This window comes from Lampetra planeri, chromosome 34, assembly GCF_965212315.1.
Source record: "Lampetra planeri chromosome 34, kcLamPlan1.2.h2, whole genome shotgun sequence".
Taxonomy (NCBI): Eukaryota; Metazoa; Chordata; class Hyperoartia; order Petromyzontiformes; family Petromyzontidae; genus Lampetra; species Lampetra planeri.
This window is the reverse complement of record NC_136140.1, coordinates 9,467,289-9,539,377: the sequence shown is the minus strand read 5'-3', so window position 1 is coordinate 9,539,377 and position 72,089 is coordinate 9,467,289. Positions and strand designations below refer to the sequence as shown.

The 72,089-nt window shown below is 49.5% G+C and overlaps 1 protein-coding gene across 1 annotated transcript; it reads left to right on the top strand.

Annotated features, from left to right (window-relative positions):
* The first annotated feature begins 21,205 nt into the window (after positions 1–21,205).
* LOC144730119 (lysosomal alpha-glucosidase-like) lies at positions 21,206–71,740 on the top strand. The gene is made up of 25 exons (XM_078610689.1): positions 21,206–21,510; positions 24,062–24,289; positions 24,823–24,930; positions 26,432–26,545; positions 29,514–29,641; positions 30,397–30,499; positions 31,144–31,292; positions 31,766–31,934; positions 34,361–34,457; positions 35,518–35,630; positions 38,987–39,112; positions 39,607–39,738; positions 40,738–40,851; positions 42,029–42,145; positions 46,720–46,804; positions 47,557–47,677; positions 48,414–48,582; positions 52,507–52,623; positions 53,841–54,074; positions 55,843–55,899; positions 56,981–57,111; positions 58,506–58,594; positions 66,524–66,573; positions 68,356–68,508; positions 70,542–71,740. Exons 1-25 carry the CDS (start codon positions 21,316–21,318, stop codon positions 70,602–70,604), a joined length of 3,162 nt encoding a protein of 1,053 aa, XP_078466815.1. The 5' UTR covers positions 21,206–21,315; the 3' UTR covers positions 70,605–71,740.
* The last annotated feature ends 349 nt before the right edge of the window (positions 71,741–72,089 follow it).

Below are 72,089 nucleotides of genomic sequence, written 5' to 3'. Positions count from 1 at the left end.
TTTTCCATCCTTTTGCTCCTATTTACCATTATTTTTCTTCCCTTTCCCGTCCCGTGTTTCTTTATCATATTTCACACCGTGGAATCTACACGCCTTACCGTGGTGTACCACGGGTTTAAAAAATGAGTTAGAAGGTACATACAGCGCACACATTATCGCCATCTTAATTTTAATCAGCCACTCCCTACACCACCTAAGACGTGTTTAGCTATCATCGGGCGCGTGAGGCGTGTACCCAATGCATCTGCACGTATTTGAACGGAGGATTGGCACAGACTGGAAGGGCATGCCGCTGTGGGCCTCGACGACTGGAGTGTGTGAAGGTCACGCATCCAATTGATCTGCTGGACGGGTCTAATGCAACGCTTCCTGTTTTCATACGTACGGTCAGACCCGTCGGTGTGCTGCTTGCACGCAATGCTTGCACATGACGCCGTGGACACGCACGCGTCGATGGTCAAATCACCAGGAATGTGACCCATCTCGTCAGATCTCGCAAGCGAAGCGGCGTTTTGCCTGGTTCGCGTTTTGGATGGCGGCACCCACCATACATAACGGGGGTTGTAGGCTTCAAGCTGACGTGGTGGGCAGCAAGGAGCACAGGACTGCATTGCAAAGTAATGAGAATACAATTCAATGTTGTGCTATACGTACATATTCCCACGTGTATGCTTCCCACCTTCATCAACCCGCACTGACCAGCGTGGTGAAGTACGGACATATATCATTTCCCTCCCCCGCCCCTCCCCAGGGCATTGGCGTGAGGGGCTCTCAATGTAAGCGTGTGCACGCGTAACAACACCACGTCTGTCGTCAATGATCTGTGGTGTCTGCAGAGATTATAAATGTGCACGCCGTGGGTCTCTCGCGGACGGGAAGGTCGCTAAACGCCGCGGTCTCAAGCCAAATGTCATTTCTGAGAATATCCCAATGAATTAGCAGCAGGATGACATTGGAACCCGCCACCTGCAACACGCGACAAACCATTTGTCATTTGCCCCCCGCCAACTCCCTGTCGCTCTCTTCACTTGCCTCCTCAACGCATTATTTGAAAACGATTAAAACGGGGACGAGTTCAGAGGTTGCGTGTGGTGGCGGGGAGTGGGGGGAGAGTGTTGTTGGGTTGGTCGTTTTCACGGTCGCGAAAGTTTGGTTGGCATCCCGCCCCCTGCTGAGTGAAAACCATTCATAATCAGAATATTAATGTATTTACTGGAGGAATCTGATGAGCTATAAAGCTCTGATTTATTATTTTATTTCTTTTTTTTACTTATTATTATTTTTCTTTTTACCTACGTGACAATACCGAAAAAACCTAAGAGTACTATAAAGCTCTTTTTTTTTATTACAGATGTTCATTAGGGGCGGGTAATTGAACTTCACAAAAAAACAAATAATATAAGAACATGAAAGCCCGGATGCCGTCAAGGCTTGTTAACCGAATGTCGCCCGGACTGCAACCACAATATACAGACCGTGTGTGGGTAGGCAGCAAGCCACGTGCTCATGGTAATGATGATGTGATGATGTTTACAGTTGACTATAACAATCATCATTATATGATGACATGATGATCATTTGAAATAGTTTATGACATTGATGATATGATGATGGGGATTATGATGTGGCATAGGTGATTATAACAATAATCATAATTAATGACGTGTTGACGGTGGTGATGATGACGAAGTGAAATAGTTGATTAAATTTGTTGATATGGCAGTAAAGATTATGCTATGACATAGTTGATTAAGACAATGCTTATGAAAATGATATGTTGATAACGATGATATGATGGTGGTGGTGATAATGACGATGTGAAATAGTTGATAACATTGATGATGACAATAATGATGATTACAATAATGGGGATTATGGTGTGACGTAGTTGATGGTGGCGATGATGATGTTGACAATTGTGACGATGCTAATATTATTGACGATGATGGTTACGACCAAGATGCGACCGTGGTGGTGGTGGTGTTCCTTGTAAGACACACACACACGAATACGCGAATACGCATTGTGAATTCTGCTCCAAAATTATACATTTCCATCTCCAATTTGGGCTCAATTTCATAATCCTAAGTAGCCCTAGCCCAGGTATGATTTGGCAGCCGAATCTAAAATAATGCCACTTTCTCTTGTCCAATGTTCATAGGATCATAGGAACTGCATGGCTATAGGCTCGGTGTGTAAAGTGTCCGATTGGCCAGTACCAACTACATCATTGCGATCATTAATCATAATACAGTAATGATCGTTATTTTAATTTTCAAATAATAATAATTCGTAATAATAATCATCAGCATCAATATAGTCATATCATCATTGTAACACATTCATCATGATCGTCATCATTACATCTATCGAATTATATTATCATTGTCAAATCATCGTCAACACTCTCACACCATCCGCATCATCGCTGCGAACCCGGCCACCCGAGTTCGATTTCCCTGCTTTGGTTGACTCGGCACTGATTGGCGGAAGGGCCTCCACACGAAGGGAGCTCGAGAGGTCGCCACTCAGGGGGTATTTGGTCTACTCTTCCACGCCGACCAGGACGTCTTCAAAAAAAAGATTGGAGTACGTCCACTTTACCCCTGCTGGTCGACTAACACGTGGCGTTCAAAGACTGCTGGGTTTTGGACAGAGGCGGGCGGTGGTGATTTAAGCAACTCGCCACATTGTTACAGCTGCCACGTCGGGAGATGAAATCGAACCAGCGACCTCTGGACTGCAATTGCAGTGTGCTAACCATTACACCACACGGCATCGCCTCTTAATTATCATGGTTAATCCACTGCTGGATGAAGACATCTCCAATCCACCACCACCTCTCACGATCCTGTGATGTAATAATACTCCAGCCCACGGCGAGCACACAAACTGATCCCATCGCTCCATCTCCCCGGTGCGACGTCCACTCTCGAACGCGTTCCCTTCATTTATCTGTCCCATCGTTATCTATAAAACAAGCAACAACAACAAAAACACAACACGAGTTATTTTTTGGGGGGAAGGAGGGGGTTGCGTGTGCGGTGGGGGAGGGGGGCAGTGAATTGGGGGGGGGTGCTGAGATGATGAGTAGGTGAGATGAGAGAGCCGTGGAAAATCATTTTGTAAGCGACGGTCTCGATCAAGCGGCGGGGTTAAACGGGAGGCCGCTCCGTGCCGCTCGCGCGAGCCTCGTCTCCTTCTCCCCACATGGTCTCCCTCCTCCTCGCTCCGCGATCTATCGCTTTTGGGACTCGCTCACTCAGTTAATGAGTGCGCTCACATTCCCTTCACGGACGGAGCGGCGGGAGGCGCTTGGGGATGGAAGGCTTCAGGGTGCGGGTGGGTGAGTGGGTGGGTGGGATACGACAGCGAGGGATCAGGGTGTGGGTGGGAGACAGGGGTGGAGAGCTCAGGGTTGTGGGCGGGTGAAGTGCCTGCAAACAGCACTTGCCCCAACAGTCTGTTTAAGGCTATAACGGCGGATTTTTGGGCGCATGGGAAACGGGCGTGGAGGTTGTCAATGTGTGGTGGGGTGAGTGGGTGGGAGACTGAGTGAGAGACGGGCATAGATAGATCAGGATTCGCGGGTAGGTGGGAGACGAATGGATACCAGGATGAGAGATGGGGAGGGAGACAAGGGGAGTGGAATACCGGAGTGGGATATAAGTAAATCGTTCCCACGCATCTGCCTCTTCTCTCCAAGATGTGACCATTCGGACCGCGTTCGTGAACGCAAGGCAGATCTGAAACACGGTAGGACCAATACCTCTGCCGTTGCCGATCATTGTTTTAACGCTGTGGGCTCACACCGAATTGATTTTTCCAAGACGGAGGTACTCTGCAAGCCTACCGGCTACCTTCAGAGATTTGTTCATGAAGCCATCCAGATATATAAATACAGACACACACAACTTCAACCGAGAGGATGGGTACAAAATGAGCAATCATTGGAAGAACGCTATTAACCAGGTAAAGTCTTAACTGACTGTGATGTTTCCCTCCTACCTGCCTATGTCAGCTGTTATTTCCGACTCTCTGTGTTTCTCTCTCTATGCCTCTCTCTTAGATCTCTCATGCTCACATGTCCTTTGCATTGCACTCTCATGCCTTTGGATTGCACCGCTCTCCGATCTTACATTTACATGCTAATTTCTCACGTTAACATCACTAGCCCCGCCCACTTATTTATGTCCCTTGGGCTACACCCATTTCAAACATTTTAAAACAGTCTGCCTCAGCAGCAGGCCATGCTTTCCCACCTGATGACGGACGCTTGTGTTGCGCCCAATTCCTGCAGTCACGAAAGCTTCCAATCAAGACATTCATTGGCAGTCATTCATCCTACTTACTGCACTGCCGTGCTGCCAGCTTGTTGCCCTGCAGGGTGGCTCTAATCCCTGCCTGATCCACCAACCGTCACATCAAAATTCTTTGGACCGTTCGGTAAAGTCACGTAGATGAAAAATAATGATAACAAATAAAGTGAATAACACATCCAAGTTGCTGGATTTCACGTGCAACACATATAAATGGAATCATGTGCGCAGACATCACCAGCTCCCTCCACTGTATCCTAACCCGAACCCTGATCGACTACGAGATGGCGCTAACCGGCTTCCACATCCTCCATGGACTCACACCCTGCCTACGTCTGGCATCTCCATGTCTCTCTCTCGCTGTTTTGTTCCTTCGTCCGTGTGTGCGTTTCTTCGTATTGGTGGCGTAGAGGTTAGCCACGTTGCACTACGACCCCGGCAATCCAAGTTCGATTCCCGCTCAATGCCACCAACATCGATGACGATTATCTGAACCGGTCCTGGGCATCCCCAGGCACGCCTAGAGGCATGCCCGAGCATCACTGGATGTACCATAGAGGACCCACCATTGTGACCTCTACTTAAAATCCAATCTCACATCACTGGATGTACCATACAGGACCCACCATTGTGACCTCTACTTAAAATCCAATCTCACATCACTGGATGTACCATACAGGACCCACCATTGTGACCTCTACTTAAAATCCAATCTCACATCACTGGATGTACCATACAGGACCCACCATTGTGACCTCTACTTAAAATCCAATCTCACATCACTGTATGTACCATACAGGACCCAACATTGTGACCTCTACTTAAAATCCAATCTCACATCACTGGATGTGTTAAAACCGACAACAGACCACTTACCTGACATGGTGCGTGTGCAAACGGACAGTCAGGAAGTGTGTCCAATCTTAAAAATGAGTACCTGGTTCCGTGTGTGGAAACACCAGCACTGGAGAGACAAAGGCGGCCGGGCGTAGTGATGTCCACCCACCCCTTATGTGCCGTGTCGGTCTTCATAAGTGCTCGCTAACAGCCCTTGCCCCAACAGTCTGGTACGGCTATACGGGTGGATCTTTGTCTTTCTCGGTCTCGGTGGTGTAGCGGTTAGCGTGCTGAGCTACGACCCCGATGACCCAAGTTCGATTCCCCTGGTGCCCTGCGTGTCAACATCAGCACTGGGGAAACAATGGCGACAGGACGTGGGGTGCTGACCACACCACCCCCTCCTGTGTCGTGCACTTGCCCCAACAGTATATTAGCGGCTATACGGGGAACTTGTATTTGTGTATGTCAATACGAGATTACTTAAAGCAGTGGGGAGGGGGAAGCGGTGCCTGCAAAGTCTCTATTCGATTTACCATTCCATTGTGTCAATAACGCGTTGCTTGAAAGGACTTCCGCCGTGGACACAGAGCGGTTGAACATATTGCATGTATGTACCATGTTGAATTTCTTTCGTGCCGTACGTAGCCAACCGTGCTAATCGAAGGTGCAGGGAAGGACAGCTTTCTAAACGCCATATTCTCGCGTGCATGGTGGCGAGCTAAATGAATTCTTACATCACAGGACCGTGAGAGATGGCAATTGCTTGGGGGTGGGGGGAGGCTTCATCCAGCAGTGGATAAGATCAATGATCACGAACAACACATCCAAAAACATCAGCGTACAGCCGTCATAGTAAAATGTCATTGCACCGCAGTTACGTCACTCAAGCGCTCTGGTCATGCGCCTGGACGTCACTGGGTGGTTCGGGTGATGATGGTTGTGTGCACATCACACTCTGGCGCATTTCTCTCGATTCCAAATCAACCACGCACGGCAGATGTTTTCACCGGAAAAGACTCCATAAAAGTAGACGATGGCAAAGATCCCCCCATGCAGCCTTTTAACAGACTGTTGGGGCCAGAATGCAGTTCGCGAACATCTATGAAGGCACGCGCGTCACGTGATGTGGTGGTAGGTGGCCAGCGCAATGCACGGCCGCCTTTGTCTCTCCAATGACGATGTTTACGCACACGCTACTAAAGTATGGTACTCAATTAAGTCTTCAGGACAGGTCACCGATGTTGGCTGCGAGCGGGCATTGAAATAAGCACACACGCACGCGCAACACAATCTATTTAAAGAGGGCCTGGACACGACGCAAACATGTCTGAACATAAAAAGATGAATCTTTAGGGGTGCTTTTACAAAGAGGATAAAGGGAGGCAGGCTGCGGGGGAGGCGAGGCTATGGAAAGAGGGACGAGGGGAGGGAGGAGGATGAGGAGGGGATTTTGGTGGGGAGGGAACAAGCGTGGGGGGCAATAGGGCAGTTGTCCTAAATGTAAGTGGTTCGATGTGAATGGGCCGTCAATTGGGGAGTGAATGTGCGGGGAGCACCCGACGGATTAGGGATAGACCCCACCGTCACCCTACCCCCCCTCCCCTGCACACCACCATCCACCACATCCACCGCACCCCCACCCACCCAATCCACACGAGCGCGCGCGCGCGAACACACAGAGAGAGAGAGATTGAGGCATGTGCGCGCGCTTACAAAGATAGAGACAAAGATCCCCCATGTCGAGCCTTTAGCAGGCTTCTGGGGCCGAGTGGTGTTTAGCGAGCATCCTTGCAGCGAATAGGAATCGGTGCAAAAAATCAGCAGCGGTGTTGTCGCTGTGAGTAATCGAAATTATTGCTACAAACATAAATCAGTGTTAAATAGTGCATTCCCCGTAGCGGACGTTGGCCCGGGCAGATTGTTTTTTAGACTGATTACACATATAACGATATGCACACGATCAGGTTTTACGTAGATTAAAAAGACAGACGCGCAAACACATGCATAAACCGTCTACACGCGTACGCACACACTTGCAAATACAAAGATCGCCCGTATAGCCTTAACAGACTGTTGGGGCAAGTGCTGTTAGCAAGCACCTACAAAGGCCGGTACGGCACACGAGGGTGTGGGTGGCCAGCACCACGCCCGGTCGCCTTTTGTCCCCATAGTCGACCTAAGGAAGTCCCAGGACCGGTTCAGGTGATACTCGTCACCGGTGTTGGTGGCCGTGAGCGGGAATCCAACTCGGATCGCCGGGGTCGTAGCGCAAAGTGGTTAACCTCTACGCCACCAAAACGAGAAAGAAACGCACACACAGACGAAGGGACAGAAGGACAGCGAGAGAGACGTGGAGGTGACAGACGTAGGCAGGGGTTGAGTCCATGGTGGATGTGGAAGCCGGTGAGTGCCATCTCGTAGTCGATCCGGGTTCGGGTTAGGAGCCAGTGGAGGGAGTGGGTGCCCCAGTTCGTAGCGCATCGCGCTACTACTACGCCACCGCTGCCCACGCACACACACAACACACAACACACTGCCTCATCTTGATTCCTCGGTCGCGTGGGGGTTGTTTAACAAGCATCGGGCGCGTGCAGCGCGTGACGAATTAATCTGGTAAATGCGGAATAGCGTTGCTTCGAGTCGAAGAGACGGGGGTGACTATGGGATGAGGAATGAACGAGTGACTTTAATAGGAACTTTAAACCATTGTCGTAGAAATTGATGAACGATAAGAAGGCGGAATGGTTGACTCCAAGCTGAATAGATGCACAATTGAGGCAAATGCGCTGACATGCAATTCTGGCGCTGGTGAATATTCCTTCGCATCGAATTGTTTGGGGGAAATGTTGCTGATGTCTCCATCACCAAGAATGGGGGGGGGGGGGGGTGCCAAGCTGATGTATTACGGCTGCTCCTGCAAGATAATCATCATCGGCCGTGATCTATCCACTTCTGGACGAAGGCCTATCCAGGCCCGTTGCCCTCTCTCTCGATCTCTGACACACACAGTCTAAAGGAGCTCGTTAGTGAGTTTATCTGCTTGGGTTGCTGCTGCTGCTGCTGCTGCACCACGATCGATCCGCTGAGTGGACGAGCGAGCAACGGCGGGCCCAGCTGGGGACGTGGGTTTAATTAGTATTGGTCCCATTGAGGCTTCTCCCAAAACTGCAGTGCTCGCGGCCGCTGCTGAGAAACTCTGCTAAATCTTCCACTCGCAGTTTTCAGTGCTCCCCTTGATTCCATATAACGGACACAGCGATGTATATTTAAACGTTTATGTAATATAACGCACGAGCAATATTCTCTCACTCGTGGAGAGAGAGAGAGAGCGGGAAAGCAGCAGCAGCAGCAACAGCCACGCGATGATCCGGCGGCAACAATTGTCCAAGCTCTGCGCTCCTCTAGACGTGAATGTGTTCTCGGCCAATGGATGAGCGTAAACGTGTCAGAGGAAATGTCGAGTGGAGCGCAGCGTGCCGCCACCACGGTAACGTCCCAAACAAGAGCCGCATCACCACCCTGGGGTGGACCTCACAATCAGAATCTGTATTTAGATTGGAGGAATCCGATGAGCTATGAAGCTCTTTTTTTCACAGGCGTCCAAGTAGGGACGGGTCAAGGGTGACGCGCGCTGCTGCTGGGAATCCGCGTCCGAGCATCGCACGGAAGGTGACGCTGTGGCAGCCACCTGGGCGTGACCCCCACCTCCAACCCCCTCCACCACCCCCCTCCACCCCCCACCTCTCCCGCCTTCCTGCACCACGTCCCACCTCCCCCGCCCCCCTCCACCCCCCGCCCCCCTCCACCCCCTCGACCCCCAACCCCCGTCCCCCTCCACCCCTTCGCCCCCCCCTGCCCCACCTCGCATTGCAATCGCGGCTATCACAGCCATCCGTGGAACAACAACAACAAACAACAACAACAACAAACAACATCGCCCAGCAACGGCCCAACGCTGCTTCGCTCATTCGCCGGCAAACATCGTCCGAGGCGTTCTCAACGCGCCCCTCCCGTAGCTGCTCTTCTCGACTGACGGAGCAAACCTCGACGACGTCGAAACAAAGAAGCGAGAGAGCGGAAACAGCAGCCGTCGCCACCAGCGAGCCAGGCCCGAATGTCCCACAAAGCGCAGCCGTTATCCACCACCTTCACGCCCTCCAACCACCACGGCCACCAACCCCCAACCACTTCTCCATCTCGCCGGCTCCCCCGACCCACCCCGCCTCTGAGCCCTTGTCCCGCGAGCAGTTGGTTCTCTTAATTGGGCTCTCGGTTAAAAAAAGCCCAACTTTTTTTTCCCTCGCTCTCCCTCCCCCCTCCTCCCTCCTCCTCCCTCCTCCAACGAATCGATATTGTTTGACAAACAAAATAGGAGGTTCCGAAAAAAAAAGCATTGCGTTTGTGTGTGTGTGTGGCGGGAGAGAGGGGGAGGGAGGAGAGGGAGGGATGAGAGGGGAGAAGCAGGGGGGGAGGAGGAGAAGGGAATAGAGGGGAGGGGAGGGGACAGGGTGGTGGAGGAGAGTGGAGAGGAAAGGAGAAGCGGACAGGGGGAGTGGAGGGGAAGAGGGGGGAAGTGAAGTCACAGGGCTCAAGGAGAGTGGAGATGAGCAGCGAAGAGAGGGGGGCATGAAGGGAGAGGCTGGAGGTGGTGGGAGACGCGTGTGCGGCCGTGAAGCGGCGTCGCAACTCAGGACGCCATCACACCGAGGCGACTCGGGACGAGAGCGACAACGCGGAGCTGAGCTTGCTTCGCATTTCAATATGACCGCGATCTGTGCGCGCGTGTGCGCGGCGGTAATGTAGCGGTTAGCGCGCTGCGCTACGAACCCGGAGACCAGAGTTCAATTCCAGCTCAACACCAGTGACGATTATCTGAACCGGTCCTGGGCCTCCCCTAGGTCGACTCAGCCCCAAATGAGTACCTGGTGCGGTGTGTAAACATCGCCACTGGGGGGACAAAGGCAGCCGGGCGTGGTGCTGGCCACATGCAGGACTCACCAATGTGACGTCTACTTAAAATCCAATCCCACATCACTGGATGTACCGTACAGGGCCCACCAATGTGACCTCTACTTGAAATCCAATCCCACATCACTGGATGTTCCGTACATAACCCACCAATGTGACCTCTACTTTAAATCCCATCCCACATCACTGGATGTACCGTTAGGACCCACCAATTTGACCTCTACTTAAAATCCAATCTCACATCACTGGATGTACCGTACAGGGCCCACCAATGTGACCTCTACTTAAAATCCAATCTCACATCAGCACTGGGGAGACAAAGGCTGCCGGGCGTAGTGCTGTCCACCTACCCCCTCGTGTGCCGTGTCGGCCTTCATAGGTGCTCACTAACAGCACTTGCCGCAACAGTCTGTTCAGGCTACACGGGGGATCTTTGTCTTTGTGTGTGCGGCGAGACACGGGTTGTCACGTGCGAGTACGCGTACTCTGCAACGATCATCGTCGCCTTCAACCGTGATCTATCCACTGCTGGACGAAGGCCTCCCCACAATTCGCCATCACCCCGTCACGGTCCTGATTATCATCAATCAGGCCAGCCAGCACCTGCAAGTAAGCTGACGTCCTCTCTTTGGCTGCCACTCGGTTGTTAGTCTCGACCATCGGACAACGTCCCGAAAACGTAGTGACGTGACCCACACACAACCCGTCAACCAAGCCAACCCGCACCAGAACCAAGACTTCACACAAACCTCCCCCTAACTCACACCCCCAACTCACACCTCAACTCACATATCAGCTTACGCCTCAACCCATACCCTAACTCACACCTGAACCTTCACCCTAACTCACACCTCCACCCACCCCCTAACTCACCCCTCAACCAGACCCTATCACATACCTCGACCCACATCTTAACTCGTACATCAACCCACACCCTCACATCTCAACCCACAGCCTAATCCACCCCTCAACCAACACCCTAACTCGCACATCGCAGGGCAAAAACCAATCCCACGTCTCATACACTGCGCATCCAACACTTCCACACAACGCCCGCCCCATCAACCCAACCGATTCGCATGGTTGGGTACCTACGGTGCGAAAGAAGTTCAACGCTCATACAGACAACCAATAGCCCCAGCCCATACGACGCACAACCACACCACGGGGCCTCCTTCTCCTCCACTCTCCGCCTCTCTCTCCCATCCGCGGCCCCCATCCCCGTGTCCCCTTCACGGCCGCACCCAACGCCGTCACCTCTCGACACCTCGACCCCCCCACCCCTGTTCCCCACCACCCCTCCCCCACCACCACCCGGGCAATCAGGCTTCGTGTCCTAACGAGAGAGTGGCGCAATTAGCGCGTGCCTGTCCGCGCGCGCGGGTTGCTTGGAGGTGCGCGCGCGCGCGCGTGCGTGGTGGGAGTGTGCGCGCGAGCCCGAGCACTTGTGTGCGTGCGTGAGTGTGCGTTGTGTGAGCGCGTGTGTGTGTGCATGTTAGTGTGCGCGTGTGCGTGCGTGAGCGCGCGTGTATGTGCACGTTAGTGTGCGTGTGTGTGTGCGTGAGTGTGCGCGCGTGCGTGCGTGAATGAGTGTGCGTTGTGTGCACGCGTGTGTGTGTGCGCCGGCCTTCATAGGTGCTCGCGAACAGCACTTGCCACAACAGTCGGTTAAGGCTACACGGGGGATGTTGTCTTTCTGTGAGTGTGCGCGTGTGTGTGTGTACGTGTGTCTTTGTGTGTGTATGCGTGTAATGTAGCGATTAGCGCGCTGTGCTACGAACCCTGCGACCTGAGTTCGATTCCCGCTCACGGTCAACAACAGTGACAGTTATCTGAACTGGTTCTGGGCCTCCCTTAGGTCGACTCAACCTAAAATGAGTACCTGGTGCGATGTATAAACATCGCGTGTACCGTTTCGGCCTTCACAGGTGCTCGCTAACTGCGCTTGCCCCAATAGTCCGTTAAGGCTATACTGGGGATCTTTGTCTTTTGTTGTATGTGTGTACGTGTGTGAGTGGCTATGGCAGCGGTTGTCACCTAGGTGAGACGCGCACGCACGCACAGACATATACGTATTTGCAATATAGACGCATACATACACAGAATCTATATACGCATGTTAATAAAGACAAAGGCTCACCGTATAAACTAAACAGACTGTAGGGGCAGGTGATGTTAGCGAGCACCTATGAAGGCTGGCACGGGGCATGAACGGGGTGCGTGGCCCGCTCCACGTCTTCTTGTCAATACTGTACTGTTTTTTTAACCGCATGTTAAAAAACAATTACCGGGTAGCCGCAGATATATTCATTGGCCTTGCGAAACACATTGACTTTTTTTCACCATTTTCCACCGAGAAACAAATGGTGACCGTGACAGCGGTGTCATGGTTCGCGCACTGTACTTGCAAATCCAGACGTTTTCGGTTCGATTCCATCTCCTGGCGGGCCCATTGCACCCAGCAGTCGAATCAGGGCCCGGAAACTTGCGGCTCCGGAGCCGCGTGCGGTGGCTCTTTAAGGGCTGCAGTGCGGCTCTTGAAATTGGAAAAAAAATGGCTCTTCTTGTTATTTTGGTTGCCGGCCCCTGACCATGAAAGTCCAGTTCACCATGAAAGTCCAGTTTACCATGGAAGTCCAGTTCACCATGGAAGTCCAGTTCACTTTGGAAGACCAGTTCGCCATGGAAGTCCAGTTCACCGTGGAAGTCCAGTTCATCGTGGAAGTTCAGTTCACCATGGAAGTCCAAGTTACCATGGAAGTCCAGTTCACCATGGAAGTCCAGGTCACCATGGAAGTCCAGTTCACCATGGAAGTCCAGTTCACCGTGGAAGTCCAGTTCATCGTGGAAGTCCAGTTCACCATGGAAGTCCAGGTCACCATGGAAGTCCAAGTTACCATGGAATTCCAGTTCACTATGGAAGTCCAGGTCACCATGGAAGTCCAGTTCACCATGGAAGTCCAGGTCACCATGGAAGTCCAGTTCACCATGGAAGTCCAGTTCACCATGGAAGTGCAGTTCACCGTGGAAGTCCAGTTCATTGTGGAAGTCCAGTTCACCGTGGAAGTCCAGGTCACGATGGAAGTCCAGTTCACCATGGAAGTCCAGTTCACCATGGAAGTCTAGGTTACCATGGAAGTCCAGTTCACCACGGAAGTCCAGTTCACCATGAAGGTTCAGTTCACCATGGAAGTCCAGTTTACCATGAACGTTCAGTTCGCCATGGAAGTTCAGTTCACCATGGGTAGAGGTCGGCAATCTGTGGCTCATTAAGGACTGTTTCGTGACGTTCTTTATCAAAGACCCATTGTCTCGTATTCACCACAGTGCATTGGCGGCTCTTGAAATATCGAGTTCTCTACCGAATACTAAAAAAATGCCTCTTCGTGTTTTGGTTTCCGACCCGTGGTCTGGATGGATACAGCGCTGTTAGTTGATTGGCAGATCGCGTGTGGTGGGGTAAACTGTGGGTAATCCCACCTATTCCAAGACGTTTGGCCAGGGTGGAAGAGTAGACCAAAATACCCTCGAGAAACACCCTCTAGTGGTGGCCCTTCCGCCAGCAGCGGCATGAGCGAGCACTCTCAGTGCTGCGCCTTTACCTTGTAACTGAGACACGAGGGCAAATGTACCACGCGGTGACGTCGGCCGAGGTGCTGTTGTCCGTAGGCGTGTGCCAGTCGTTACACGCATGACTAATATTCTACTGGAAACAGTTACCGATTTATCGGTTGTCGTTTTCCATTTAGCGAACACCTATTAAGGTGAGGTGTGGCCCAAACAAAGACCAAGATCCCCCCGTATAGCCTCAATAGACTGTTGAAGCACAGTGTTAGCGAGCACTTATGAAGGCCTGACACGGTACACGAGGGGGTGGGTGGCAAACAGCACGTCCGACCGCCTTTGTCTCCCCAGTGGCGATGTTTTTACACACCACACCAGGTACTCATTTGAGGTTGAGTCGACTTTGGGGAGGCCCAGGACTGGTTCAGATAATCGTCATTCGTGTTGGCCGAGAACGGGAATCGATCTCAGGTCGCTGGGTTCGTAGCACAGCGCGCTAACTGCTATAATATCGCCCACACACATACACACACCTGGCCATCTGTGTTTTCTTATTGTCATATATAGTACACGGATATATGTTAGAGCTTCACGTTAAGCTCTATAACGAAAATATCCTTAAGTCTCAAGCCTTGTTTTCAGGAGGGTGCTGCTATATTCGAATGTTTGAGCAGGAATGCCATGAAACTTGACCAGTGTTCTTTCATTGCAAGGCCCGTGTGCCACTGGCAGCCCCTGGTGGCCTTTAGTGCGGCCCCTGACTTGCGGACCTCGACGACACACAAGATGTGAAAACACCCCCCCCATCATCATCATCGCGCTGCTGTCACAACCCCCCCCCCCCCCCCCCCATGGTTTTAAATGTGTGGCGGCCCTCACACTGATGATGTCTCATCGGCGAAGGTGCCCCCCCCCACCGCTCTGAAAATTAGTGAAGAACACTGGACGAGAGCGTGGCTTCGTGTGGGAGGAATTCCAGAGAAGCTCAGAGGACACCCAGCGCTGTGGTGACTGCTGCCGATGCTGCAGCTGCTGCTGCTGCTTAACTTGTCTGTGCACGAGCGCCCTCTTATGCATGCGTTGCGCAGACACGTGCGCTTAAGTCTCTCAGATCGGCATCACTGACACCCATCACTGACACTCACCACTGACACTCACCCTCGTCTCTGACACTCACCACTGATACTCACCACTGACACTCACCCCTCGTCTCTGACACCCATCACTGACAGTCACCACTGACACTCACCCCTCGTCTCTGACACCAATTGCTGACACCACTGTGAGACACTCATCACTAAATGCGGTGGCGACGATGGCGAGATGTTAACAACCTCGCTTGGTGTGCAGAAGTCCGTGGGTTCGATCCGGACCCGGGCGCCTGCTGTATATTTGGAGTTTGCTTGTTCTCCCCGTGGATGTTTCTCCTGGCCCTCCTGGTTTTGCCTCCACATTTATCAACACGCGTTTTGAGTATTTGGCTGCTATACATTTCCATGTGATAAGCCACTTCGGTGAGCTATCATCTGTGGCCGCGTCGCTTTGAAAAAGGGCTACATAGCTCTGTGGGGCTTACCTAGTAAAATTAAATAAAGTTGTAATAGTTTAAATAGACACATCATTGACACGTCATCACTAACACATCATCACTGACACGTATGACTGACATATATCACTGACACCCATCAGTGATGCTAATAACTGGCACCCATCACTGACACTTATTACTAACACCCATCACTGACACACTTCTGACACGTCTTCATTGACACGTATAACTGACCCTAATCACTGAATCCCATCGCTGACACCCATCACTGACACCCATCACTAACATTGATCACTGACTCCATCACTCACGCTCCGGGGTGGGGGTGAAGGGACTTTACCTGGCCACAGGTGTGCAGCTCCAGGCCTTTCCCGTGACCTTGTCGCCGGTCACGGCCACGCGACCACCGACACGTTAAATAACAACGCGTCACTGGCTGGCCGTGAGAGACAGGACCAGCGGGCCGGCCTGACCTGGTAAAATAATGATTTATGTATTTGCCCGGAGTTGGTGGATCACGCAGAGGTTTGACACTATACTTTTTTTTTACCAGGTAAAGGCCACTTTAGCTATTAGCTATATTTTCAGAAACGACCTGGCCACAAATTCTAGTTACACGGAGTGGCTTTTAACGTGGACATTTATAGTAGCCAATTACTCTAAACGCGTGTTTATAAATGTGGAGGGGAAAATCAAAGGACCCGGAGAAAAATCGGAGGACCCGGAGAAAAATCCACGCGACCACGGGGAGAACATGCAAACTCCAAACATCCAGGTGTCAGGGTCGGGATCAAACGCACGACCTCCTGCAAACTAGGCGATGGAGATAACATCTGACCACCGTGGCGCCCCACAAACTCTCCGGGCTGCGAGGCGGCCAGAATTATGGCAGTGCAGCAAGTGGGTTCATGAACCGGTTTGTGCGGATCTCTGAGTGTTACCCCCTCGTATACTTGGTGGGTTTTCTCCAGGCACTTCAATGTCCTCTTTCACGAAACCAAACTCTCGTAAATGGAATTGGCCAAGCATCCAAGTTTAGTAGGTTCCTCCTAAAAATGAGTCTCGAGACGCAGTGAGGCTTTCCTGGATACACGATTGTCCCATGTATTTATTTATATAATCAGTGACCTGTATAAATGGGTCAAGTGTAAATATAAACCGCAATGTGACCCATGTGCATTGCTACAATAACCTTAATTGATTTGGAGCACCTTCCCACGTCCTTCATTAAGAGTGTGCAACACACGCGTGTAGAGTATGTGACTGCTATAAATGTTCAAGTGACAAGCCACTTCGTTGAGCTATCATTTGTGGCCAGGTCGCTTCTGAAAAAGAGCTACACAGCTCAGTGGGCCTTACCTGGTCAAATAAAAATAAATAGTTGAAAGAGTTTCAAGACTCATTTTCAAGAGGGTCCTGTTGATGTTTGGCTATGCGTGGGGAGAAACCAGAGAACCCGGAGAAAACCCACAACGCATTACACGAGGGGGTGACTCAAAATATCTGCACAGATGGGTTCACGAACCCACGTTGCTGTGCTGTGTGCTATTTCCTGGCCACCACCGCCACACGCAGCGAGTTTGGGGAGTTTAAACAAATCTCTATGAACCTGCCACCATTCATCTATGTGTGATCCATCAACACATCTCCGTGTAATCCACTCACCATTCATCTCTGCGATCCACCACCAAATCTCCGTGCGATCCACTCACCATTCATCTCTGTGTATTCCACCAACAAATCTCCGTGTGATCCACTCACCATTCATCTCTGTGCGATCCACTGACCATTCATCTCTGTGCGATCCACTCACCATTCATCTCTGTGATCCACTCACCATTCATCTCTGCGTGATCCACCACCAAATCTCCGTGTGATCCACCACCAAATCTCCGTGTGATCCACTCACCATTCATCTCTGTGTGATCCACCACCATTCATCTCTGTGCGATCCACTCACCATTCATCTCTGTGTGATCCACCACCAAATCTCTGTGCGATCCACTCACCATTCATCTCTGTGTGATCCACTCTCCATTCATCTCTGTGTGTTCCACTAACAAATCTCCGTGTGATCCACTCACCATTCATCTCCGTGCGATCCACTCACCATTCATCTCTGTGTGATCCACTCACCATTCATCTCTGTGTGATCCACCACCAAATCTCCGTGCGATCCACTCACCATTCATCTTTGTGTGATCCACCACCAAATCTCCGTGTGATCCACTCACCATTCATCTCTGTCCGATCCACCACCAAATCTCCGTGTGATCCACTCAACATTCATCTCTGTGTGATCCACCACCAAATCTCCGTGTGATCCACTTACCATTCATCTCTGTGTGATCCACCACCAAATCTCCGTGTGATCCACTCACCAAATCTCCGTGTGATCCACTCAACATTCATCTCTGTGTGATCCACCACCAAATCTCCATGTGATCCACTCAACATTCATCTCTGTGTGATCCACCACCAAATCTCCATGTGATCCACTCAACATTCATCTCTGTGTGATCCACCACCAAATCTCCGTGCGATCCACTCACCATTCATCTCTGTGTGATCCACCACCAAATCTCCATGTGATCCACTCAACATTCATCTCTGTGTGATCCACCACCAAATCTCCGTGTGATCCACTCAACATTCATCTCTGTGTGATCCACCACCAAATCTCCGTGTGATCCACTCACCAAATCTCCGTGTGATCCACTCAACATTCATCTCTGTGTGATCCACTCACCATTCATCTCTGTGTGATCCACCACCAAATCTCAGTGTGATCCACTCACCAAATCTCCGTGTGATCCACTCAACATTCATCTCTGTGTGATCCACCACCAAATCTCCGTGTGATCCACTCACCATTCATCTCTGTGTGATCCACCACCAAATCTCCGTGTGATCCACTCACCAAATCTCCGTGTGATCCACTCAACATTCATCTCTGTGTGATCCACCACCAAATCTCCGTGTGATCCACTCACCATTCATCTCTGCGTGATCCACCACCAAATCTCCGTGTGATCCACCACCAAATCTCCGTGTGATCCACTCACCATTCATCTCTGTGTGATCCACCACCATTCATCTCTGTGCGATCCACTCACCATTCATCTCTGTGTGATCCACCACCAAATCTCTGTGCGATCCACTCACCATTCATCTCTGTGTGATCCACTCTCCATTCATCTCTGTGTGTTCCACTAACAAATCTCCGTGTGATCCACTCACCATTCATCTCCGTGCGATCCACTCACCATTCATCTCTGTGTGATCCACTCACCATTCATCTCTGTGTGATCCACCACCAAATCTCCGTGCGATCCACTCACCATTCATCTTTGTGTGATCCACCACCAAATCTCCGTGTGATCCACTCACCATTCATCTCTGTCCGATCCACCACCAAATCTCCGTGTGATCCACTCAACATTCATCTCTGTGTGATCCACCACCAAATCTCCGTGTGATCCACTTACCATTCATCTCTGTGTGATCCACCACCAAATCTCCGTGTGATCCACTCACCAAATCTCCGTGTGATCCACTCAACATTCATCTCTGTGTGATCCACCACCAAATCTCCATGTGATCCACTCAACATTCATCTCTGTGTGATCCACCACCAAATCTCCATGTGATCCACTCAACATTCATCTCTGTGTGATCCACCACCAAATCTCCGTGCGATCCACTCACCATTCATCTCTGTGTGATCCACCACCAAATCTCCATGTGATCCACTCAACATTCATCTCTGTGTGATCCACCACCAAATCTCCGTGTGATCCACTCAACATTCATCTCTGTGTGATCCACCACCAAATCTCCGTGTGATCCACTCACCAAATCTCCGTGTGATCCACTCAACATTCATCTCTGAGTGATCCACTCACCATTCATCTCTGTGTGATCCACCACCAAATCTCAGTGTGATCCACTCACCAAATCTCCGTGTGATCCACTCAACATTCATCTCTGTGTGATCCACCACCAAATCTCCGTGTGATCCACTCACCATTCATCTCTGTGTGATCCACCACCAAATCTCCGTGTGATCCACTCACCAAATCTCCGTGTGATCCACTCAACATTCATCTCTGTGTGATCCACCACCAAATCTCCGTGTGATCCACTCACCATTCATCTCTGTGTGATCCACCACCAAATCTCCGTGTGATCCACTCACCATTCATCTCTGTGTGATCCACCACCAAATCTCCGTGTGATCCATTCACCATTCATCTCTGTGTGATCCACCACCAAATCTCCGTGTGATCCACTCACCATTCATCTCTGTATGATCCACCACCAAATCTCCGTGTGATCCACTCACCATTCATCTCTGTGTGATCCACCAACAAATCTCCGTGTGATCCACTCACCATTCATCTCTGTGTGATCCACTCACCATTCATCTCTGTGATCCACTCACCATTCATCTCTGTGATCCACTCACCATCCATCTCTGTGTGACCACCCAACACATCTCAGTGTTATTCACTCACCATTCATCTCTGTGTGATCCATCAACAAATAATCCACCAACCATTGCCTCGAAAGTGCTGGCTGAAAGGCACGCTCCACTCAGCCGTAGGACATTAGCATGTGGCACGTGGACTTACCACAGAGTGGGGCCCACTGCACCGTGACCGGGAATTGACCTCTCAATTACACACACACACACAAATATTACACCCCCCCCCGACCCGTCCTTACAGCCATAAAGACTGTTGGGGCAAGTGTTGTTCGTGAGCGTATCTTAAGGGCCTCCACCTCGGCCAGGAATTGCACTCACAACCTTACGTGACCCGGAATTGAACTCAAGGTCTCTTTCACGTATTTAAATAAGTAAATGCCCTCCCATATTCGGGGGAAATGCTATTAGCAGGCACCTACCTGATAAGGCATGCAAGGCGCGCCATGGGCCGTCGTGTAATCAGCACCACGCCCGACCACCTTTGTCTCCCCAGTGCTGATGTTTACACACCGCAACAGGTGCTCATTTGAGGATGATTCGACTTAGGGGGAGGCCCAATACGGGTGCAGATATCACTCACCACTGATGTTGGACGTGGCCTGGGAATTGAACTCGGGTAGCCTGGTTCATAGCGTAGTGCGATAACCATTACCCTACCGCTCCCCCATACGCTCACACACATACGAACGTGAATGTTATTCATGTGCTGCACACACACGGTGTTTGGATGCTGGAATGAATAGATGCATTAGCATCCCGCTTCGATTAGCATGGTTGGCTACGTACGGTGAGAAAGAGGTTCAACATACATGCATGATGGTTACATGGGTGGAGGTATGAATGCATTGATAAATGTTAAGTCAACGAATTGATGCATGAATGAAAAAAATTAGTGGGTGGGTCAATGAATGGGTAAATGCACGAATTAAGGAATGATGGATGGATGAATTGATGGTTGGAAAAATGCTTGAATGAATTGCTGCCGAAATTAAGGGATCATGGATGGATAGAAAGATACATTAATAATGAAGTGGATGTATAAGCGAAATAACAAATCGTTAGATGCTTGGTTGGATTGACGAATGCATTCATGTACGAATGCCTGAGTCACTGAATTATTTGTTTGGATGCTTGCATTATTAAATAAATATACGCTTATAATAATAATTGGTGGATTGATTTATTGATGATTGAACTGATGGGTGGAAATATGGGAGAAACTGATGGATGCTGGAATGAACGTATGGGATCAATGGTCACACGAGGCAGGACATTGCCAGGTCACGGACACACGTGGCGGCCTTCCCATGCGCAAACAGAGGCTCGCAAACACAGCTTCCTCCCCCCGTATCTCTCGACGTGACTGACAGCCGCATCGGCCTCAAATATTTGCGTAGAGCGACTCGCAGGTGCGCGCGCGCGCGTGCGTGCGTGCGTGCAACTACACAACGGCGCGACTATATAACGGCTAGAGTCGGGCACATCTCTCTCACACACTGCACCGTGGGTGGGTACACACACACACAGCTAGGGTGCAAAAAGTACCCAACAAGCTTGGGTTATTGTGTCTCGTAAGTGACTGCGTCATGCAACCTCCAACCATGCAGCACACACGCGCGCTGCTACTGCTCGTGCTGCTGCCCCTGCTGTTGTCGTATGTTGACGCCTGCGCTGTCGATGCTCCCCCGGAGAGCGAGAGACGGGACTGTTACCCGGAGTCCGGGGCCAGCCAAGGCGGGTGTGAGGCGAAGGGATGCATCTGGTGCGAGGCTCAGATCCAGGTGAGAGGAGTTGATGGAGTGGGGTGGGGGTGCGTGAGTGGGATGGGTGGGGTGGGAGGGTGTCGGTGGAGAGCGGTGGTGCAGGGGTTAGCGCGCTGAGCTACGAACCCGCCAACGAGGTCGATTCCCGCTCGCGGCCACCAACACCGGTGACAATCGTCTGAACCGGTCCTGGGCCTCCCCAATGTCGACTCAGCCTCAAATTAGTCCCCGGTGGTGCGCCCCTTTCAGGGGTCGGTGGGTTGGGTAAAGATTTGTGAAACGACGTCTGGACTGCGAGGTAGCCAGTATTTGGAGTACAGCAAGTGTGTTCGTGAATCCATCTCGGCAAAGTATTAAGTATTGCCCCGTGTCATCCGTGGTGGGTTCTCTCCGGGTTCTCCGGTTACCCGTGTGAAACCAAACTCTTGTCAATGATAATGGCCAAAAATTCCAATGCAGCAGCACCCTCCTGAAACCGAGGCTTTTCTAAGTTGAATATTTTATACAATTGGTATTCTCATTAGTCAATGGGATATGAATCCATAGGGCATGTGGACAGATAAGCTGCCGGGCCCATGTGTATTTTACCCCTGCTATTTTATGAGCATTTCTCAGTTATCGAAAAGAACTGACTCATTATTTGCTATTGTACGAGTTGGGCAAATTATTTCCCAGAAATATTTCTGAGTGAGATTTTCTGGAAAAAAATACTTCTGAGTCAAAGGTCAGCAGCACGGCTTTACTAACCAACCAAATGAATTAATAATTTGGAAACATATCAAATGTAAAATTCCAAACACCTATTGTAATTTTAAAGTATTTTTTTTATTAACAAAAATTTAGCTATTCAATATCCACTCAGCCCAGACTCTGACGTCGGAGATTTCAGGCCAGCCTGTGAAAGCAAAAATTGGCCCAGAGAATTCCAGTCATCAGCACAAAAATGACTGCAAAAAGTGGCCCCCAAAACAGGCAGTGGGGATTGACTAAAAACATGGAAACGTGGTGCCGGAATGGGTAAGGGTGGTGGGGCAACATGAGTTTGTACTCGAGCCCTGTGGCTCTTGGAAACGAAGTAACACAGAGCCAGGCAAAGCTGCATCCCGCCCTGAGCAGATCCTTTTTTTGTGGGCCGAGAAGATCGCTTTTCCAAGGGCGCTACCCACTTTAACCGGGCTAACCCCCAGCAATGGATGTTAGCAGTGAAACACTTCTCACTGAATATTTTAAACGTTTGCTGTTCGACTGGAGTAGGTGGCACGTAAATAGTATCCAGAGCCAGTGAGGTCACCATTACCCAGACACAGCCACAAAAAGTATGCCCTGGTAATCGTACGCCACTCGATTAAGCCTGATCCAAAGCGATCTGGCGCGATGGGGCCGCGATGTTAACTACCTCGGCCGATATGTAGGAGGTCGTGGGTTCAGTCTCGACCATTACCCCTGTATATTTGAAGTTTGTGTCTCTCTCCCCGTGGTCACGTGGATTTTTCTCCGGGTGTTTCCCTCCACATTTATGAACATGCGTTTTAGAGTATTTTGGCTGCTATACATTTCCACATGATAAGCCATTTCGTTGAGCTATCATTTGTGTCCAGGTTGCTTTTAAAAATAGTTATATGGTGGCCTTTACCTGGTAAAAAAAAAAAGTTATTTTAGTGTTGCACACTCGAAATGAAGGACGTGGGCAGGTGCTCCAAATCGAGGGCAAACACATTTATTGTGATAATCTGTAAAATGCACCAGCATGTGCATCACACACATCAATTCTCAACCGAGTCGCCATTAACCACGTGACTGGTGTACAGGTCAGGCTACTCAATAACCCTGCCAGCCGCCTGCAGGCCCGACTCAGTATCGCATGCTGGTGTACACACGTGCATTGATATACTGCACAGCACATAAGGACCTTCACAAAACCACACTTTACTCCATTGCTGCACGAGGAAATCATTAAAAGAGTGGTCGATTCCTAATGTGCAAGATTAGTTTAACTGTTCAACTGTAACAGATTCGTGGTGGAAGTGTGTAAGTATAATTTTGAGCACTGCTATTGTCCTGGGTTCGAGTCTCGACAGCTGCCTGTGATTAAACCGCGTCCTCAAGTGCGGTGAGATGAATTGTCTCAGCCTGCTCACCAAATAACTGCACGAAATACATCCATCGCATTAAATGTGGTTGTTCGCTCTAATTTTTAGACTAAATTCCAGGCCTGGGAATTTAAACATCCGGTTTGACCATCGTCAACGTTACCTCACTCTCAGATGCAGAATTGAGCCACAGGTGCTGCCCTCGACTCGCCCAGAGGTCACTTGAAGGTAATCTCAGAAGTAGCTCTGTGATATCCGCTTCTGTGGACCGTTCTCCAACACAAAGCTTTGCAGCGCTTCTTTGACAGATTCCAGACACTTCGCCTCGCGACGATGCGAAGCCGATAGCACCACGGGGGGGGGGGGGGGGGTGATGACACTTGCGTACACATTTTTTAGAACAAAAGAATTGAGCAAAGATTTTCAGACTCCTGGTCGGGGACTTCTTATCTCCCTCTCTCTCTCTCTGCGATCGCAAGGGCACACCTTGGTGCTTCTTCCCCGACGGAAAGGAGGAGGTGACCAAGCCGTGTGCGCAGTACGCGGACTGGGAGCGTCGCGACTGCCACCCGGAGCCCGGCTCCAGCGAGGAGAAGTGCCTCTCCAAGGGCTGCTGCTGGTCTCCGGCATCAACGCAGGGCGCCCCGTGGTGCTTCTACGGAGACGCGGGAGCAGCGCCACCTCCCTCGGGAGGAGGGGATGACAACGTGAGGGGGGACAAGGAATATGCATGATGATGGTAGCCATACAACTGTCATTCGGTGATCTTCATTGCTAGGTCCGTTGGGCCACCGGCGGCCCTCTGGTGGCCCTTAGTACGGCCCCCGACAAATACACAAGACGTCGCACATTTTAAAGGGCACCCCCTGCCCCCTCCTCCCCCCGTGGCAGCTGTCCTTGTGCGTCACAAAGGTGACGCAGCACCTGGCCTGCAATGGGACATTCGTCTGCCGTTCTGGGACACTGTCTAATGTTTTCAAATAAACATGGAAACATCGTCACATTTGACCGTGACGCCGGCACACAATAACTTACTCGTTCCGACGGAGGCCTCTTGTCGTAGCAAGCAGACCTCGACATTGGCATTCAGCTCTTTTCCAACCCTTGGGTGGCAAGCTTGAAAAAGATGCTTGCCCGGCACCGTGACCACTCACTCCGCTCCTACTAACCACCCCTCCGCCCGCGGCACTCTCTCCACAACCCCAACCCTGTGTCGCCCCCCTCCCCCCATCCCTCCCAGATGTGTCAGACGGTCATCCCAGAACTGGACCGCATCGACTGCTCCCCCAACACGCCCGTGACCCAGGGCTCGTGCGAGGCTTCGGGCTGCGTGTGGTGCCCCGCGCAGGTGCGGACAGGAGGTGGATGGGGGAGGAGGATGGGGGGAGGGCAGTGAGCATAGAGAGAGCGAGTATTTGTACATTATTGTTGTTTATTTAAACTAAAACTCTAAACTATATTTTATTTTACCGGGTAAGACCCACTGAGCTATAGGGCTCTTTTTCAGAAGCGACCTTGCCACAAATGATATACGGAGTGGCTTATCGTGTGGACATTAATAGCAGCAGCCAAACACTCCAAAACGCATGTTTCGAAATGTTGCTGAGCACAGGCCCCCAAAGGCCCAACACGCCAAGCGACCAGCAACAGGCAGCACGACCAAAGTTGTAAGAGCCCTAGGAGTGCAGCACGCGTTTTTAATTGAGCGAGGGGTTTTTTTGTACACCAGCTTGTAGGGGAAAACGACGACGATGATGATGATGGGAGTAGGGGATTTCCAAAGTGGAGCAGTGCGAGGGAAGAAGCAGAAGGAGAAGCGCGGTGACCTGTGGTGTGGGTGAGAGTGTGAGAGTATGTGTGGTTGTGAGTTGCAGTGATGGCAAATGAGTGGGTGAGAGTGTGAGAGTAGGTGTGGTTGTGAGCTGCAGTGATGGCAAATGAGTGGGTGAGAGTGTGAGAGTAGGTGTGGTTGTGAGCTGCAGTGATGGCAAATGAGTGGGTGAGAGTGTGAGAGTAGGTGTGGTTGTGAGCTGCAGTGATGGCAAAGGAGTGGGTGACTGTGACAGTGGGTCTTGCTGTGATCTGCAGTGATGGCAAACGAGTGGGTGAGTGTGAGAGTGGGTCTTGTTGTGAGCTGCAGTGATAGCAAACGAGTGGGTGAGTGTGACAGTGTGTCTTGTTGTGATCTGCAGTGATGGCAAACGAGTGGGTGAGTGTGAAACTGTGTCTTGTTGTGATCTGCAGTGATGGCAAACGAGTGGGTGAGTGTGACAGTGTGTCTTGCTGTGAGCTGCAGTGGGTTGGTTGAATTCAGTTGGGGATGAGATGAAACGGTCCGGGGTGAACCACGACCACAGCATGGGTGGAGGAATCAATGAGTGAATTACTAGGAACCATGGTAGTAGTAGTAGCGATAGAATAGTAATAAGGAGACGACTGATCACCTGTGAGTGAGTGGCTGGAGTGAATCACTGAGCACTGAATCATTGGGCACATCTCACTGCTTTAGGTATGAAGCCAGGATTAATATTTCTAGATATTTTCCGGGACGCTGCTCGGCTGGATTGGAGTAGGGATTATGTATCCATGTTCAACTTCTTTCGAACGTTACATCGGCGGAAGGCACTACCACTAGAGAATCAGGTCCCCACATTCTACGCAATATTAATATAATGTTCTGAACAGGTTTTTAAAGGAATTATTCGGGCAAAGCAAGGCAGGCCCGACCCTAAGAGACAAATACGGCTTGGGCGTGGTGCTGGCCACCCACCCCCTCGGTAACAGCACTTGTCCCAACTGTGTGTGAAGGCTATGCGGGCCATCTTTTGTCCTTGTGTCCCGTGGTACAGATGTCTGGCTACGACATTCCCTGGTGCTTCTTCAACCAGACGGAATTCCCAGGGGCAGAAGAGGCGGCGGCGCGTGTGGACTGCATGCCCGAGGGGGGCAGCGACCCCGCCAAGGTGCCGCGAACACGCAGCGTACAGGCGGTGCAACTGCGCCGGGGGGGGGGGGTGGGGTGAAGAGTGGGGGGTAGAAAGAGGACAGCTTTTGCATATCCGTGGGGAGCGGTGGCGCAGTGGTTAGAGCACTGCGCTACCAAACCGTGTTCGATTCCTGCTCACGAGCAAGAACAGTGGCAGATATTTCAACCGGTCCTGGGCATCCACTAGGTCGACTCAGCCTTAAAATGATTGCGTGGTGCGGAGAAGAGATAGAAACGGGACAACTTTTGAGTTGATATTGTACATATGCGGGGAGCGGTGGCGTAGTGGTTAGACCACTGCGCTACAGCACCAAGCCGTGTCCATTCCCGCTCACGGCCAACAACAATGAGTACCTAGTGCGGTGGGTAAACCTCAGCACTGGGGAGACAAAGGCGGCCGGGCGTTGTTCTCGCCACCTTCCCACTCGCGTGACATGCGCCGGGCCTTTCCATAGGTGCTCGCTCCCAGCCCCGACAGTCTGCTATGGATATACGGGGGATCTTTGTCTTTGGGTGTTTACGTGTGCAGTTAATTGTGACCGTTCTGTAATCAGTCTCAAAATAATCTGCCGGAGCCAACGCGCGCGACAGGGAATGTAATTATTTAACATCGATTCATGTTATTATTGCTCCAATTTCTATTCGCTTCATTGCTTGTACTGTACTTTGTTTTGTATATATGCGTTGTTGGTGGTAGTGTACATTCGTGCACACGTGCACAAGGTCAGATAAGGTCGTGCACACGTACGCACACGTGTGCTGATATGTGCATGCGTGCACGCGAGATTATACATGTTACACGTGTTTATTCGTGTGTACACGCGTGTTGATGTGGGCATGCGTGCACGCGAGATGATATACAGGGTGTCCGAAAATGAATATACGCCAACAAGAAAATGTAATCGTTACATTGTTATTCGAGATACTGACATACATTTCATATGAATATATGCGTTAGACGTATTAACTTTTAGTTTGCTGTGGATATTGAAGTGTGGTTCTTTCCGTCTCAGGAGGAACTCCACTTTCTCATATAAGGAGCCGTCCATAAATGACGTCACGCACCTAGGGGGGGGAAGGTCAGACATTTGTGACGATGTGTGACGAGGGGGGGGGGTTGAGAAATGTGACGTCACATCAAAATGCGCAACTTTAAATAAATATAGACAACACGTTCTACTTAGTTTTCTCCTACAACATCAGAGTGCAGCGCCACATTAAATACGCACTAGAATGACAATAGTTTAAAGCGATTTGAAGCATGTTTTATTTGGGGGGGGAGCAGAGCTTTGTGACGTCATATTTGCGGGGTGGTCTGACTTTTTGCGACGTCGTGTGACGAAGGGGGGGGGGGGTCAAAAATCGTCCAAAATCGCGTGACGTCATTTATGGACGGCCCCTAATGTCAGGTCCGCCCCTTCACCCGACTTAACCACGTAAAAAAAAATATCTCCACGTTTTTTTCCTTCTCAAGTAAAGTCTTCCACTAGCAAACCAAGGGGTACCTTGAAGAACTTAAACATCGTATTGTTGTTGGCGCGGCTGCTGAAGGAACGTCCTTCCCTTCAGCTGTGTTGGGAAAAAAATTCCCAAGCCTAGAACGCCGAATTAGATCGACCGTGGTGAATGATTGACGACACGTAGACGTTTATTAGTAACTCGCATTTTGCCCGTCCAAGGACGGCTGTTTTTGCAGTAAATCTGAAACTTGCAAGCGAAAAGCAGCCCGCGACGTGATATATTCATTGCATCAATTCGTGTGCAATTTGTAAGGGCGTGGTGACACAGACTTATTTCATGTTAAGGTTATAATCCCTTGTTCATCATGACGTCCTCTTTACTTTCATGTCTCAACAGCGTTACGGAGATCACGTGACGTGAGGGTTCTGCCTTTGTAGTGAGGGTTGTAAGTTGACGCCGAGGAGGGGAGGGGGGAGGCGCCTCGCCCCCCCCCCCCATGTGGAGTGACGTCACCCGCTAATTATTATTAATGAGGAGTGGGGGGGTGTCCATTTGGAGGACGTTCATGAATATTAATGAGGGGGATTTGGAGAACGTCACCTGCTCATGAATATTAACGAGGGGGGCTGGTCGACGTGGAGTGACGTCACGAGCTTTAAGGACATTCCCGGGTGATTATCGTAGGTATTCGAGAATATCTAATCAGTACCATTAAAAAAATGTTCAATAAACTTAAACGTGTAATCTTCTTGGTTCTTTCGGTAAAGTCACGTAGAAGGGAAATAATAAAATAATAAAAATAAAACATAATAAAATATTTTATTTTCCCTTCTACGTGACTTTACCGAAAGAACCAAGAAGATGAATCCCTGCAGTCACGACAGCTTTAAATCGAAATTTAAACGTATAAGTCTACTACATGTATACTCTTAGCTTTTTCGGTAAAGTCACGTAGGTAAAAAATTATAAATAATATAATTGAAAAAATAATAGAAATAAAATAATAAATCACGACGTTTCGGAGGCAACACAAGTCTTTGTCATCAGGTGGGACCGTCACAGCTAAATTTACTGTCTCACTTGAGACTGTCTCACTTGAGACAGTAAATCTAGCTATGACGGTCCCACCTGATGACGGATATTTGTGTTGCCTCCGAAACGTCGTGATTTATTATTTTATTTCTATTATTTTTTCAAGGGTATTATTTATTTATTATTTATTTATTTCCTGCGTGACTTTACCGAAAAACCTAAGAGTATGAATCCTTGCAGTCACGAAAGCTTCAAATATAAAACTACTACATGTATTCATGTAACATTTATGTCAGTATCTCGAATAACATATGCATATCGCCACACGTTAATGCACGTGTGGCGATATGCACATGCGTGCACATCATATGATACATGTTACACGTGCGGTGTGCACGTGTGTGACGCTATGCACGTGACACGATACATGTTACACGTGCGCGTGTGTGCAGTGCCAGCAGCGTGGCTGTATTTACGCCCCAGCCAATGTGCCCGGCGCTCCATTCTGCCATCTTCCGTCCGACAGCTCCTACGGTTACAGCCTGGTTGGGCAGCCCGCCAACACGGCCCGCGGCCTCAAGTGAGTCCGCGTGCTCACACCTGTGCACCGATACACCTGCATGTACATCTGTTGTACACCTACATGTACACCTGTGCACCGATACACCTGCATGTGCATCTGTATACCTACATGCGTCCCTATATACCTGAACGCACACCTGTACACCTACACGTACACCTGTACACCTACACGTACACCTGTACACTTGTATACATGCATGTGCACCTACATACCTGCAATTACACTTGCGCCCCTATATACCAGCACGCACACGTGTACACCTGCACGGACACGTGTACACCAATATGCCTGCATGCACACGTGTACACCTATATATCCTGCAAGCACACGTGTACACATGTACACATATATACCTGCATGCACACCTGTACACATATATACGAGCATACACCCCTGTACACGTGTACACCTATATCAAGCAAATTATTCAATTGGAACAGATACGATACAAATTTGGCAGAACCCTCCTGGAAACAGTCACGCGACTGAGGATGTGCCTGTGTGAACAGGGGTAATCATAAAATATCAACGATACCAATCAAGCGAGTCAACACGAAACGTCGAGCCAACGTTGCCTCGACGTTCAGCGTTTACTGGGAATTTTTACTTCACCAGCAGTAGGAAACAGCTGTTGTTGTTATTAACTCCATTTTCGTTATCGTTATTAACTCCTGCCGCTTCTGTCGTTGCGTAAAGTCGGCAGAAACGTTCATCACCAAACCCTCCTCCTGACCCTGCCACTGTCGATCCAGGTTCGAGCTGCAGCGCATCCACACAACGACAATGTTCGGCGGAGACCTGGAGCGGGTGACGCTCGACGTGGAGTTCCACACGCAGGACCGACTCCGATTCAAGGTCGCCCAGGAGAGAGGGGAGAGGCTTAGAGGCCGGGATAACGGTTAGGGTTAGGATGAGAGAAGGGGGGATGAGCGTCAGAGTCGAAGTGGGTTCAACGTTAGGACTGGTTCATTTTGTTTAGGCAGTGGCACGTGGGGCCTCGAGGTAACCAGGATGAGTCGCGTTGGCAGGAGCGACCTTTGGCATTCGTCTGCCAGCAGGGGGCGACGATTGCTGCTCTGTGTTTCATCCTGATTGAGTAACTCGCGGTGCAATTTTCGAATTCGGGAAATGTGGATCCTTGACACTGGCACACGATGGGCCGATCTCGGGAACGACCTACGGGGATCTTTAACGTCCACTGCGAAGCAAATGAGGGTTTGGGGCAGGTTTAGAGTTCGGGTCAGGGTTGTGATTAGAAAACTGAATTTAGAGCTAGAGCTATGATTATTGTGAACGTCGGGGCTAGGATTATAACCGGGGTTAGAGTCCGGGTTAGAATTAGGCGTTAGGGTTTAAAGTGAAGGGTTTGAGTCGGTGTTACAAGATTTGATCTTGCAGCCAGGGACAGGGGGGGCGGGTACAATAGTTACGTTTTTGACCGCTGCCAACTTCCAAAGTGCGGCTGCCCCCCCACCCCCGCATGGCTTCCTCTCCCTCAGTTCTACGACCCCAACTCAAACCGCTTCGAGGTGCCACTGGAGATCCCCCGGCCCGACTCGGCACCCGCGGTCAAGGCGTACGACTTCCAGTGGAGCAACGACAACGGCTTCAGCATCAAGGTCGTGCGCAAGGACACGGGTGCCGTGCTGTGAGTAGTCCGAGGCACCCTGGCCCAGCAACGATGACATCCAGCGTCGGCGCGCCCCACGCGGCAGCAGCATCGTCGCTGCGAAATTCGTGTCGGTGTGAATCGCAGCAGTGTGGCGACGTCGTAATCGTCGTCGTCACGAGATGGTCATGGCAACGTCACAATGCCTGGATTGTCACCACTACGTCATTGTAATTGAGCGGGAATAATAATAATAATCGTCGTCGTAGCAGCATCAGCATCACCATGTATGTCATGGTCGTCATCGTCATATATTAATTCTATTGTCATCGTCAGAACCATAATCACCTTTTTTGCTGTCGCTACCACAGCTCACTGATGTAATTAACATCGACACCCCCAGGATGGACTTGTCCCTAACCGGACTCTAACCCTAACTTCTGCCTCTCATTGCTCCCAGGTTAGACACGTCCCTAACCGGACCCTAACCCTAACCCCCTCGCCGCTCCCAGGTTTGACACGTCCCTGGCGGGACTCACGTTCGCCGACCAGTTCCTGCAGATCGCCACGCGCCTCCCATCCTCGCGCATCTACGGCTTAGGGGAGCACGAGCGCTCGCGCTACCGCCAGTCGCTCAACTTCAAGACGTACGGAATGTACTCCCGCGACCAACCACCCACGGTGATCCACCGCACCCTGCCCTCACCGCACCACGATCATGAGAATTGTTTATAAATGCGTGTATATAAAGCGCCCACCTACACGCCGGGACATCTCGAGAGCGCTTGACATTGTCGCGTCTCGGCTCCAACACATTTTAAAGGGCACCCCCAGTGGCAGCTGTCCCCGTGCGTCACGAAGTGACTCGGCACATGGCCTGCAAGCGGGCATTAAGTCCGCCAGGAAGAGAGCGACGTTGGCTGCTGCGTGCATAATCCCAGTCGGTACATCGACTCCACACGCACGCGCGCACCTTAAATACAGCAACAACCGCCGTTCGCCACCGAGTGGTGGTGACGCCACCGCGGCTCTTGTGCCAGGCTAGGTGCACTTCAGGGCCACGTGAAGTGTCAAACGCTAGCAGGCGCGAGGTCACGGGACAGACGCAGGTGCCGTGGGTTGACCGACTGAGATGACTGGGCGATGCACCGCCTTGAACATAAACCCGACACACCCACACTCGTCACACCGGCGCACCAGCTCTCGCCCCACCAAGATAGCCAAGCCACAACAATACGACCGATAAACAGGATCCACCAACCACCACCCTACTACCACGCCGGTGCTTGCCCGACCACATGAAAACTTCCTCCTATCGCAATAAAGCAGCCGCATCAACGCGCATTCTACATCAACACCAGAGTAGTCGCATACCTGTCAACCCCTTATCAGTGCCCTACCTTATTACAGACCAATGCAGACATTATTGGTCACCCCGTGCCCCTAATAAATCTCAACGTTCATCCTACACAGTCCCACAAGGGAAAAACGCAAATGGAAACAAACAAGTGTTGTTGCCCGTATTGAAACGGCTGTACGCCGTATGGACCTGAAAACGCAATGTCCCTGTACAGGAATATGGGTAAACCCTCGTATCACCAACTACCCTAAACCAACTATACCCTTAACACTCACCCCACCACAATGATATCACCACAATGTCACAATGAACTCGCCACGCTGGGGCCTATGATCAAGTGTCTACGTACAAGCTATGTATTGTTATAACTCGCCTTTTGCCCGTCCAAGGACGGGTGTATTGCAGTAAATCTGAAACTTGCAAGCGAAAATCAGACCGCGACGTGATATTCATTGCATCAATTCGTGTGCAATTTGTTAGGGCGCGGTGACACAGACCTATTTCATTTTAAGGTTATAATCCCTTGTTCATCGTGACGTCCTTTTTACTTCGATGTCTCAACAGCGTTACAGAGATCGTGTGACGTGAGGGTTCTGCCTTTGTAGTGAGGGTTGTAAGTTGACGCGGAGGAGCCTCGCCCCCCCATGTGGAGTGACGTCACCTGCTAATTATTATTAATGGCAGGGGGGGTGTCCATTTGGAGGACGTCACCTGTTCATGATTATTAATAAGGGGGGTGCTTCATGTGGAGTGACGTCACCCGCTCATCATTATTAATGAGGGGGGCTGTTCGATGTGAAGTGACGACACTTGCTCATGATTATTAGTGAGGGGGGGTGGTCGATGTGGAGTGACGTCACGAGCGTTAAGGACATTCCTGGGTGATTATCGTAGGTATTTTACCTCTCTGGCCTGTCCATGTGCTTTTGAAGGGCCATTGCCCGAAATGTCGCCTGCTATATATATCTTTGTTTTTTTAAGGTCCGCACGCAGTGTTATTGACAAATGTGTTGAGTTATTTCCTTATGAATGGTTGCAGTAGTGGGGCAAGGGGGGGGGGGGTGGTGGCGTGGGGGGCTATGATTGCTATATTTATGGTATACAGTGATCCCTCGTTTATCGCGGTTAATGGGGTCCGGAACCCCTCGCGATAGGTGAAAATCCGCGAAGTAGGATTGGCCCTCTAGGAATTTCCGTATATGTGTGTGTGGGTACCAGAATGTTTAAAATATGTATATTTATACTTTATATATATATATATTTTACTTAAATCTATTTAATTATAAAACCTTAATATTATACATTCACTCTCTCTCTCTCTCATACGATACGTATTATGGTGTTCTACACTCACCAATGACAGTAGTATCTTGAGACTTGACTCCAGTAATGACGACGACGACGATGACAATGACGATGACAATGACGACGATGACAGACCTGTGCAGTTCGATGAATGTGATGATGAATGATGATGATGATGGTGTTACTGCACAGGTATAATGAGGCCTTTAAATCAGTTCGAAAAATCCGCGATTCACTGAGGCCGCGAAACTTGAACCGCGAAGTGGCGAGGGATTACTGTAATCCCAGTTGTGCAATTTGCAGGCACATTTTTGTTTTTTTTATTGTCAAAATAACGTTTGAGTGGCGGTGAAACGGGCCGCAATCGCGAGCAAAAAGGGGCTCCGGTTACTGCCGCGTGCCCCCCCCCCCAACGCTCGCTCACTCCGCCTGTGGCGCGCAGGCCAACGGGAACCTTTACGGCGTCCACAACTTCTACATGTGCCTGGAGGACGACGCCAAGGCGCACGGCGTGCTGCTGCTCAACGCGAACGCGCAGGGTGCGCACCGCAGATTCAGCACCACCCAGACACCCACACTCACACACACTCACACACCCAGACACCCACACAATACACCTGCACACCTAACCACCTACACACTCGCACACACCTGCACACTCACACACACCTGTACACTCAGCCACACACACTCACACACACCTGCACACCCAGCCACACACACACTCGCACACACCTGCACACTCACACACACTCACACACAGCCACCCACACTCGCACACACCTGCACACTCACACACACCTGCACACTCAGTCACACACAATCACACTCACCTGCACTCAGCCACACACACTCACACACACCTGCAAACACAGCCACTCACACTCACCTGCACACCAACCACTCACACACACCTGCACACCCAGGCACACACACTCACACCCACCTGCACACCACCCAGCCACCCACACTCAGCCACCCACACTCACACACACCTGCACACTCAGCCACTCACACTCACCTGCACACCCAGCCACACACACTCACACACACCTGCACACCCAGCCACACATACACACACTCACCTGCACACCCAGCCACACACACACACACTCACCTGCACACCCAGCCACACACACACACTCACCTGCACACACAGCCACTCATACTCACACACACCTGCACACCCAGCCACACACACCCACACACTCACACACACCTGCACACCCAGCCACACACACCCACACACATTCACACACACCTGCTCACCCAGCCACCCACACACACTCACACACCCCTGCACATCCAGCCACACACACTCACACACACCTGCACACCCAACCACCCACACAATACACCTACACACCTAACCACCTACACACTCGCACATATCCAACCACACACTCACACACACCTGCACACCCAACTACCCACACACTCGCATGCCCGCACACCCCACCACCCACACACCCTCACCACCCACACACCCCCACACACCCCACACATCCGCACCAACCAACACACCACCCACACACCCGTCACACACCCGCACCGACTGCCCCACCGACACTCCTGCTTCGCGCCCTCTGTATGTGACAGAGGTTGCACTGTCGCCGCTGCCCGGCATCACGTACCGCACCATCGGGGGCGTGCTCGACTTCTACGTCTTCCTGGGACCTACGCCCGAGGGGGTGGTGCAGCAGTACACAGAGGTACACACTCAACGAGTTTTAATTTGTCTGTACGTTTAATTCAACTAAAACACATTCCTGCGGAGGGAGCTGGTAGGAACGTTGGGTTGCTCGGTCAATGGCCAGGGTCAACGGCAGCGTGGTGTATTCCGCAAATATGCCCGACTGTGAGGGCGGGCACAAGCCGGCGTGAGTAGGTTAAACGTTGAGTTTTATAAGGGCACCACGGGGTGACCAGCCCCTCCCCACCCAGCCCCACCCCTCCCACCCCCCCACCCAGCCCCACCCTTCCTACCCAGCCCCTCCCCACCCTCTCCACCCGGCCCCTCCCCACCCAGCCCCTCCACACCCTCCCCTCCCCACCCAGTCCCTCCCCACCCTCCCCACCCAGCCCCTCCCTGCACGACGGACAGACGGACACAATAGTCCCTTGTGGGCTGGTGTAACCAGGAGGTTCCTACCAGTACTATTCCTACTGTCGTTTCAAAGGACAATTGCGTATGTTTCGATTTAAAGCTTTCGTGACTGCAGGGATTCATCTTCTTGGTTCTTTCGGTAAAGTCACGTAGAAGGGAAGTAATAAAATAATAAAAATAAAACACAATAAAACAATTCTCACGACGTTTCGGCCACAACGCAAGCAGCCGTCCTCAGGCGAAGAATGAGAACATTATCAAGCTAGGAGCTTATATAGGTGTAGCGAGGAGGAGCGCCTTAACAAAAGAATGTGCATATGAAGAGGAATTTAGCATACCAATGGGCAATGAGTAGGAGGTGGGCGGAGGGGTTTCAAAGTCCCATTATGCCCATGCATTATGCAGGATCAACAGCACCACGGGGGGGGGGGCGCAAGGAACAGCGTTAATAAAGGAAAGGAATGTTAATGATATGTAGCTGCATTTACCAAACAACCACGTAGAGAAGAAGTTACAGCAGCAGATGTTAGTGTAAATGCGTTTGGTATTACCTTAGAGTCGCGGCATCTCTTCAGAAAGGTGAGAGACTCGATTAGCTGAGCCTTCTTATCCCGGAGCTTGTTGAAGGATCTCAAAGTTATGTGGAAACCCTCCCCGTAGAGGCGGTTAAATTTCGATTTAAAGCTTTCGTGACTGCAGGGATTCATCTTCTTGGTTCTTTCGGTAAAGTCACGTAGAAGGGAAGTAATAAAATAATAAAAATAAAACACAATAAAACAATTCTCACGACGTTTCGGCCACAACGCAAGCAGCAGTCCTCAGGCGAAGAATGAGAACATTATCAAGCTAGGAGCTTATATAGGTGTAGCGAGGAGGAGCGCCTTAACAAAAGAATGTGCATATGAAGAGGAATTTAGCATACCAATGGGCAATGAGTAGGAGGTGGGCGGAGGGGTTTCAAAGTCCCATTATGCCCATGCATTATGCAGGATCAACAGCACCACGGGGGGGGCGCAAGGAACAGCGTTAATAAAGGAAAGGAATGTTAATGATATGTAGCTGCATTTACCAAACAACCACGTAGAGAAGAAGTTACAGCAGCAGATGTTAGTGTAAATGCGTTTGGTATTACCTTAGAGTCGCGGCATCTCTTCAGAAAGGTGAGAGACTCGATTAGCTGAGCCTTCTTATCCCGGAGCTTGTTGAAGGATCTCAAAGTTATGTGGAAACCCTCCCCGTAGAGGCGGTTAAATTTCGATTTAAAGCTTTCGTGACTGCAGGGATTCATCTTCTTGGTTCTTTCGGTAAAGTCACGTAGAAGGGAAGTAATAAAATAATAAAAATAAAACACAATAAAACAATTCTCACGACGTTTCGGCCACAACGCAAGCAGCCGTCCTCAGGCGAAGAATAAGAACATTATCAAGCTAGGAGCTTATATAGGTGTAGCGAGGAGGAGCGCCTTAACAAAAGAATGTGCATATGAAGAGGAATTTAGCATACCAATGGGCAATGAGTAGGAGGTGGGCGGAGGGGTTTCAAAGTCCCATTATGCCCATGCATTATGCAGGATCAACAGCACCACGGGGGGGGCGCAAGGAACAGCGTTAATAAAGGAAAGGAATGTTAATGATATGTAGCTGCATTTACCAAACAACCACGTAGAGAAGAAGTTACAGCAGCAGATGTTAGTGTAAATGCGTTTGGTATTACCTTAGAGTCGCGGCATCTCTTCAGAAAGGTGAGAGACTCGATTAGCTGAGCCTTCTTATTATTTTATTACTTCCCTTCTACGTGACTTTACCGAAAGAACCAAGAAGATTGCGTATGTTGTCGGAACATTAATCTAGATTGGAAGCTTTCGTGACTGCAGGAATTACTATACTCATTGGTTCTTTCGGTAAAGTCACGTATGTAGAAATAAAATAAAATAGATTTGCCTCCGTGCAGTTTGCCATTCTCTGTGTGCTCTGTGTGTGATGTCCCTCTGTGTGTTCCCTCGCTATGTGTTTTGCCCCATTTTCACCTGATGATGAGCGCTTGTGTTGCGTTCAAAACTTCGTGATTTATTTGAATTTAATTTTATTTGTGATTTATTTAAATTTTATTTTATTTCTACATACGTGACTTCATCGGAGCATGTTTGTTTGCGTGTTCACCACAAGTACTGCACGTGGTCAATGCAAACTTGATTCCTTGACAAAAGCGTTCTGTTTGAACATCTTAACACCTCCTGTTTTATTGCCAGCAAGGGTAAGACCTATTCTTATTTTTTCATATTCTTATTTTACCAGGTAAGGGCCCACTGAGCTGTCTAGCTCTTTTTTTTTTCAGACGCGAACTGGTTATCAAAAACTATACCTCAGCGAAGTGGCTTATCGTGTGGAAATTTTTCGCAGCCAAATACTCTAAGCGCATGACGTCGATGCTAAATGTGGAGGGAAAAACTCGGGGAAGCCGGGGAGAGAGACACGCAAATCTCAAATATACAGCAGGCGTCGTCAGGGTAGGGGTCGAACCCACGACCTCCTGTATACCAGGCGAGGTAGTTAACATTTCCTAGCCACGGAGAGAGAGACGCGAACTCCACGTATACAGCAGCAGGCATCGTCAGGGTCGGGGTCGAACCCACGACCTCCTGCATACCAGGCGAGGTAGTTACATCTTCTAGCCACGGAGAGAGAGAGAGAGACGCGGACTCCACGTACACAGCAGCAGTCATCGTCAGGGTAGGGGTCGTACCCACGACCTCCTGTATACCAGGCGAAGTAGTTAACATCTAGCCACGGAGAGACGCAAACTCCACGTATACAGCATCACACGATATTACTACTGTACTGCGTGTTGAACTTCTTTCGCACCGTACGTTTGCCAACCGTGCTAATTATTAATCATATTGGTCGCGAAAGTCCCACGTGCGAAATTCAAATCGAGCTGGTGACTTGCAACCTGGGTTTGCAGGCGGTGGGGAGGCCCTTCTTGCCCCCGTACTGGTCGCTGGGCTTCCAGCTGTCGCGCTACGGCTACAACAGCCTGGACACGGTGCGCGCCACCGTGGACCGCATGCGCGCCAGCGACATCCCGCACGTAAGTGGCACGCGGAGGCGGTGGTGGAGGTGGTGGTGATGGTGGTGGTGGAGGTGGCGGCGGTGGTGGTGGTGGAGGTGGTGGTGGTGTAGGCGGCGGTGGTGGAGGTGGTGGTGGAGGTGGCGGCGGTGGTGGTCGTGGCGGCGATGGTGGTGGAGGTGGTGGTGGTGGCGGTGATGGTGGTGGAGGCGGTGGTGATGGTGGTGATTGCGGTGGAGGCGGTGGTGGTGGAGGTGGCGGCGGTGGTGGTAGAGGTGGTGGTGTCGGTGGTGGTAGTGGTGGAGGTGGCGGTGATGGTGGCGGCTGCACCACTCGTGGCTGCCCGTGAGTCTTTGCCGTGGAGGCAGCAGCGAGGATTTGTGGATCGCACGAAAGCCGCGAAACTCCCCATTGGGCGTCGACGAGGTATCCTTGCGTGCAGCACTTGCCCCAACAGCGAGTTGAGGCTGCAACAGAGGCTTAACCTTTGTCTGTGTGTCGCGTGCTGCTCGCAGGACGTGCAGTTCGGCGACATTGACTACATGCAGGAGCAGCGAGACTTCACCATCGACAACGTGCGCTACGCAGGCCTCGGCCAATACGTCAAAGATCTGCAGAAAGACGGCATGCGATACGTCATCATCCTGGTGCGGGGGGGGGGTCACGGGGTGGGAGGGCGGGGTCAAGGAGGGTGGGGGCAAGGTCCTTCTATGGGGCCGTCCATAAATGACGTCACGCACCTAGGGGGGGGTCAGAAATTTGTGACGATGTGTGACAGGGGGGGGGTTGAGAAATGTGACGTCACATCAAAATGCACAACTTTAAAAAAATATAGACAACACGTTCTACTTAATTAAATAGACTTTTTTAATAAATGTTTTCTCCTACAACATCATAGTGCAGCGGCACATTAAATACACACTACAATGACAATAGTTTAAAGCGATTTTAAGCATGTTTTATTTTATTTGGGGGGGGGCAGAGCTTTGTAACCTCATATTTGAGGGGGGGTCTGACTTTTTGTGACGCCGTGTGACGAGGGTGGGGGAGTCAAATATCGTACAAAATCGCGTGACGTCATTTATGGCCGGCCCCCAGGCCGGCAGACAATCAGAATCACCACCTCCTGCCACCACGTTGACACGTAACAAGAGTTTGTGGGTTCGGCCGCGTAATCATGATCTGGCCGAATCTATATCGCGAGACCCTCCGCCGGCCGACACGGCCAGACACGCTGGGGTCGTCGCAATGTCGAGCGTTTAACGACGCGCCGATGACTGTCGATTCGGCTTCCTCACCGGTGAGCGAGCCGAGCAATCCTCACAGCCATTTCTTACCAGCCGTGAGCGAGCGCCCACCCACACGTGCTACGTTTCACGGCGTTGCCGTACCGTGAACCACTTCATCTTAAGCTTAGCCACATTGCTGCACTGTTAGCCACATCGTTGCCCCGTTGTGACCTGTCACCCTTGGTCGCTTCGACCTCACGAACCAGTTCGCCTCACAGTCGTTCATGTTAGCAGCCATGGCCACCGTTAGTTAGCCAATCTCCTGCACCTACTGCACCTTTAGCCAGGTCATGATGCCGCAAGCATCCGTGTCCCCTCACCCCCCCCTCTCCCCTCTGTCCCGTCTCCCGACCTCAGGACCCGTGTCTCACCAAGGACGACCCCCCCGGCTCCTACCGGCCCTACGACCTGGGCAATCAGCTGGGCGTGTGGGTCAACAACAGCGACGGGGTGACGCCCGCCGTCGGCAAGGTGAGGCATCGCCATTGCCAAATCGTCCGTCGTCGCCATCATCATACATAGGTACATACGCGGTCACCATCATCGTCATCAGCAACAACAACGGCATCAGCATGTACATCGTCACAATTGTCTTCGTCGTCAATAGCAGCATCCGAATGCTGAACTCCAAGCCCTACACCTAATGCTGACCTCATCTTCTACTCCATTCCCTCTTCCTGTATCATTCCCCTACCTTTACCCCTGACTGTCGATAATTCTACTCCTAATACTCTACCCCTACCGCTATCCATATAAACTAAACTCTAAACTATTTTAATTATAGCAGGTAAGGCCCACTGAGCTATGTAGCTCTTTTTCAGAAGCGACCTGGACACAAATGATAGCTCAACGACGTGGCCTATCGCGTGGAAATGTATAGCAGCCAAATATTGTCAAGGCGTGTTGAGTCTAAATGTGGAGGGGAAAACCGGAGGACCAGGATAAAAAATAAAAGTCCATGTGAACACGCGGGAAACACGCAAACTCCAAATATGCAGCAGACATCAAGGTTTGGATCGAACCCACGACCTCCTGTGTACCAGGCGAGGTAGTTAACATCCGTATCCCCAGCCCCTCTAACCCTTATCGCTTACCTCTAAGCCTACCCGCAATCTATATTCCATAACCCCGACCTGACCCCGCGTCATCCATCATCCATGACCCCCTACTCCTCTCTGTGCATTTATCCCTCACCCCAAGCCAGGGGGGGGTCGGCAAACCTCCGGCTCCGGAGCCGCATGCGGTGGCTCTTTTGAGGGCCGCTGCGTGGCTCCAGACGATATAATTGCAAAGTAGTGAAAAATAAAAACGACCCCCCCCCCCTCCTAATTAATGTACGATGAACAGCGAGCGCCTGAAAGCCCACCAACGATGTGTTAATGCGGCGTCACCGTCCTTAAAATAGCGATGACAAAAAAGAAATACGTGGCTCGGCGTCGTTCGTGAAGTGCCGTCGTTTTGCGTCCGCGTGCAATGCGGCTCTCGAAATATTTCAGTGTTTTAATTTTTTTACCGAATTCAAAAAAAATGTCTCGTTATTTTGTTTTTTTGCCGACCACCCCCCCCTCTCCCCAACTCCCACCCCCTCTGCCCCAAACGAATGAACTGAAAACCTCCCATCGCGCCCGTGCCCTGCCACCCTGCCCAGGTGTGGCCACCAGGGGGCTCTGTCTTCCCGGACTACGGCAACCCGGTGACCCGCGACTGGTGGATCCAGATGTGCGTGGAGTTCATGGACGTGCTCAACTACGACGGACTGTGGATCGTGAGTTCCCCGGGATTCCCGCGTGGGAAGGCGGTGGGGTGGATGGGGGGGAGGTTTATGGGGAGGTGGATCCCACTTGGCTTCCTCACTCACAAATTCAGGCTTGCCAATTCGGTGATTTTATTGTTATCCCACCGGGGGTCAATTGCAAATATTTGTATGTTGGACTTATTTACGTAGCCAACCGTGATAATTATTGGTGGTGCAGTGTTGAGTCTATGGGCAGTGTTGAGTGCAGTGTTGAGTCTATGGACAGTGTTGAGTCTATGGGTAATGCTATTATATGGGCTGTATGTATCTTCTTAGGTTTTTTCGGTAAAGTCACGTAGGTAAAACATCAAAATGAATGAAAATAAAATAAAATAAAATAAAAAATCACGACGTTTCGGAGGCAACACAAGTCTCCGTCATCAGGTGGGACCGTCACAGCCAGATTAGCTGCATCCCTTGATGCAGCTAATGGGACCGTCACAGCCAGATTAGCTGCATCCCTTGATGCAGCTAATCTGGCTGTGACGGTCCCACCTGATGACGGAGACTTGTGTTGCCTCCGAAACGTCGTGATTTTTTATTTGATTTTATTTTATTTTCATTCATTTTGATGTTTTACCTACGTGACTTTACCGAAAAAACCTAAGAAGATGAGTCCTTGCAGTCACGAAAGCTTCAAATCTAGAATTTGGGCTGTATGTATGTTGAACTTCTTTCGCACTGTACGTAGTCAACCGTGCTAATTGGAGGTGCAGTGCTGAGTGCAGTGTTGAGTCTATGGGCAGTGTTGAGTATATGGGTAGTCCATAATAGAGGGGGGTTTTTTGTTAGATCGCGTAAATATATAAATATGTCGTTAAAACCCGCCACCACCCGACACAGCCAACGAGTAAGTCACGCAAACAGAACGTGCCAATTCGTCACTAGCACAGCACACTGGTGTGTTGGAGAGCCAAGCCACAACATTTACAATCCGAGTACGACGTTTCGCCAGTAATTACAACTAGCTTCATCAGGCGACAGCCAGATCTGTGGAAAAGTCCACCTGTTTCGTTCCTTATATAGAGGCGTAGATGTGGTGATTACGCAGCTGCGCACTCGCGCAAAGTGGGGGGAAGAGGGGGATTACTAGGTGAACGTACATTATGCATGCACATTGTGCGAGCCCTTTGATATTGTCCTTCCTGTCAATTGTGTGTATTTAAATAGCCCTACCAACGGTATACAGGCCACCTTACTTCAACAGGGTCGCGAAAGCATGCGTGTTAAACTCTATGGGTAGTGTTAGTCTATGGGCTGCGTGAATGTTGAACTTCATTCGCACCGTACGTAACCAACCCCGCCAATCGGAGGTGCACAATCGTACTTCTGCGTCACTGGTATTTAACGAATCGCGGTCACACTGCGATGCTTGTCAGCACTTAATTTCAGCCGGAACGGACCAGGACCTCTTTTCCCTGAATTGTTCAAACATTATTTTTATTGGTTATTATTGTGGTTATAAACCTGTCAATAGAATTATAACAAGATAATAGCTAATAATATCTAGTTATTGTGGATAGGGGTACCGTGTGCACGAGCTGGTAGTGCCTTACGCCAATTTTCCCATACTCCAAGTCAGAAAACTTCTAGTGAGAAATGAAACCTGGCAACATGAAATGGTAATCCATAATAGAGGTTTTTGGGTTAGATCGATTAAGTATATCAATGTGTCGTTAAAACCCGCCACCACCCGACACAGCCAAATAGTAAGGGTTGTCACGTAAACAGAACATGCCAATTCGTCACTAATACAGCACATCGGTGTGTTGGAGAGCCAAGCCACAACATTTACATTCTGAGTACGACGTTTCGCCAATAATTACAACTAGCTTCATCATATTTGTGGAGAAGTCCACCTGTTTCGTTCCTTATATAGAGGCGTAGATGTGGTGACCACGCTTCTGTGCTCTTGCACTATGTGGGGGGGGGGGGGTTACTGAGGCAACGTACATTATGTGCATTATGCATGTTCCATTATGCAGGCCCTTTGAACTTGTCCTTCCTGTCTATTGTGTTTATTAAAATAGCCCTACCAACTGTAATCCCTATTGAAGTACGCTGCCCTTTGTAGGCATGCATTTAAATAATGTATTATTTGATGATTCGCTTCCACGCAGCACTAAGGCGGTAGCTATCCGAACGTTTAAATCAATTTTGATTTCTTTCAATTTTGATAGATTCTCTAATTAGTCTTGGCCAGTAGTAGCTAGTTTTGCACAGCACTTCAACAAAATCAATTGAGTGTCCTTATTGGCACGCGTGTTCTGCTACTGCTGACAGTTGTATCTGGGATAATTAAATATTTCTCTGATTTTCTTTTAGTGTCGTGCTGATCATTCGTCCTGTTTGCCCACCATAACATTTACCACACGTGCAATTATAATCTTGTACACACCTTCTGTTGATAGCTTCGGTTTTTCCAAACATCTGGCTAGTTTATCAGTTACTCCTGCAAACGTTCATTTGCAGCGCTTCTTTAACATATTGAATTTCACTTCTCAGACTTTCACCATCTGACACTTTCTTGGCTCGATGAACGAGCGTCTTGATAAGAGCAGATTTATGTGTGGGGTGATGGTGTGACTCTGCATTTAGATAGGCGTCAGTATGCATTTTCTTTCGGTAAACACTGCGTGTTATTTTTCTATTTCGACCTCGACCGAGCAGAATATCCAGAAATGGTAGAGTTCTGTCAGCTTCTACTTCCATGGTGAACTGGATATATGGGTTTTGCAAGTTGAGATGATTTAGAAATTCGTTCAGTGTATCTTTGCAGTGTGGCCAGACCACCAATGTGCCATCCACATATCGAAACCAAGCAGATGGTTTAAGTATGCTTGAAGCTATTGCTTTTAATTCAAAATCTTCCATGTACAAATTCTCTATCACAGGAGAAAAAGGAGAGCCCATTGCTGACCCTTCCTTTTGCTTATAGAAGTCACCTAGCCACAAGAAGTAGGTGTTCTTTAGACGGTGTTCAGCTAGTTTTGAGATATCTTTGGCTAAACCTTTGTTCGTTACCAGAGTGTCGAGGAATTTAATTGACTCGTTGACTGGAACCCTCGTGAACAGAGAAGTCACATCAAAACTTACGAGAATATCATCAGGGTTAAGCTTAATATCTTTAATTATATTTATGAGATTTTCAGAGTTTTTGATGAACGAAGAGGTCCTACCGATGTAGGGCTGTATTTGTTTCGTTACGTATTGTGCTAATTTGTACGTGGCAGAGCCAATTGTACTAACTATGGGTCTTAATGGGATATCAGGTTTGTGAATTTTTTTGTAGCCCATAAAGTCTTGGTGGTTTTGATGCCCTTGGTTTGATCAGGTATTGCTCTTCCTTGGGAATTGATAACTTTGCAATGATTGCCGTTGTTTTACCTTCCAAGGTGCTGGTAGGGTCTCGTTTAATTTTAACGTCGGTACCTTCATCGAGTAAATCTTTGATTTTATTATCATAGTCCTCACAGGGCATCACAACAGTCGATCGGCCCTTATCAGCAGCAAGAATTTGGATACTGTATCTTTATTTGCTTTCAATTCTCTGAAGGCTTTTGCTTCACTGAAGTTAATATTTGTTTTTGGCAATTTGCTGTTCTCAATCATTTTGGCAACCTCATGCCTAGTCATCTCAGCTTGATTATGGGGGATATGTCTAACTGCTGATTCCACTTCAAAGATTATCTCATCGACAGGGATTGTACTTGGGGCAACAGTAAAGTTAAGACCTTTTGACAGGACTGAAACCATATTGCTGGATAATTCGACGTTAGTAATGTTGATAACCGTTTTGTTTATAAAATGTTCATTTTTAGTTGAGAGTTGTTTGTTAGTTAGTCTAGCAAATGTGTTAATTGAGTAGTGTTAGTTTTGTTAAATACATTATCAGCTGATTGTTGTGTAATTATGTCGATTATATTCCAGTGATCTGTAGAGACACTGTTACTCATTCTCACGTGTAAGGACATTAGTGATTTAGAAGTGTGACTTAGTTCACGTCTATTGTGCTGTTTTCTCTCTTAGAAACAACTCACTCGCTTTATGTAGTATTTGATTAGCTTTACGTGACTTAATGTGATGAGTTACTTTAACTGCGTGTGGAATTACCTTTGAATCTCTGCATCTTTTGAGGAATGCCAGTGAAGACAACAGCTTAATCCGCTTAAATTCGGAGTTTCTCCAGTTTTCTGGTTTGAAGAAAAGTATTCTCCCCATAGAGGTTAGTCAGTTTAACACGTAGGCTTTCGCGACCAATATCATCTATAATACAGGTTATGGATGATTTTAGTTGCGAAAGCCTCCATGTTAAACTGATTTAAATGGTAACTTCAGCTAACGACGCTGCTGTAATTGTGATTACAATTGACCCCAGATCTGACGACTGGTTACAGCAGCGTTCAGGGTTCCGTTCGAGTCAACATTTTGTCAGAGCAACTGAAGGTGAGAGGGTGTGCGTGGATAAATCACGGCTGGCCGATGATGGTTCTCTTGCTGCTCCGCCTCTCCCCCCCCCGCCGTCCCCGTGATGTCTCCGGCAGGACATGAACGAGCCGGCTAACTTCGGCACCGGTCAGCAGAGCGGCTGTGCCGCCAACAAATGGAACAACCCCCCGTTCAAACCACGTATGTACACACACACACCACAACACACACACAACAACACACACACAACAACAAAGAGCCGCCATTAAGTGATGGTGACATCACTACGGCGCTTGTGCCAGGCTGGCAAGGTGCACTTTGAGACCATCGATTGATGTTGTGGAAGGCTGTGACCGGCAGGAGGTCACTGGACAGACCCAGGTATCGTGGGTTCATGGGGATGACTGGCAGATGCACCACTTGTGGTCCGAACCGCCAACTTTCCGTGTTGTTGGTTCAAGCATAACTCAGACACACACAACAACAACAACCACCATTCGCCACAAAGCGGTGACGACATCACAATGGTGCTTCTGTCAGGCCATATGCACGTTTAGGCCACGTGGAGCGTCAAACACCCGCTGGCAGGTCACGGGACAGACCCAGGTGCCATGGGTTGACTAACTGAGACACACACAACACACACACACTCGAGGGTTGCCACCTCAGAAGTAACAAAAAAAGCAGGACATTTCATGAGAAGAAGAATATCTCACGTTAGCCAGAGCGGGGAGAAGTAGATGTGAATGTCTCGAAAAGACTTACATTTTTCCATGGGCAGCCACTTCAAATAGAGGACAACCCTGAGACAACCATAGCAGGTGGCAACTCTGGCAACACGCCACGCGTCAGAAAGACCACGGACTGCGTGCGAGCGAGTCGCGGGGATACGAATCTTGTCGCTTTGTGCCACCCTCGCCCCGCCACCCGCGTTTCTCCGTCTCGCGCTGCAGGCACCGTGTGGGGAGACACCCTGGCCGACAAGACCCTGTGCCCGGACTCCGTGTCCTACCTGGGCCTTCACTATGACACGCACTCGCTGTTCGGATGGTCGCAGAGCGAGCCGTCCTATGCGTGAGTAGACCGCGCGCACCGCCGTGACCCAGCCAACATCTCATCGCCATCATCATCACGAGCCATGGTCTATCCACTGCTGGATGAAGGCCTCCCCCATCATCATTATTACCCATTGTGTATCCACTGCTTAATGAAATCCTTACCAATATCATCCTTAAGTCATTCTCTATTCACTGCTGGTAGAAGGTCCTATTATCAACATGAGTCACGGTCTATCCACTGTTGGTTGAAAGCCTCCCATTATCACTGTGAGTCGGTGTATAGCAAGTGGGAACAAAAATTAGCAGCATACCACTTAACTCAGTGGGATTTGCAATACAGGTGGGATATCCGATTATTGACGTAATCGATTATAGTACTCTCCTGATTATACCGGTTCCATTACTCAACTCACTCAGATAACACACACAAAAATTGGGGGGAGGGGGGAATGAGTCTCACCTGTTTTTCCACGTGTTGCTGGACGGGAGGTGATAGGCGGGGCTTGCTGATGTAATCATTGCATTGGGCGTAGCTCTTTGGAGGTTTCCTGCCTTCGGGAGGCAGGCAGGCAGGATGGTCGGGGCACAACGGCAGTTTTCTTTTTATTCGTCGACGAAGAAGCCACCCATCGACGACCCACCGGCCCGTCGTCCCAGTTATAGTTGGCAGGCAACGTCACAAAACCTCGACGCGTCGCCTTCCGCGGGCATGATCATCTCCCGTTTGACCGTGGGCTGCGTTGGGCTCGCAGGGCGGCGGAGCGAGCGACGGGCAAGCGCGCCTTCGTGGTGTCGCGCTCCACCTTCCCCGGCTCGGGCCGCTACGTGGCCCACTGGACCGGAGACAATCACTCGCAGTGGAGCAACGTGCACATCTCCATCGTGGGCATGTTCGACTTCAACCTCTTCGGCATCCCCTACGTAAGCGAGCCTCCGGCACTGCCCCCCGCCCGCGCGCCCACCCCCCACACCACCCCCACCCCTCCCCCCCCAACCGAACCGGAGCCTCTCCACCACCACACCGCCACGCAGCTTATAATTTCAACTTGCAACCCGCCACCGCTGGCTCGTGGAATTCGTGGGGGGGGTGGATCCCACTTGGCTTCCTCACGCACAAACTCAGGCTTGCCAACTTTTATCATTAGCCCACCGGGGGGTCAATTGCAAATGTACATATGTTGAACTTTTTTAGTACCGGTACGTAGCCATCCGTGCTAATCGGAGGTGCGGGGGGAAAGGACAACAAAATAAATAAACAAAAAAGTTGTTCAAACATCCCAGTTTGACAGTTCCCACCTGACAAATGTGTCGACTCAGTGAGGCTATCCTGGGCAAACAGAGGGCGTTCTGTCGTGCAGTCATTGGGTGATCATTTGGACTTGCACTCACAACAATCACATCAGTTTGTAACCGCAGAACAGCGAAGTGCTCGCTCGTTCTGGGAGACAGAGAGACGACTTGGAGGCGCGAGGAGGAGCCGCAAACGAGCTGGAAGGCACCAGCCAGGTGGCGTGCCGGTGCCAACAATTGCCAAAGCTCTGCGGTCCTCAATATATCAAGATGTTTTGAGCCATATAATTTGGTTACATGTGTAATAACAGCTATCGTGGGTTCACGTGGGGGATTGGCTTGCCGGTCCTGCTTGTAGCCAATAAGGGTTGAGATAGGGAGTGTGGGGCCGGCGTGATCACGGCATGTCAGCAGGAGTGATTGGCCCAGCCAATTGGGACCCCAGCCAATGGGGATCCGGGTAAGAGGCGTGGTCCCGGGATTGACAGGGAACCATCGAGAACGGTCGAGATTGTCCATGGAGGATTGGCTGGGAGGACCACGTGACGAAGGGATTAAGAGGGAGAGAGAGGAAGGATCGAGGAGGAGTCTGGGAACTGAACGGGGGCGAGAGCCACGCGCGTACGGGGCTCCGGGTGCCACGTGCGCGGTGGGAGCTGGTGGGAGTCCGCTGACGCTACGTTGTCTGCCAGCAACGGAGCGTGTGGGAGCAAGTGTACCGTCAAGTGAAAATAAAGAGGACTGATTCCGAATCCGTCTCCGGAGAATTATTACACATTTGGAGGAAGCCGGTGCACCTGGATAAAACCCACGTGTATGATAGGGGGCAACACTCTATGCCACGCGAATTGAACAGATGGAGATTAGTCCACGTTTTGCGCTACCGCCCTCTCCTGTCAAGACTCGCACAAACGGCTCTGCCGAGTCGTCAAAGTGGACACGCTCCTCACACGCAATGCTGCCGTGGTGCAACGGGGGGTGGGGGGGGCACGAGCGTCATGCGCCCAATTTCGGGATGAGTCCGAAAAGCAAGCCTAAGCGTGAACATTTCCCAACGAATCTAAGGGGTAACCTCTGCGTTGATCACAGTCGAACATTTAACTGCAATGTAAGTCTGAACTCTGCTGACAAGCGGCCGCATATGTTGAAAGCAAAGGAGGCGCTCTGTGCAATACAAAACTCAAACTCAGGGCCCTTATCTTGCTGGCAGGTCACTAGCATTGATTCAAGCCAGCCTTACTCTGCTGATGAGACACCATACGTCCAAACCGGTCCTGAGTTTTGCTTGCACCAAATCAAAGCTGTGGGGGCTGTGTAAAGAATGCTTGAATTTTCTGTGTGGAGAGGCGGATATGTGATGGTGACATATTGTCTGTTATCGGTTTGGGCAATACGGGAGCGGAGAGAGGGTGACCTTTACAGACGGTACACCTAGAAGCGCACACACACACACAGGAGGACAACAAGGACGCTAACGAATGAAATGCCTCTCCTCTAATTAAACTCCTCGACTTCCATCGCTTTGCTCCCAAATTAACCCACGGCCAAACATTCATTGCGCCGGTCCATCAGATAGTTCCCCGGGCAACCGAGCGCTGTGTGGTCGGCGAATGGGGATGCTTAACCCTTTCCCATTCCGAGACGTCTGCAAGTTGCAGGGTGGGTTTCCCGTTCCCCGCTGAATCTCGGAACACGCAAGCGGCTCAGCTTTAATTTTATTTATAGAGGCATAGCGCCGTAGTTTTTTAAAGACATTGTACTTGCCGCAGAGAACCTTAGCGACACGACCGCACTCTGTGATAGCTGGCGCCACACACCCTCCCGCATGGCCTTGTGGGAGCCACGGAACCGATAGTTATTTTATTTTTTCTTCTGGTTCCGTTCCGATGAAGTACACGTATGTCATCGGGATGGAATCGGAAAAAAAATACATGACGTACACTTACGTACGTCATCGGAATGGGAAAGGGTTAAGATGCGGACGAACAGATAAAGGGGAGGGGGGTGGGCAGCGCAGCGCTGGACAAGGCCACAGAAAAGCCTCGGGTAACGCGCCGCTGCGCTCTAGCGGAGCTTCGCAACATTCTCGCCATCGGAGTCTTGCGTGCTCGCAGTCTACGGGGCGGATGTGCACGAGCACGCCAATGCGCCGCGCTTGGCTAAGCACGCCAACACGATCCGTTTTTGGGAAAGGGCTTGGCGGAGGACACGGAGATTTTTTAAGACTTCCGAAGCTGCCGGGCTGCAGGATGGCCAGGGGGAGACAGTAGATGAAGCTGGTTGTAATCACCAGCGAAACGTCGCAGTACTCAAATCGTAAATGTTGTGGGTTTACTCTCCGACACACCGGTGTGCTGAAATGGTAACTAATTGGCACGTTTTGTTTACGTGACAAACCTTACCTGGCGGATTAACAACACATTTATATTTACGCAATACAACAAAAAAAACGTTATTTAGGATAATATTGGTCGGGTGAGCCTACGTGTTGAACGCAAGACAGCAAGTGGGTCAATGAGCCCCATCTGCGAGTGATATCCCCGTTGCGTACGTGGGATTTATCCAGTCCTATCCCACGGGCAAAATCATTCTCAAAATGAAAACTGGCCAAACATCCCAACGCAGCACCCTTCTAAGATGGCATTTCGCAACTCGGCGGGGCCCTGCTGGGTGAGGAAAAGGCATTATTCGGAGACGAATTATCATGGAAAATCCTGTCACTGGAACCATTTGTAGGGACACCAATTTTTTTACGCGGCAAATCAAAAGACATTAAGTAAATTAAGTGATACAGATGTCATACAATTCACTGTTGTGGCCTCAATGATGCTACGCGTCTTCTCGGTGCATCTGTCTCTCCGCGTTTCTCTCCCCTCGAGGCTCTCTCCATCTCTCCGCATCACTGCGTAGTCCCATACTCGACTCGCTGCATCTCTCCCTCTGCGTGCATCGTTCTGCATCACTCCACGTGTCTCCCAGTGACTCCTCTCTCCGTGTCTCCTCCCTGTGTCTAAAACCTTCTCTCTCTCTCTCCTTGTGCGCGTTTCTGTGTTCGTCTCTTTTAGTTATCTCCGTAAGTCGCTACCGTAAAGTCCGTTTTCCTATAACGCCGCGTGCTTTCATAACGCGAATTGGATGCAACGCGTTATGAATGTATTAGGGAGCACATTGTTTTCTAACGAGGATGCGAATTGGATACAACGCGATCGAGTGAACGGAACTACGTCGCGCGATAATGAATAAGCGGTCGTACGGCTGCCTTGGCATAGCATCCCACAAGGCGAGACGTTGCTGGATGCTTCTAGATGATACCCACGCGTCTCAGCATTTGTTCAGTCTGCGTACGCATCTCACGTGTGATCGCGGACTGAGCTTTACCCTGTATCATATATCGTTCATTACAACGCGATGTTTCCATCAGGCAGTGTTCTTCAGGAACGCAACTACTATCGCTTCATAGGAGAAAAGACCGTACATCTCTCCGCTGCGTCTCAGTGCCCGTGTGTTAAACCCTGTGCCGCTCTCCTCTCTCTCCCTCCCTCCCTCCCCGTGCAGGTTGGAGCCGACATCTGTGGCTTCAACGGCGACGTGCAGGAGGAGCTGTGCCTGCGCTGGATGCAGCTTGGCGCCTTCTACCCCTTCTCTCGCAACCACAACGGCCTCAACTACAAGGTACGGCGGAGGTTGGAAACAGCCCCCGCGTGCGTTAAAGCGGAGGATGAAGGGCCACCGTTCAGGAAGCTGCGTTGCTTCTCGACGCTAGGGGTGTGGGGGAACCTTTCCTTGCTTTGGGTGCTGCTATAGGGCACCGCGGTGGTGAGATGTTAACTACCTCGTCTGGTATACAGGAGGTCGTGGGTTCGATCCCGACCCTGACGCCTGCATATTTGGAGTTTGTATGTCCTCCCCGTGGTCGCGTGCATTTTTCTCCGGGTCCTCCGGTTTTTCCCTCCACATTTAGAAATATGCTTATTGGCGAATGGCGGTTATTTTTGTTGATGTGTTTGTGTGCAATGTGTGTGTGCAATGTGTAGGGGAGTTGTGGTGTAGCGGTTAGCGCACTTTGCTACGAACCCGGTGACCTGAGTTCGATTCCCGTTCACGGCCACCGAGAACAGTGACGATTATCTGTACCGGTCCTGGGCATCCCCTAGGTCAACTCAGCCTCAAATGAGTACCTGGTGCTGTGTGTAAACATCGCCACTGGGTAGACAAAGATGGCCAGACGTGGTGTTGGCCAGACGTGGTGTTGGCCACCCATCCCCTCGTGTGCCGTGCCGACCTTCATAGGTGCTCGCTAACAGCACTTGCCCCAACAGTTCGTTAAGGCTATATAAGAGATATTTGTCTATTTGTGTGTGTGAAATGTCAGTGGGGAGTGGTAGTGTAGTGCTTAGCGCTTTTCACTACGACCTTGATGTCCTGAGTTTGAATGCCGGCCAAGTCTAACATCAGTGCTGATAATCTGAACCAGTTCTACGCTTCCCCAAGGTCGACTCAGCCTTAAATGAGTATCTGGTGCGGTGCGTAATCATTGAAACTGGGGAGACAAAGACGGCCGGATGTGCTGCTTGCGCCACGCTCGCTAATAGCACTTACCGCAACAGTCTGTCAAGGCTAGACAGGTGATCTTCGTCTTTTTAATACTTACGGACGACTTCGACAAAGCAAAATTTGGTAAAACACAACCAGGATAGCCAGGATGGACACGACCGGTAGAGACGAACATCTTGGAAGTAAGAACCTGGTCGTGATACACCGCAGGGACAGAGAAGCAGGGGAAAGAGAGAGAGGGGAGAGAGAGAGAGAAGAGAAACGGCGCACGGTGAAAAGCTTGGATCCCTAACCTCTACCTCCGTGCTGGCGTGCCCCCCGTAACGTCGCGACAGGAGCAAGACCCGGCGGCGTTCGGGGCGAGCTTTGCGAGCATCGCGCGCGACGCGCTGCGCGTGCGCTACACGCTGCTGCCGTACCTGTACACGCTGTTCCACGACGCGCACACGCTCGGCAGCACCGTGGTGCGCCCCCTACTCCACGAGTTCCCCGAGGACTCGGCGACGCACGACATCGACAGAGTCTTCCTGTGGGGGCCCGCGCTCATGATCGCGCCCGTGCTCACCGAGGTGGGTGGCTGGGCGAGTGGGTGGTGAGTCGGTGAGTGGGTGGGTGAGTGGGTGGGTGAGTGGGTGGGTGGGTGGGTGGGTGATTGGGTGGGTGGGTGATTGGGTGGGTGATTGGGTGATTGGGTGGGTGGGTGATTGGGTGGGTGGTTTGGTGAGTGGGTGGGTGGCTTGGCTGGGTAGGTGAGTGGATGAGTGGGTGGTATAGTGGATGGGTGGGTGAGTGGGTGGCCAGGAGGGTGAGTGGGTGGGCAGATGAGTGAGTGAGCAGGTGAGAGGACGCGTGAGTGTGTATGAGTGGTGTGGTGAATGGGTCAAATATCGGAAGGATGGGCAGATGAGTGAGTGAGTGGGTGAGTGGATGGGCGGGTGAGTGGGTGGGTGGGTGGGTAATGGGCATGCGGATGGTTGGGTTGGTATGAGTATGGTGGAGGGTTAGGAGGCAGGTAGGGGAGTGTATTGGTGGGTGGATAATAGGTGGGCAGGTGTTCGTTCTCTGTTCGCTGCATTCCTCTTCCGTTCTTTCAAAATGCACACGATAGCAGAGTTAGACAAGGAGCTACGCCCTCGCCAAGTTACTCACGGCAACATCAGAAGAAAGTCCCATGACAGTTGTATTGGAGATTATCGACGTATCTTGACTCAAACACCTTGTACATCTCACGCGTGTGAGGGATGTCACAACATAATCTTTTTTCCACATGTTAACTGCTCCCTAACACACGAGAATCCAATCAAGTGTCTTGTAACAAAACAACCGTCTCTCCTCTACGCGTGATCCCCACTCCTACACGCTGGATATTAATGAAGTGCTTGGCCTTGCAACTCATGAATGGCCCGATTCTGCCCCTTATTTGAAAGAGAAGCACTCGGTTCTTAAAGACAGCGAGAGAGCTGACAATTGAATTGGCCGGTTAATCTTGGATCCGTGTCAAGCTACGACATTTCCTTTATGTTTGTCGCACGCTTATCATTGTCAGGATTATAATCACCCATGTTCTGTCTACCGCTGCTGGACGAAGGCCTCCAAAACCCTTCGCAAATCTCGTTATGCATCGATTAAACTATAATGGAGGTTTTATTGGGGGGTTAGATCGCGCAAATATATAAGTGTGTCGTTAAAACCCGCCACCACCCGACACAGCCAACTAGTGAGGATTGTCACGTAAACAGGACGTGGCCAATTCGTCACTAGTACAGCACTAATCGGTGTGCTGGAGAGCCAAGCCACAACATTTACATTCTGAGTACGACGTCTCGCCAGTAATTACAACTAGCTTCATCAGATTTGTGGAGAAGTCCACCTGTTTCGTTCCTTATATAGAGGCGTAGATGTGGTGACCACACTTCTGCGCTCTTACGCAAAGTGGGGGGGATTAATGAGTCAACGCACATTATGCATGCACATTATGCTAGTCCTTTGATCTTGTCCTTCCTGTCCATTGTGTGTATTAAAATAGCCCTACCAACGGTAATCCCTATTGAAGTATGGTGGCCTGTATCAGCAGTCATGGAGGGAACGTGCTCCTTCGTCGACCACTGTATCCGCAATTTTGTCCATCGGCTAGTCTAGCGATGTGTGTCATACCCTGCGTATGAACCCCGGTCCACGCGTTCCTCTTCATGTCTCTCGTCGCAAGTCCAACTCCGTACCTCCTCTTAGCACGGTTGGCTATGTACGGTGCGAAAGAAGTTCGACAGGCATACATGCAACTGTGCATCTTGTCAGTTTTGTGGTCGTGAACATTTGTATTTTTTTCCCCTGTTGCAGCAAACATTCTCCATCGATGTTTACTTGCCGGATGCCCGCTGGTTTGACTACTACAAGGTAAACATATACACGGGCTGATCATCTGCTTTCAATTAAGTCAAGGCTCCACCATGCGAGCACAGACGCCCGTAATGGCAAATATACCCCGAGCGAGGGAGTCGTTTTGATCAAGAACATGTGCGGATAATGTGATGTCGGGAAAGAGTTTTTTTTTTATTTGCCGATGGTTAAATCTCTGTGAATGTGTCCGATGAGAGTATGCAAGGTAGCCAGAAGATGGCAGTACAGCTACGGATTCTTGAGTCTATCTGTGTGGAGGGGAGAGGTAGGAGTATGGAGGGGAGTGACGTGAGATGAGAGGGGAGAGGCAGAAGAGTCTGTGGAGGGGAGTGGAGTGAGATGAGAGGGGAGAGGTAGGAGAGTGTGTGGAGGGGAGTAGAGTGAGATGAGAGGGGAGAGGTAGGAGAGTGCGTGGAGGAGAGTAGAGTGAGATGAGAGGGGAGAGGTAGGAGAGTGCGTGGAGGGGAGTCGAGTGAGATGAGAGGGGAGAGGCAGGAGAGTGTGTGGAGGGGAGTAGAGTGAGATGAGAGGGGAGAGGTAGGAGAGTGCGTGGAGGAGAGTCGAGTGAGATGAGAGGGGAGAGGTAGGAGAGTGCGTGGAGGGGAGTCGAGTGAGATGAGAGGGGAGAGGTAGGAGAGTGCGTAGAGGGCAGTAGAGTGATATGACAGGGGAGAGGTAGGAGAGTGCGTGGAGCGGAGTAGAGTGAGATGAGAGGGGAGAGGTAGGAGAGTGCGTGGAGGGGAGTAGAGTGAGATGAGAGGGGAGAGGTAGGAGAGTGCGTGGAGGGGAGTCGAGTGAGATGAGAGGGGAGAGGTAGGAGAGTGCGTAGAGGGCAGTAGAGTGATATGACAGGGGAGAGGTAGGAGAGTGCGTGGAGCGGAGTAGAGTGAGATGAGAGGGGAGTGGTAGGAGAGTGTGTGGAGTGAAGTGAGATGAGAGGGAGGGGTAGGCAAGTTCGTGTCCATGGAAGATCTAGCTGAGACTTTCCAGATTAAATAAAGGACACTGCTCCATCAGTATCAATGAATCAATCAACAAAAATGCACGCAATCAAATGTCTTCCCTTTTCCCTTCCAAGGGCACTGAGGTTTCGGTGGGGAAGAGGAAGACCTCCATCAAGGTTGACGCTCCATTGGAGACGATACCAATCTTCGTGCGGGGAGGTTACGTGCTGCCCACTCAGGATCCAGAGCGTACCACTTCCAAGAGGTGCTCGTGTGTGTGTGTGTGAGAGAGAGCACGTGCGGAGCGGTGGTGTAGCGGTTAGTGCACTGCGCTACGAACCGGGCGACCCGAGTTCGATTTTCGCTCACGGCCAACACCAGTGACGATTATGTGAACTGGTCATGGGCCTCCCCTAGGTAGACTCGGCCTCAATTTAGTACCTGGTGCGGTGGGGAGACAAAGGCGAAGGGCGTGGTGTTGGCAACCAATCCACTCGTGTGCCGTGCAGGCCTTCATAGGGATAGTGGGGGGGGAGTGATCATTGTCTTTGTTTGTGGCTAACGGTGCTGGTGGTGGTGATCATGCAGGTCTTAGGGACAGGCATGCACAGTGTGTGTAGGTGGCTCTCTGATGTTGTGTTCGGGTCGTACAGCGCGTGTTGCTCCGGCACTGAATGCCAGACGATTTTCGCCCCACGTGCTGGGAGCTTGTTTAGAATTCGTGGTCTCGCTCGCTCCTCTTGCCCTTCTCCCCCGTGTCCCGTGCCTCCCCCTCTCTCTCTTTCGCACATCTCACACCCCCGCATCTCACCTCCTCTCTTCGAACTCCTTGCAATAGTCCTGAGACACGCTTAATCACCTTCGTCTGCAGATCCCACTGAGCCCCCACAATCACATGGACGCACGCACTCATGTGCAGACGCACACACACACAAAGGACGGATGCATTCACGCTCTCGCACGCAAGCCTATATATATATGCATACATCCACAAGAACACCTGCATCTACATATGAAGACGCATGCATGCATTTACAGCCACAAAAACACTTGCGCGCATTTCCGCATGCAATTACGAAGGCGCATGCATACCTTTACAAAGACACACTCGTGCCCACACCCACAAATGCACACACATGCATGCATGCGCACACATGCAAATCACACGGGCACCAATCTGCACACGTGCACAAAGGCAACGATCCCCTGGTATAGCCGACATAGACTGCTGCTGTTAGCGAGCAGCTATGAAGGCCAGGACGGTGCACGAGGGAGGGAGGGGTTTGGTGTGCCCAAAAAACCACGCCCGAGCCGACTGTGTCTTCCCATTGCTGAAGTTTATTCACCGCCAAGACGTTTGCCATGGCGGGGAATCAAACCCAGGTTGCCGGTCTGCCCCCAATCACGGCGCCTCTGCTCCCACCCACACGACAAACACGCGTGATGCATGCGGCACTCTCTACACGCATTGTTCACATGCCGCGGACACGCACACACAGACACGCACATGCATGCCCGCGCACACACGCACACCCTTGCACAATGCACACGCACATACACCAACACACACAGACGTAACGTGCACATCACGTTAACACCCCCCTCCCCCCCCCCCCCATGTCTCCCGTGTCTCTGCCCCCCCACTAACTACCCCCGCAGCCGCCACAACCCCATGGGCCTTCTGGTTGCTCTGGACGACACCGGCTCCGCCAAGGGCTCCCTTTACTGGGACGATGGTGACTCCATAGGTACGACCCAGGCGGGGGGGTCTCTTCACCCCCAGGGGCTAATCACCCACACGGCACGCGTCTCTCCCCGTGGCCAAACTGCGCACAATAATCCGTCGCCGGTCTTCAGGGCTCGCCACGAGTCCGTGTGGAGAGCAGTGTGTACGGTGCGTGGGGAGCGGTGGTGTAGTGGTTAGCGCGCTACGCTGCGCTACGACACGGCGAACCAAGTTCGATTGCCGCTCACGGCCAACACTAGTGACGATTATTTGAACCGGTCCTGAGCCCTCCCATAGGTGTCTAAACATCGCCACTGGGGAGACAAAGGCGGCCGGGTGTGGTGTTGGCCACCCAACCCCTCGTATGTCGTGCCGGCCTTCATAGGTGCTCGCTTACATCACTTGCCCTAACAGTCTGTAAAGGCTATACAGAGGATCTTAGTTTTTTTTGTGTGTGTATGGTGTGTTCAGTTATGTGCATTGTGTACAGCGTGTGTCTTTTGCGAGCCTGGCTACAAATGCCCATGCATAGGTCTCCTGCAAGCAGGGATTATAACATTTCAGCTGATCTGTCCAGGAAAATATTTTCGCTACCACATCCAGTATCGCTCTCGCTGCTATGGCTGCTGTTAAAGTACTCCAGTAAGAAATTAAGCCCTGGCAAGTAAGGGGCGCGACGGTGGCGAGGTGTTAAATACCTCGCCTGGTATACAAGAGGTCATGAGTTCGATCCGGGCCCTGACGCCTGTATATTTGGAGTATCAATGTCTCTCTGCCCCTGGTCACGTGGATTTTTCTCCAAGTCCTCCAATTTTTCCCTCCATAATTTAGAATCAACATGCGTTGAAAGTTTTTGGCTGCTATCAATTTTCACGTGATAAGCCACTTCGCTGAGCTGTTATTTGTGGTCAGTTCGCTTCTGAAAAAGAGCTATATAGCTCGGTGGGCCTTACATGGTAAATAAAAAACTGTTTCGTTTAAAAGTTAACTAAATATAATGGTGCAGCCCTGCAATGGCTCTGTTACTGCGCTGCTGGTGGAAGGGTTTCCACTAGAGGGCGCTCTAGAGAGCCCTTCTTATAAGGTATTTGGCCTACTCTTCCACACTCGGGACAGATATTTTGGAGGCGGGAGTGCTTGCACTCGGTTTAAAAAGAATTGTCACGCCAGGAGATCAAATCGAATCGGCAATTTCTGGATTATAAGTCCATGGTGCCAAACATTATACCACGAGACCACCTAAATTCGAAGAAAAATATAACCCGATATGCTCTCCACCATCGCCTTCACACATGCAATAATTATGTAGTACGTTGTTTTACGAACTTTTGTGTGTGTGTGTGTGTATATATATATTTACATGTATATACGCACACACGTACACATACAATTAGGGAGACAAAGGCGGCCAGGCATGGTGCTTATGTGCTGTGTCGGCCTTCAGAGGTGCTCGCTAACAGCACTTGCCGCAATAGTCTGTTAAGGGTATACGGGGATCTTTGTCTTTGGGTGTTTATGTGAAATTAATTGTAATCAGTGCTGTAATCAATCTACAAATAATCTGCCAGAGCCAACTTACGCTGCAAGGAATGTATTATTTAACAATGATTTGTTGTTCTTGCTCGATTCCTATTTACTCCATTGATTGTGTTGACATGTACTTTCGTACACATGTGCACAAGGTCAGATAAGTGCTTGCGTACACTTGTGAATGCGTACGATATGGTAGTTGCGCACGTCCGCACACGTGTGTTGGGGTATGTATGCGTGTGTAAAGAAGCTCCTTCGAGACGTCCAATTTGTGAAAGTGGAAACTTTATTTCTAAGTTCAACAACGTATTTACAACACCGAGCGTAACAACTGCCCTGCTCGTAATTTCTATGGCTATCAGTCAGCGATGTGAATATCAAAGCGTTGAATATAAAACATTGAATATTTTTGGACGAACCAGTTTGTGAATATCAAAGTCAACATCAACCATCCAACACTGCTGGACGAACCAGTTTGTGCGATGAACATCAACCATTCAATACTGCTGGACGAACCAGTTTGTGAACATCAAAGCGATGAACATCAACCATTCAATACTTCTGGAAGAACCAGTTTGTGAATATCAAAGCGATGAACATCAACCATTCAATACTGCTGAACCAACCAGTTTGTGAACATCAAAGCGATGAACATCAACCATTGAATACTTCTGGAAGAACCAGTTTGTGAATAGAACAGCGATGAACATTACACATTCAGTACTTCTGGAAGTAACAGTTTGTACAATGCACATCGAACTGTTAAATATTTCTGGACAAGCCGGTCGAACCAGTTGCTTGGAAAAGCAATGACACTAAAACTAAACTAATCTTTGTTTTACCAGGTAAAGCCCACTGAGCTATATAGCTCTTTTTCAGAAGTGACATGGCCACAAATGATAGGTCAGTGAAGTGACTTGTCATGTGGAAAATGTATAGCAGCCAAATACTCTAAACGCACGTTTAGAATGAACATCAAAGCAACCATTAAATAACAGAACCCCACACAAACATGAACCTGCAACAACAATATGTTGCGGTGTTAAATCGCCATATCGTTACGGACCGGGAATATAATGTCTCAGAACTTATTCTGCAATAGATGTCACTGCAATAGATGTGCACTTCTTGTATGCCGGACCATGATGGTTCGTCAAATGTCAAAGTGAAACAGCCTTGAGGCCATCAACTCGCCACACTTGAGAAACTCAGTTCAACCACAGGCGGCTGAAACCCGGATTCAAACCCAGGCTCTCAGTGGCGCCGGCTTAGTGCTCTGACTTCTGAGCAGCGTGAATTTCTTTCAAATTTACCCAAAGGCTCAAAATGATGCCCCTGCTGCTGCCAAAATTCACTGTGGTGAAGGTTTCATCTACTCGGTGCAGCTCAGTCGCAAAGCCCCAGCAATGGAGTGGTAGAACCGGACTTAAGCTCTTTGCTAAGCTTCAATAGAATCCACATAGCCTGGAGAGCCCGGCCCGGCCATCTGTCATCTGGCCCATGAACACAATGGCCTGAGAGGAGAAAAGGCAGATTTTACTTGGTGTGCGTTGCCATTGCTAGACCGCCGATCTACCCTGCGCCTGCTCTGATCTCCCTGGTCCCAGAGGAGTTCTACTGCATTATACCGTTTCAGTACCAAGCCTGCATCATTAGCTTAATCAGCCTTTGTCACCTCATTCAAGGGAGAGAAAAACGCAGACTAAAAAAAATCACGATTGTTGTCTCTTATCCATGTCTAAAATATGCTGGGGTTGTTGGTGACGGTGCGGCTCACAGCTCGCGACCGAGGCTTCTTGCACGCCTTGCAACTCCATCGACGCGAGGTAGTCAGCAGAGCATGTAACTACGCATCGATTCATCGACTGAAATCTATTCCTACGCTCACGACAGATGCTGCGCACGCATCGACCAGCGTGGGTTGTGAGAATCGATTCTTTAATTTATTTCATGGAATTAAAATGCAAATAGTCTTGGGGGGGGGGAGTTTCTTATCCATGTCTAAAATATGTACGTTAATTTCGTTATACAAATCAGATGGTAAAGAGTGACAACAACAAAATATTGAATCGAATAAGGACCCTGAATCGCTGGGGGGTTGCATATGTTCATCTATAGATGCTGTTTCGGTTGTCAGCCAATAACTTCCCACTGTTGGGCAAATGCCTCCCCCATTTGCCTCCATTCCTTTCATTCCCCAGCTGTTTGTGTCCAGCAGTGACCTCTGAACTCTTCCACATTGTCTCTCTGCTGCCCTCTCTTCCGCTGTCTTCCTCTGCTTCTCCACCCTTCTCTCGATCTCCACTCCCGAGTTGATTCCGTATCTCATCTCTCACCAGTTGTTCCCATGATGCATGCTGCCCATGTCCACGTGGTTTACTTTGCTTTAACAGCAGCAGTAGCAGCTGGAACATCCGTGACTTTTGTTCTTTCCCTGGCTTCTATTCATGAAAGGCACTTTCATGAACAGATGCCACGACCCAAACAGTATGGGCTTTGACCTTAACGCAAAGCAAAACATAGCATTCTGTTTGCTGTACTGGTGCTGATGATCTGTGAATGCAAATCGAGTGATGCATGCATACAGAGCTTCGTTATCAATAATGTAATAATAACAATGATAACTAAATTCGCGCTGTAACACGCCAAGCCATTAAGAGGGTGCTGAACAAACAACAATACCATTAAACATGAGCCGTTAGTCCATTTCGATGAGATGAGCTGTCATTTGTTGACTATTGGCAAGGTGAATTGTTTTTGAGTACGAGTTTTTGAATGACAGCAGTGACTCAGCGGCCCGGACACTTAGTGGCAGGCTTTTGCTGGCACGTGGGCCGGAAAACATATCGCATCGTGCTCGAGGCAAAAAGCTTTAACGGCAAAAAAAGAAATCGTCCGAAATATTCCCTACAACATGGACGTGTCTAAAATGCAGAGAGGCTGGTCATTCTCGGCTTCAAAAAAGGCCCCGTCGGTTGCCGTGGGGGGAGGTCAGATGATGATGACGGAGATGCCGAGAAGCTGCTGCACTTTCCATGCGCGCCGTCGGAGTGGAGCGAGACATTGCTCACTTCAAGACAACAACGTCCGTCATTTATTAATCCACGAAAACCTTTCTGATTCTCAAGACCCATTTTCAAGAGGTGGTGTCTTTCGGGATTTTAGGCTTATGCCATTAATGAGTGATTTGCCCGAAGGAACAAACTGGAGCAGCCAGAGAAAAAACATTACGAGGAGAAACACTCCAAGCTCTCTACAGGGGGAATGAAAACCTATTTTTGTCCGTCATCTCCTGGCAACATCGAAGTCCGGTGAATTTGTAATTTCACAAATGGTCGTAATGACTGGCGAAACGTCGTACTCAAATTGTAAATATTGTGGGTTTACTTTCCAACACACCGGTGGGGTGAAATAGTATCTAATTGGAATGTGTTGTTTAAGTAACAAACATTACTAATTGGCTGTGTTGGGCGGTGGCAGTTTTAATGACACATTTATATTTACGCGATCTAACCCCCAAAAAAACCATTATTATGGATAATATTGGTCGCAAAAGCTTACTTGTTTCACAAACACGTTGAATCCACTAAGCCGCTGGATTGCAGAGGTGCGCCAATCAATAGAATGTGCAAGACAAATAACGTTTCTGGAATAGTGCGCCACTCTTATACTCCCGAGAGAGCTCTCACAATACGGTATAGCATTACATTTATACCTCTGGCATTATGATACAAGCTAATTTGGATGTCACCCCTCTGAATATATCCTAATTAATCGCTCCAAGGATACGGTAGCAAAGGTGAGGTGGCTGGGTTGCTCAGTGAGGTAACAAGTGTCGGAGCACCGGGTCCAGCACTGCTAAGATCAACATGAGCATTCACGGTCCATCCACTGCTGGATGAATGCCTCCCCAAGCCATTGGCATCTCTCAAAATCCTGCGATGGAATAATCCACCCAGCTCCTAACCGATAAATCGCTGGGTTCGAATCTGGGTTTGAGCCACCTATTATTAACAGACCATAATATATATATTTTTTGGGGGGGGGGTTAGATTATGTAGATATATAAATGTGTTGTTAAAAAACCTGCCACCACCCGACACAGCCAACGTAAACAGAACATGTCAATTCGTCACGAGTACAGCACACCAGTGTGTTGGAGAGCAAAGCCACAACATTTACAATCTTGAGTACGACGTAATTACAACCAGCTTCATCAGGCGACAGCCAGATTTGTGGAGAAGTCCACCTGTTTCGTTCCTTATTTAGAGGCGTATATATGGGTTGATTACACTTCTGCGCTCTTGCGCAAAGTGGGGGGGGGTTAATGAGTCAACGTACATTATGAATGCACATTATGCGAGCGCTTTGATATCATCCTTTCTGTCCATTGTGTGTATTTAAATAGCTGTACCAATGGTAATCCCAATTGAAGTATGGTGGCCTGTATAAGCATGCATTTAAACAATGTATCATTTGAAAGCTTCAAATCAGGATATTTTTTTGATAATTCGCTTCCACGCAGCACTAAGTCGGTAGCTATCCGAACGGTTACAATAAATTTTAATTCTTTCAATTTCGATAGATTCTCTAATTAGTCTTGGTCAGTCGTAGCTAGCTTTGCAGAGAACTTCAACATTATGAAAATCAATTGAGTGTCCTTGTTGGCACGTGTGTTCTGCTACTGCTGACAGTTGTATTTGGGAGTATTTAATATTTATCTGATGTTTTAGTCTCGTGCTGATCATTCGTCCTGTTGCCCTCTATTACTAATGATATTGGTCACGAAAGCCTACGTGTTAAACTATTTATGGTTGTAGTGGTGGTAGTTCATGATAACCAGTAATCAAGGTTATCTGTGGTTTATGAACACAGTAGCGTTGATAAGACTTCCCCTCACGATCCAGATTCGTAGATTTTGCCTCAGGAAACAAACTTAGTATTGAGTTGGATAGCACACGGACCAAACCAAGACAGGAATGTAAAGGGAATTTGTAATCCAAGTAGTTCAATAAAAAAACGGAATATTAATCAGTTCTACAAATCAATACCCAGTTGGCATTGATGTCATGGTATCTCAGTCTAATTACCAATGATTATAATTTAAAAAATCAAGCCATTACATTAAATTTGGTTTGACCTATTTTTCGCTTAATTTAGCTCACAGGATGAAAACAATGTTGGTGCGATTGCAGCGAGATTAACAATCGTAGACTCCTTCACAGGGCACGTAAAATGGCAACCCACCAATTGTCAAAAACACATATTGGAATGGACTTTGGAAGTAGTTTCACGATGTAATCTTTTGGATCTTGACTTCATACTCTTTGGGGCTTTCGGTACAGCCACGTAGATAGAAAAATTTTAGAAAATAATAGAAAACGTTTTGGTCGCAACATAAGTGTTCGTCTTCAGGTGAGAAAAAAAATAAAGCCACAACAGCAGATCATTTTTTCTCACCTGAAGACGGACGCTTGTTTTGCGACCGAAACGTCGTGTTTTATTTTATTATTTTCTATCTACGTGACTTTACCGAAAGAACCAGAGAGTGTAGAAATTAATATGCGAAGGAAAAACAAATTCTGGGTCAATTAATTGGGGGTCACAAGACATCTGGACCACCTGTGCGGTAATGCCGATGTACGTCTCCCCCTTTTAACGCTGTTTCGATATTCTTCGTTGCACATTTTCAGGAACGCATCCCCGATGTAAACCGGGAGATTGCTGTACGTAGCTCAATCTAACTATTCAGAGCTCGACTAACCACAGTTCGGATGCAAGAATCAGCACGAATGGAAGAACCCGGAAACAGAACATGAGACAAATGTTGTATAAACAGTTGAAACCCCCTCTAAATTATACCGTGGATGAACTGCGCCAGCACATATAATTGCGCGGGATAAATCATTACGCAGGAGAAATCATTACGCCGTACCAATTAATATTGTGCAAGTGCGAATACAGATGTGTTCACGACGTCCACCAATTACCAAGGATAATCAGGGCATGCCCCAGCAGTTGAGCATTGGCCGCCCCGTTGCAGAGGTTTGAGGTGCGAGCCCAGTGGACACCCTGGTTAACATTGGGGGTGCATAAACAAATGATTATGCACTGTCTGCTTTGGCAGGGACGTTAAAGATCCCTGGATGTGTTTTAAAACAAAAAAACGGAGGCCAAGTGTGTCGGAGTCCAAATTTCCCAAATTATAAAAATGACCTGCAAGGTTACATCATCGGATAAAATCTACCCAGCCACATTGTCCCCTACTGGCAGACTGTACCCATCTGTGAAACATTGGTGACAGGCTTGCGCTGTAAGAATGGTGCAAATACCAGTGTCTACTCGTCTTTTAATGTACACAACGCACAAATGCTCCATTTACAATGCGCGAACCATGCTTTGAATATTGTCTCTTCCACAGATCCCATTGAAAAAGGAAACTACTTCCTGGCTTCTTACTCCGTGTCCGGCGTGAGTCGTGCACAGGAGGGCATTCACACGCGCTGCATGCTCACTCAGAGTTTAGGGGGGGCCAACACTCATTTTACTTTAATCGCTCCTCTTCATCCCCTATGGGATGTACGGCTACAATGAGCTCTCTCCGTCTTTTTCTCTCCTGGGCTGCATGCTGTGTGCCTCTCCCCACGAGAGCTTCACCCGACCGAGCTCTTCGGCGTCGGTTCTTCGCCAGTTGTTTGTTTTTTTGGCCTCCCCCCGTTTTCTTTTGCCCCGGAGGCGTCCATCTCAGAGCAATTTTAGGGATGCACTTCTGTTCCGTTTTTAGGACCTGGCCCCTATGGCCATCACAGTCTTCGTTGTAGTTTTTTTGAATATCTCGTTTGTGATGTTATCAGGGCTTCGGGTCCTAAAGTACAATTAACGATTGGAAATTTTGTTTGGCCAAAATATACGGCCGATATTTCTGAGGTATCCATTGTGGAAGGACTGAACATTTTTCATATCTGCTTTCACCACCCTCATACGGCTATTGCACACTCACAGTACAGCAGGACTCCAGAACTGTTGTATTGTGATTGCGCAATAGCCGTACTCCAGAAATGCGCAATAGCCACAAGGTATTGCACAATGACGATCAGCATAGCAGCATGGGGGTAGTGGTCGTGATTGTGGTGTTAATGGTGTGGTGATAACTCAGTGTTAATAGAGTGGAGTTGGGGGTGATACGGATGGTGTGGTGGTGACGGCATCTGGTCACCTCGGCCTGAAATTAGTACTTGGTGCAGTACATCAACATCGGTGCTGGGGTGAGTTGAAGGGAGCCATGTGAAATTTCGGCCACACCATGCATTTGAGCACTCTGCCAGCTAAGTTTAATGAGGTACCCACACTGACAGCACGTACCCCAATAGTCTATGAAATGATATACGGGGTATTTTTAAAGCCACTTGTGTTTGGTAATGTTGGTGGGATGTATGGTGGTGGTTGAGAAATGCCTGTGGTGCCCCATGCGCCCATTTGCCATGCGATATGCCCCTCTGGTTATAAAGTCATTCGTTTCACCTCCATTCGCAAACACGTGGGCCACACGTACGTATGAAAACACACAAACGCACGTAGAAAAGGTGCGCACATGTTAGGCAGGGTGCCAACGAACACACTTTTAATCCACGCATTTTTTGTTTCATAAAAATTACTGTGAACAAAAATATTCCATTAAAAAAGCATCATGTTACAATCTCTTCAGTGAACAAATATTTGAACGAATCATGGGTTGTTTGAAGTTTAAATGTATTAATCTCGATAAGATTTTCCACTGCTGACTGAAAGCCTCATAACACTGTCACCCTTCCGCAGTCTGGCTGTACCAAAATCATCACACGCCTGCACATTCACTCATCTCATTGCTCCACTTCTGCAAAGGTCATTCTTCCAGTGTGGTCTCACCGTCGTCTGCCAATCATCTCTTCTAAACGATGATGTTCTGCCCAAGCCCCACTGTCTTATGATGCATACCATTTGTTGTTATGTCCCCCTGATCCTTAAATACATTTGCAAGAATGAATCTTTCCTGCGTCTTTATGCACTTTTCAGCTTTTCCTGTCAGGAAAATGTAGACAGATTGTATAGCAATATTCAAATCTCGTGAAAATTTAAATTATGCAATGGATGTCACGACTATAGGTAATGAAATGACGAGCATTTCAATGGACAGTGCATTTAAAGTTGGAGGCAAAGTAAAACAAAAACGAAAGAAAAAAAAGAAGCTATCTGTAACCAAACTGAACTTCGCAGGGGGAGCTGCACAACACCGTGCAGGTGAACGGCAGCCCCGACGCAAAGGCGCTGAACCTCGGAGCGATCCGCGTGCTGGGTATCTCGTCCAAGCCCACATCCGTCACCGTCAACGGCCAGTCCTGGACCAGCTACACGCACTCATCCACGGGGGTACGTACGGGGTAGGGGGTGAGCACGAGCGACGTGCGAGCGTGTAAGGAACGCCGTGCACTGCTTGATGGGATGGGAAGACAGGAGGAGTGCGATATTCCTTTTCCTCTGGCACATCCGTCCTGCGCCGAGCCAGGCTGTCACAGGTCAGGAGGCGCCATACTTTTCCCACTGTAGAAGCAGAGCCGTGCCATGGACGTCGCGTGCAATGTGTGACATTGAGATGCATGTAGAGGACATGGTCATGCTCAAACTGAAATACACAAAGATCCCCCATTTAGCCTTAACAGAGAGTTGGGGCAAGTGATGTCAGCGAGCACCTATGAAGGCTGGCACGGCACACAAGGGGGTGGGTGGACAGCACCACGCCTTGCCACCTTTGTCTCCCTAGTGGTGGTGTTTATACACCACACCAGGTACTCATTTGAAGCCGAGTCAACCTAGGGGAGGCCCAGGACCGGTTCAGATAGTCGTCACTAGTGTTGACCGTGAGAGGGCATCGAACTCGGGTCACCAGGTTTGTAGTGCAGCGCACTAACCTCGACACTACCGCTCCTCATTAAACTGATATCCACTCGCACACACCAGCAATTCACTGTATGTCGTATTGTTCATCTTTCTCGGGTGTGATGATGTCATACGCATGGAATGTCATTAGCCCCACCCCTGACCCTGCTTGGCCCCAAGCTAGATTCAGATGTCATGTAAGGCCAGCGTATCAGTTTGGCCATAGCTCTGCACAGAAAATGGCCAGTGGAAAACCACCCATGGTGACAGCCACACACACGCCAGTTCAAAAGTCCAATGAAAGTGGCACCTTCGATCATTTGATCATATGATTGTGGAATTATGGCAATTGCAGATTGGCCCTGTTATGTATGTTATACTTTTTTGACACATACGTAGCCAACCATGCTTATCGGAGGTGCGGGGGAAGGACAAACTAAACACAAAAATCAGTTCTAAAGAAATTAGTTTTCAACTTGAATTTAAAAGTGCATAGCTCCAGTGGCTTCCTAATATCGGAAGAGCGTTCCAGACGACCGCAGAAGCGCGTCTGAAGGCGCGCAATGCAGTGAACGTCTTTGTTCAATGGTTAGCCAAAAGCCGCTGCGAGGATGACCGGAGTTTGCGTGATGGTTTATGCTCCTTGACGAGATCAAGATATTGTGGATCATTTGTGTCACTGTTACAAAGAATGGCAATGTGCCCACGACCCCCACCCCTCATGACAGTCTAGCATCTGGGTACCTACAGCTCATGGGCCCCAGGTGCAATTGCACCACCTGCACACTCAATAGCGAAGTGGGGGGTCGTGCCCTTGTGTACACTTGTGAGCGCGATGTTGACTACCGCAGCCTGAAGCCTCGAGACTTCCAACAGCTGACAGTAAACCTCCTGAACAGCTACAAAGCACAGATTTGTTCTTTTCGAAAACAGCCGCCAATTCTACATTAACGGTGATGTTAACACTGCGCTTGTGCAATGATAGGTGCATATGAAGCCACGTGAAGTGTCACCAGCAGGTTGAGATGGACCCAGGTGTTATGGGTTGACTGAGATGACTGGTGGATAGATACATCACCTGTGCTCTCCTCTGTGCCATCTTTGTACACTCACAGCCACATTCACTTCAAATGTTGGCGTGATTATCATTTTCAATTCTGAATTGCATTAAGGATTGCTGATAATATTGACATTTAGGTAAGCATTAATACTTTAAATACTGTTATGATAACGATTACTATTAATATTGAAGCTTGGATAATCCATTACACTACTCCAGCTAATAACCTGGTGTTACATATTCGTAACATTAAAACCTTGTAACTCTATACTGTAAAAAGCACGGTTTAAAAGCATCACACTTTTATGTAAACACCAACCCAAATTGAAGAGCGGAAAAAATATTGGGTTAAAAACGCCGTCCTATAATTAACGACGGCTAAAAATGTACGCACCGTGCACACGCAAACAACCGCACTGGCATTAACTCTCCCTTCCCTTGTGTTTTCCCCTCCCTCCCCTCACAGGAGCTGGTGATTACAGGTGTTTCCCAGTCCATCAGCAGCCCTCTCAGTATCCGTTGGGCTTAGAGAGCCACGGAGAGCGACGCCCTGCTGTGGAGGTGTCAAACCATCGCCAAACCTCTCTAAAAATCAGCCCCTCGCATACAGTATGTATGTATGCGAGGCACGGAATTGTGCATCGATTCATTGATTCATAAGCTCACGATACTAAACTTGAAAAATAAACAATTTTGTTTTGCCAGGTAAGGTCCACCGAGCTATATTGCTCTATTTCAGAAGCAACCTGGCCACAAATGATAGTCCAATGAAGTGGCTTATCAATTGGAAATGTATAGCAGCCAAATACTAAATACATGTTTCTAAATATGGAGGGAAAAACTGAAGGCGAAAAATCCACCCGACCACGGGGAGAACATGCTAACTCCAAATATACAGGCATCAGGGTCGGGAGACATCACAGCGATACACTCCACTGCTCCTGGCACGATTATCTGGCTGGACCACCTGAATGTGAAATTGTAGTTGTTGCTCTGAATCTACATCGGCCATATGAAAGAAAAAGAAAAGTTTGGATCGAACCTATAATCTCCTGTATACCATGAGAGGTAGTTAACATCTCACCACCGCAGCACCCACCACAACGTGTGATATATGTGTTGAGTCGTGAGAGTATGAATCAATTACCTAAACAATTACACATATGGTTTGTTGGCCTGCGGATAATGGAACAAATGAGAAATCATCGGAAAATTAAGACTGATAATGTACCAAATAAAATACGAGCATATAGAGTAGTACTAAGAAAACAAAACAGTAATAAAATACAAAGTGGACTGACCATACAAAACAGGACAATCGAGACAGACTATACAATTTGAAATGTATAATAATAATATATATTCGTGACAAGATTGACAGATCACATTGTTGGAAAGGTAAATTGTTACGTCTAATCTATGCCCAGAAAAACAATGCACCTACATGGCAGACATAAACTCCATGGTAACGATTTATTGTTTGTGCTGCACGCTGTTTGCATGCTGTAAAGGTCTTTAAAACAGAGAAAAAACATTACCGTATGAACCACCTTGAGCAAGCGGAAATGTTGAGAACCTGGTAACAATTGTATCTTAATTTACCTTGTACTGAAGCTCGACCTCAAAATTGCTGTATGGAATCAAAATAAATTATTCTAAACTTCAGGGCAAACTTCTTTGTGATTTAAAATGTAGATAGGCACTTCAAATATCAGCACACAAACCGACATGGATGTAAGCGTCTTTCATGACAGACATTTGAAAGCACTTTCGCAATCTTCATTCGTTTCTCAGTCCGCTTGTGGTGGCGAGGGTCGCGGCATCAGCATCTTGAGTAGGGCAGTCCAGACCTCTTTCCCTGGCGACAGATTCTTCGAGCTCTTCCTGGGGAATTCCCAGGCGTTTCCAGGCCAGCTGAGCGACATAGTCCCGCAAGCGTGTCGGAATCTTCGCATGTATCACTTTATTTTATTTATGGAAGCGTCGCCAAGTCACGAAAATAATTTCATGAAGA

What these genes read in the sequence shown, in the direction of transcription:
- LOC144730119 (XM_078610689.1), top strand. Translation starts at nt 21,316, where the DNA reads ATGCAACCTCCAACCATGCAGCACACACGCGCGCTGCTACTGCTCGTG. An exon ending in GCGCCAGCGACATCCCGCAC is followed by an intron (nt 39,113 to 39,606) that starts GTAAGTGGCACG and finishes TGCTGCTCGCAG; the next exon opens with GACGTGCAGTTCGGCGACAT. An exon ending in TGACGCCCGCCGTCGGCAAG is followed by an intron (nt 40,852 to 42,028) that starts GTGAGGCATCGC and finishes CACCCTGCCCAG; the next exon opens with GTGTGGCCACCAGGGGGCTC.